Source organism: Nuphar pumila, chromosome 4 (assembly GCF_984573655.1).
Source record: "Nuphar pumila chromosome 4, dmNupPumi1.hap1.1, whole genome shotgun sequence".
NCBI lineage: Eukaryota > Viridiplantae > Streptophyta > Magnoliopsida > Nymphaeales > Nymphaeaceae > Nuphar > Nuphar pumila.
The window spans coordinates 17,008,956-17,073,137 of record NC_143252.1 but is presented as its reverse complement, the minus strand read 5'-3'; the positions used below and the strand labels follow the sequence as shown (position 1 = coordinate 17,073,137).

At 34.7% G+C, this 64,182-nt stretch overlaps 1 protein-coding gene across 1 annotated transcript; it reads left to right on the top strand.

The window, feature by feature from the left end:
• Positions 1-24,095: 24,095 nt before the first annotated feature.
• LOC149839523 (cell division cycle protein 48 homolog) lies at positions 24,096-49,513 on the top strand. Its single transcript, XM_090002593.1, has 9 exons — positions 24,096-24,254; positions 34,742-34,907; positions 34,978-35,206; positions 35,295-36,061; positions 36,157-36,378; positions 36,495-36,566; positions 47,297-47,578; positions 47,969-48,328; positions 49,040-49,513. The coding sequence occupies exons 1-9, from the start codon at positions 24,211-24,213 to the stop codon at positions 49,334-49,336; spliced, it is 2,439 nt and encodes an 812-aa protein (XP_089858719.1). The 5' UTR covers positions 24,096-24,210; the 3' UTR covers positions 49,337-49,513.
• Positions 49,514-64,182: the final 14,669 nt, after the last annotated feature.

Here is a 64,182-nt window from a genome sequence, read left to right as displayed (position 1 = left end):
AAAGAAAAAGTATGCTCCTTATTTGACTCTTAGAAAATCAAAATTAGGCCTCCACATCCTCTAGTCCTTTTACTGTTTAACTCTTAAAAAGTAAGTAAGTAGGGATATCAACGGGTAGGATGTAGCCCTATATATATCTGACATCCAACCCGAATCTGAATCGGATTAGTTGGATTCGGTAGTCAAATTTGGATCTGATTAATAATTGGATTTAAGTTTGGTATTGAGTTTTGCATTAAAACTCGACCCTAAATCTGACTAAAATCCCAACACGATTAAGTGTGAATATCGGGTTTTAAGCTAGGTAGATCTGGATTTAGGTTTTATCTGATTACATTTGACTCTGAATCGGAATACTAATCTCATTGTCAAACCCGACCATATATAGTTCACATTCAGGTTTTACTTCAAGGATCCAAATCCAGAAATACCGTCAAACTCTAACCAAACATCCGACCGTATCTGATCCGTTTGCACCCCTGTTTACAAAGATTGCCTTTGAGTTCTGGCAACAAAAAAAGGTACATTTATCTGTGAAATAAATGCATTAATTGTCCACAAGATGCTGATCTGTAATCAGTTAAAAGTGAAGGTTTCACTTTCTTGGAAAGATCAAAGTCATGAAGCCATTAGGAGTACACTACTTTTTTCAATTTAAGATGTGAACTTGATAACAAATTAGAGAATTCACCTTCACACCTTTTGGTACAAGATTTTTTTCTTTATGCCTTTTTCATTTATTTTTTTTATTGAAATTGCAGGATTTGTTAAGACCAAGAAATACAGGATAAGCTGCCATCATAGTGGCAAACGTTTTTATAGGCAAATTCTCAATTTTCAAAAACTTGAAAGAAATTGAAAAAATTCCATAAAAAATCTCTGCCATAAAAAAATAATTAAAAATATAAAAAATATTTTTCATAAGAAAATATTAATAAAAAAATTTTAAAAATAAAAATACATGATTTTTTGGGATAAATAGTCGTTTAAAACAGAAATATTGCGTTTAAATCACGGTATTTATGTTTTTTTCATAAATCTCGTGAGAAATTGCAGTTTTAAACTTTCAGGCAATTTCTCACGATATTATCGCCAGATTTTCATAAATCTTGTCACTATGCCTGCCATGCCCACCAAAACAAATAAAGTTTTCCATAAAAATGTGCCAATAAAGGAGTACCCTAGAGCTAAAAGACAGGATTGAAAAAGGAAGTGAAATTTAAGTGAATAAAGATGCATAGGATTAGGATTCGGGTCGGATGAAGCTAATACCAAATCCAACTAATTGGATGTTGTCTAATCAGACTGGGATAGAAAAGCCTAATACCAAATTTGAAAAAATACATGTTATCAGATTTAGATATATATCAAAATCAGATATCCATTGGCTTCGGTCAAGAAATTTTAAACCCAATCCGAATCTGATTGCTAATCAGATTCAGTTTTCTTAACCAAGCCCGACTAATCATATTTAGAATCAGGTTAGATATCAGTTTTGTCGGATCGGTTGTCATCCCTATTCATGGATCTACACTGGTGATGCTCAAAACTCAAAAGGACTCTTTTTTTTTAAAGAGAAAGCTGGGGTTAGGCAGACCCCTACCAGTTATATATACAACTATACCACTTGGGATTCGAACTTGCAACGTCCCAACACAAGGTAAAGAGCACTAACTACTACTGCCCGACAAAGGAGTCCCTGTTGGTTCAAAAGGACTTTTTATTCAAGGAGGAAGCAACCATTATCAAGCTATTGATATCAGAGGGTAGGATCATCATGCTGCACCACAGATCTATAACCATACAAGCCTCTACAGCAAAACGTTTGCTGTCCATAGGCGTATGATCCTGGACCTCTGTACTGCTCGTGGAAATCTGGTAGCATACTGAACGGAGCAACCTTCTGGTGCACAGTAGACTTTTTCACCACTTCAGTCATAGTGCAATGTATAACAAGCTGAGTTTGTTTTTTGTTGCTCAATCAAGTTCTGTTTGGTTTGAGAAATTCATCAAAGTTTGTTTGCAATATTGCGATCACATTCAGACCAAAATCTTGATTAGATACCCACATTGTTATCCGGTCAGATTTTATTGCTCGTTCTCTCTATTTGTGTGTTCCCCAAATCTGTATTTTCTAGCCTTTCTGGGCCTTTAGATTTTACATCATTTTTTTTCTCATTTCTCAAGTTCCTTCCCTGAGTATTTCATCACCTTGATATCCACCCATTTCATCACCACAAGCTGGGCGGCTTGAGACGCCTCAATTGTTCTGCACCACCACCACAATCCAGTGTATTTATGTTATCTGTGAGAAGATAACTCACCATTTTTCCATTCGTGTCGTAGCTTGTTTTGTTGGTAATGCTCAAGGTCGTGGGCAAGAGGATCCAAAGCCCAAGTCCGTTTTTTGTGCTCAAGGAAGAAGAAGTGGGTAGGGCATCCAATGCCCACGATTTTCTTGAAGGGCACTCAAAGCCCACGATATGTTAGTTTTCCTAGTTAATAGGAATTGCTTTTTGTTAGTAGGGAGAAGTGGCTGTGTAAGTGTGTTAGCTTTCCTACTTTTTAGCCTAGGCTTCTATTTTCGTGTAAAGGGCTTTTGCCCTCTATAAACGTGGTACCTCTTCATGTTAAAAATGTAGAGAAGTGTAGAGAGATGTAGAGAGAGTGTGTTAGAGAGAAAAGGGAGTTCGTGACTTAATATATTGTTAAAGTTTTTGTTTTTCAGCTGCTGTACTTTGTAATATTTCAAGTTTTGCACTTTTGTTTTTTACCCTACGTTTCTCTCAATTCTTGGTATCAGAGCACAGGTTCGAATCAGAGCTGGGCGTTCGAGAAAAACACAATAGGAGCATTGCCGAAGCAAGGAGTTCCTATAGATTCAAATTTTTTTTGAAGGATAATTATTGAGTAAGTTTGGTATGACAAATAATTCTAACTCTTTCAATTTGTCACAATCGTTAGTGCCAATTTTTAATGGTGAAAATTATGAATTCTGGAATATTAAGATGAAGACTTTCTTTATCTGACAAGACCTCTAGGAGTTGGTTGAAAATGGCTATGCAGATGTTGAAGGATCAAAGGCAGCAGAAAAAATTGATGTCAAAGAAGCTCGAAAGAGAGATGCAAAGGCATTGTTAGTACTACAACAGGCTATGTCTGAAACCATTTTTTCAACTATTGCTGGTGCTACCAAGTCAAAAGAAGCCTGGCAACTTCTGAAGCAAAAATTTCATGGTGATAAGAAGATCACAACGGTTAAACTTCAAACCTTAAGAAGAGAGTTTGAAACATTTTCTATGAAAACCAGTGAGTCAATTCAAACTTTCTTTTCTAGACTCTCTACTATTGTAAATCAAATGAAGACCTTTGGTGAAATTTTAGATGATCAAAAAATAGTAGAAAAAGTTTTAAGGTGTTTACCTTCTAAATTTGATCATGTTGTTATTGCAATTGAAGAGTCCAAGGATTTATCTGTGTATTCTATTGATGAATTAATGGGGTCTCTTTTATCCCATAAGCATCGCATAAACAGGTCCTCAGAAAAGATATTGGAACAGGCCTTTCAATCGAAAGTTGAAATTCCAAAAGAAAAGAATACTCAGTTTGATCAAAAGGGTGAAGGTAGAGGTCGAGGACGAGGACGAGGAGGTTTTAGAGGATCCTTTCGTGGACGTGGAAGAGGCCGAGGAAGGTTTTATGATACTCCTCAAAGGAATGATGGAACAGAAAAAGGTAATCAAAATCTATTCTTTAGAGAGAAACAATGTCATTTTTGTAAGAAATTTGATCATATTGAAGCCCGATGTTTTGAAAAGGCAAAGCAACAAGCAAATTTTGCAGATGAAAATGAAAATTTGTTTCTTGCAAGCATGAATACTAACAATTGCAAAAGTGAAATGTGGTTTGTAGACAGTGGTTGCAGTAATCATATGACCGGTGATAGAAGTCTTTTTAAGAATATTGATGAGACTGTGAAGTTGAATGTGTGGCTTGGGGACAACAATAAAGTAGACGTCAATGGCAAAGGAACAGTTGCAATCAAGACAAAATCAGGTAATGAACGATACATTCAAGATATGTATTATGTTCCTGGTTTGGCTCAGAACTTATTGAGTGTAGGGCAATTGGTTAAAAAGGGTTACACTCTTTTATTTGAAAATGACGTCTGTGAGATTAAAAACAAGAATGGTACAGTTCTTGTAAAAATAGATATAGTTCAAAATAAAATGTTTCCACTTGAAATGATCAAGATAGATGATTGTGCCTTTATGGCAAATGGTGTTGATCAATATAAACTGTGGCATTTGAGGTGTGAGCATCTTTATTTTAATGGTTTGAAACTCTTGCATCAAAAAAATATGGTGGTTGGTTTGCCAGCTATTAATTGTACAAATGAGATATGTGAAGGGTGTGTTTTTGGTAAACAACACCAATTATCATTCCCAGTTGGAAAAGCATGGAGAGCTAAGGAACCTCTTGAATTAGTTCATGCTGATATATGTGGGCCCATGAGAACTCCTTCATTAAACAATAGCAAATATTTTTTGCTTTTAACTGACAATTTTACTAGAATGAGTTGGGTGTACTTTCTTACTCATAAATCTCATGCATTTGATAGATTTAAGGAATTTAAGTTCCTTGTTGAAAATGAGAGGAGAAAAACTATAAAAATATTACGCACAGATAGAGGAGGAGAATTTTTATCTGATGAGTTTGGTTTGTTTTGCAAAGATCATGGTATTCGTAGGCAACTGACAGTAAGAAAGACACCACAACAGAACAGAGTGGCAGAAAGAAAAAATCGTACAGTGGTAGAAATGGCACGCAGCATGCTAAGTGAAAAGAAGGTGCCAAATGAGTTTTGGGCAGAAGCCATTAACACTGCAGTTCATATCTTGAATATTTCTCCAACAAAGGCAGTTCGAAACAAAACACCTTATGAGGCCTGGTGGAATCGAAAGCCAAATGTAAGTATGTTGAAGGTATTTGGCAGTATAGCATATGCTTTGATTGACTCTTCTGAAAGAACCAAGTTAGATAAGAAGAGTGAAAAGTGCATCTTTGTTGGTTATAGTAATGAAACTAAGGGATATCGTCTCTATAATCCTTCTTCTAAAAAATTGATTATAAGAAGGGATGCTATTTTTGATGAAAAAGCATGTTGGGAATGGACCAACAATGAAAGCGTGAAGTTGCAAATTGATGAAGTGGTATCGCAATCAAATCATACTACTGAAGCATTATCTCCAGAAACGTCAAGTATGGGAGATGAATTCACAGAAAATATTGAGTCTACACTTGATGTGGACACTCCTTCGAAAAAGGTACAGTCTCTAGAGGATATTTATAAATGTGATTTTGTTTTTATTGTTCTAGAACCATCATCATATGATGAAGCATGCGCAGATAAAAAATGGTTAGATGCAATGAAAGAAGAAATGGAGGTCATTAAGAAGAATGACACATGGGAGCTTTCCAACTTGCCACCTGGAAAGGAATCAATTGGAGTAAAGTGGGTTTATAAAGTCAAGTATAATGCTGGTGGAAATGTTAAAAAATATAAGGCAAGGTTAGTTGCTAAAGGGTTCGTGCAAAAATATGGAATTGATTTTACTGAAATGTTTTCACCTGTTGCAAGATTTGAAACTGTGAGAATGATTCTTGTGATTGTAGCTCAATTCAAATAGAAAGTTTATCAATTTGACGTTAAGGCTGCATTTTTAAATGGTTTTCTAAATGAAGTCGTGTATGTTGATCAACCACCTGGATTTGTTGTTAAAGGAAAGGAAGAAAAACTTTATAAGTTAAAAAAGGCATTATACGGGTAAAAACAAGCCCCGCGTGCATGGTATAGTTGCCTTGATAAATTCTTCCACCAAAATGGTTTTCAAAGAAGTGATAGTGAACCTACACTCTATGTCAAAGTAAATGGGAAGGAATTGATCATTGTTAGTGTCTATGTAGATGATATTATCTACACTGGTTCTTCATTTAAGCTTATTGCAGAATTTAAACATAGTATGATGAAGGAATTTGAAATGTCAGATTTGGGGATGCTATTTTTTTTCTTGGTCTTCATGTTGTGCAATCTGAAGAAGGGATTTTCGTGTCTCAAGAAAAGTATGCTTTGGAACTGCTCAAAAAATCAAAGATGTTGAATTGCAAAGTTTGTGAAACTTCGATGAATGCGAATGAAAAATTGAGTTTGGAAGATGGAATGGCAAGAGCAAATGAAAGATGTTTTAAAAGCTTGGTCGGTGGATTAATGTATTTAACTCACACTCGGCCAGACATTGTATTCTCAGTCAGTATGATCTCAAGGTTTATGCACAATCCATCTGTGCAACATCTAGACGCAGCAAAAAGAATTCTCCGCTATATACGGGCAACAATCAATTATGGAATTTTTTATAATCATGTTACTGACTTTAATTTGATTGGATTTACTGACAGTGATTGGGCAGGTTCAATGGATGATCGAAAAAGCACAAGCGGGTTTGCTTTCAGTTTTGGTTCAGGCATTGTGTCGTGGTGTTCAAAGAAACAAAATTCAATAGCGCTATCATCTTCAGAAGCGGAATATATTGTGGCTACATCTGCTACCTGTCAAGCAATCTGGATGAGGCGTGTTATGAAGGATCTTCATGTAGAGCAAAATCTCCCAACTAAGCTCTATTGTGATAATCAGTCTATAATTTCTATTGCTAAAAATCCTACTTTTCATGGTAGGACAAAGCACATTGAGCTTAGATATCATTTTATAAGGGATGCAGTGGAAAAAGGTGAAGTGCTGAAGCATTGCTCTACAAATGATCAAGTTGCTGATGGCTTCACAAAAGCCTTGTCATCTAAAAAAATTTTGATGTTCAGATAATCCATAGGCGTGCAAGGCCTTTCACATTAAGGGGGGAAATGCTGGTAATGCTCAAGGTCGTGGGCAAGAGGATCCAAAGCCCACGTCCGTTTTTTGTGCTCAAGGAAGAAGAAGTGGGTAGGGCATCCAATGCCCACGATTTTCTTGAAGGGCACTCAAAGCCCACGATATGTTAGTTTTCCTAGTTAATAGGAATTGCTTTTTGTTAGTAGGGAGAAGTGGTTGTGTACGTGTGTTAGCTTTCCTATACTTTTTAGCCTAGGTTTCTATTTTCGTGTAAAGGGCTTTTGCCCTCTATAAATGTGGTACCTCTTCATGTTAAAAATATAGAGAAGTGTAGAGAGATGTAGAGAGAGTGTGTTAGAGAGAAAAGGGAGTTCGTGACTTAATATATTGTTGAAGTTTTTGTTTTTCAGCTGCTGTACTTTGTGATATTTCAAGTTTTGCACTTTTATTTTTTACCCTACGTTTCTCTCATGTTTACCACCCTTTGTTCATGGTCTGAATGCATATACATTTTTTGACAATCCCTCTACAACACCTCAGATTATCTCCATTTACATTGTAGTAGTTTGATTATTTTGCTTTTACGTATCATTAGCTTGAATCTTTTGTCATTTCATATTAATGACAAAAGCTTCCTAAAAAAAGGTGGTATTTAGTTTCCTTTTTGGCATTCTATGTTGTGTTTTATTTTTTAGATATCAGTGCTTTGCTGGTTTGAATTCACATAGTAGTTCAAACATTCTGATATTACAGACAATGATTCTAAATTTCTGCAACTGAATATAACCTACCATAATTTCTGGATTTGTAGAAATGCTGTTAAAATTTATATATTTGCATGAAAAGAATTTAGAACCATTTGAAATTGTTTGAAAGTGGTTAGAATCTTTGAAACTTTCATTATTATACTTGAACGTGATGTTATTTCCTTGATTTATGTAGTCGACTATCACTTTTAGATAACAACACTAATTATAAATCTTATATCACACAGTGATTTAATTTCAATATGGTGGGAGCTAAGGCTATGGCAACTGAACTAGCCAAAGCCACAGAACTCGATGGGACAAATTTTTACATGTGGAGGCATGGAATTGGTTACATTTTAATAGATGAAAATATACCATATGTTCTTGGAAACAATCCTTTATCCACAAATGATAAGGTGCCTGAAGAAGATAAAAAGACATACAAGAAGTTTCTTAAAGATGACTTATCAGCAAGAAACATAATGTTAAGGCTTTATGTTTATGCAAGATGACTTGATTAGGGTCTTTTAAGACTATAAGAACTGCAAAAGAAATAATGAATGCTATAAAAGGGAAATATGATACTACATCAGAAACCCAAAAGAGATAATTAACATGGTTCAACATGTTAACAAGATGTTTGTATGTTTCCACTGTATTGAATAGTCTTTTATCCTCTTGGAAAATAGTGTGAACTAACTTAGGTTGAGCCCAGTCCCAATTAGCTTGTTGGACCTACCCTTGAAGTTAGCATTGGAATAAGAACACATCTCCAAATCCAAGGATGGAAAAGTTGATATGAAAGACTTTAACCCTAGGGACTACAAAATTTATGTGGGTAATAATACCTATTGCGATGTATTAGCTCTTGGAACTTACAAACTCCCACTGATGATGCCAATGCGTTCTTTGTGCCCTCTATGAGGTGCGATGTTTTTGTTTGTGCTTGTTTTGGTAAAAAAGGGTTATGATATGTGTTTACTGGTACTTTTGTACATGAGCATGAACTCTTTATGGTTGATCTCATTAATAATAAGATGCATGTATCTTCCTCTTATGATGAGTGTGCATTAAGAGTTGATTCATATAGAGATGCCTGTAGTTAATAGCACTGAATGTCATATTTGGATTAGCCTTTTCATAAATGACTTGAAGTTGGAAGTCACGTTTATTGTGACAATATATAAGACTGGAGTTGCTTTAATTAATTAACAGTGGAGCAAGTAGTTTCAAGAGTAAATACACAAAAATAAAATATCATTATATCCAAGATATGGTACAGAATTGTGAGTTGACTTGACAAAGACACATTTACCAAACATATTAGACTAATGGGACTTAGGAGACATATCATGATTCATGAATGTGTAGATAACCTCATGACATAGATGTTGGAAACGTATATGCAGTTATGATTAAGAGCCACTAAAGTGGGTGTGCATTGTCATGACAATTTGGTAAAATTGCAAATAGTGGGATCTCCATAAATAATCATGGTGCATGCATTCGACCTTGACGGCCGAGGCCAAGTGGGAGCCTGCATGTGAACCATGGCACACATAGGCCAAGTGGGAGGATCGCCTCACACATACATCTCATTCAATGCATAACTCCAAATATCCATTGCGTGCAACCGTTTTGATCTTACCATTTTATTGAAATTACTAATACCCGTTTCAAAAAGTTGCATGTTAATTCCAATATTTTTGTTTTTCTTATTTAATAAGGGGGACCCATTGAGACTCCATCGACTGCCAAACAATATTTCACAATATTTTTTTATCACCACATGAACCAGATTTGGGCCATACTCGTAAAATAATATTTTTTTTTATCATTTTTACATTGAAAATTTGCGGGTCTTAATGGGAACTCGGGTCAGGCTCGGATATGGTATAAAATTTCACAAACCATATCCGGATCCATGTATTAATTGGACCTTCAGGGCTGGACCCCGGTATTAATCGGGTCTTCTTATTTATCACCATACCTGGATGCTATAAGGTTTGGTATGGGTTAAGTCCAGGTAAACCTGGCCCGTTGACACCCCTAGTTGAGATGCCACCAAAGATGTTTCTTTTTTTTTATTGTGACGTTGGTGGTGTTGAACTTTAGGTTCTTCACCATGAGTCCCAAAGGGGTTTGGCGTAGTGGGATGAGACCTAGGTTGCTAGTCAAGCGGTAGGTTCGAATTCCATGGGTGTCATTGCACAAGCTGAAGCATGGCGATTCTTTGGGGGAAAGGGGTAAGCCAACCGAGTTTTTATGCTGTCAGGACGGCGTCTATAAGTACGACAGGCAAAGCCAGCGCGGTTAGGTCTATGATCTTGGGGGTGGTTTGTCCAAGTAAATATAAAGAAAAAAAAGTTCTTCGCCATGTACGTGTGATATTTTTATTGGTTGAAGCTTAGATGTTGCTGACCTTTTACGTTCTTTACCATGTAGCTCCTGCTCAGCCAAAAAGACGTCTGGCACTTTCTCAAGGCGTTAGATCCACTTGGTTGATCATAGCCAGATCCAGTTGATTGGGTCTGGATTAGACCTCCGGGTATTGGTACTGGGTCCATGTTGGGACCTGAATACTGAACCTGACTTAAGCTGAAAGTGTCATATCCACTTGGTTGATCATAGCCAGATCCAGTTAATTGGATCTGGATCAGATCGCAAGCTATTGGTACGGGGTCTAAGTTCATACCTGACTGATCAGCTTCACTTATGCTGAAAGCACCACACCCACTTTATGCTACATCAGATATTTTCCAGATCCAATTGATCAGAACTCCAAGTATTGGCACTGGGTCTAATTCAGACTAATTGAACTTGACTAAAATTGAAAGTGCCATATCCACCTCTCTAAAGCTACAACAGATCTTAGCTGGATACATCTGGAAGGGATCTGGATCAGAGCTCAAGGTATTAACAATGGGTTTGAGTCTAAATTTGACTGCACTTGTTCAATGCCACACTTGGTTTGGATTTGGATACAAAGAATCAGATCCAGTAAATTATATATTTTTTTGATATTTTTCATTATAATACTCCAGATTTAATTTTAATTGAATTTTGGTGTCAAACTACAATGGATAATTGTGTCTTTTGCGTAAATTGCCTGAACGATTAATATGTCCCTTGTGACAAATGCCACAAATCCAAAATAGTCATAACACTACAAGTGAAAAATGTCCCCAATCAGCTCATTTTTTCTGCGCATTAGCATACATCAAGTGGCATACCATGACATTCATGTGTCTTATTATGCAAAAACTGGCAAACACCAGTTGATAATTCTATTTATGTAAATTACTTAATGTAATAATTAAATTAGAGAAAAAACATATTATATCATATACATTCATTTTCATCACTTTTACTTGTATCTTATTTAAGATTAAATACTATTAATATGAGTTAACAAAATGAGCCGATCTTTCTCTGATTTAATACCCCAAAATTTTATCAAGAATTTTGAAGATTTTTTTTTAAACACAGTCAAACAATATAATTGAAAACCGATGCAACTTTAGGTGGGTTAAAATAACATAACTATACACACCATTGGGTTTAGAGAACTTAATAAAGAAGTTAATGCAAATCAATACTCAATTAAATTTAGAGTTTATATGTTTTAACAAAATCTAACTTAATTAAAAATATCCTAAAAAAGTTAGATACTTCGAGAAAGTAGAACGATGATGATCTGTCTGACGCCGCCCAGCAACTCGCCATCACACCAACTCATGCATTATCTAAAAAATGTTAAAGTAGGGAGCATTAATCTACAACCCCACTATGATACACCAAAATACATAAACATGAATATAATTCAAATAGAAGAGATACACATTGGTACATTTTCAGATAAACAATTAAATCATGCAACACAGTATATCAGGATAAGCACAATTTATACTTTCACAAATCAATTATGTTTGCAGTTAAATTTCAGGACAATTATTCCACAATGCATAAATTCAAAGCAAACAAAACAATTCATCTTAAACCTTTCAATCATGCACAAACTGCAGTAATGCTAGTGATTCAATACTTAATATTTTGTTTCTCTTTTCTAGTCTTGAAGGGTACACACTCAGGGTTCCTAACTCCGATTCATCCAATCCAATAAGGTGTATGTTATGCTATATAATTTATTAGTCTAATTGATTAGAAGAATTTGCCTTCCTTCAAAGTTTTTCACTGGAGTGGTTTGTGACTGGAAAAACTTTTAGTGGTTCATATAGAATCGATTTCTACTCTTTAGAGATTCAGGACATACCACCTAAGCCACACGATAGTCTGGCCCCCTACGACGGATGACTGTGGACCAACAAACACCTAACTCTCAAAAGCAACAACAGTCGACAGATCGAGTGTACCACCACCCTCTCCAAGGTGATCTTGGGTTTGAATGGGTCATTAGGTGTTATTTATCATTAGGCTCATTAATTTCAAGTGTTCTCGGCACACGAACTCACTAACCCAATCTTCACTTGGGGAGACTTCATAAGACAAGGTTGTCTTTAACCCATTCAAATTACTCACAGTTTAAACCCCATCTATGGGTGACCTTAAGGTCGATCTCTTTGAGGCAATTATGTTATTATATGCATGCATGTCTAATCTTTTTATTTTTTTGTGCTCCACGAGTATCCGTGGGTCACACCGAACTCAGGCTCACTCATGAGTCATGTTCATACTCATACCACATATTCATTATCATTATACCTACAACATACTACATGCACACATGTTTATATAAATGCTACATGCATAATTTATTCATGACTATGCTCATTCAACAAAGTTACATATGCATTCATTTTTTTCTATGATTATGCCTCATGATGCATAATACACATTATCATATATGATATATGAATTCTTAACATTCATGATTCAGCATGAAGAACATTCAGTTAACATGCATATTACCTCACAAATCAGGTTTTAAGCATCACTCATCATGTTTAGTAATATAGAAAACAACTAGGCATCAACATATGTTAATTATGTAATTCGGATCCCTATTTACCTAATGTTAGAAAAATCACATAAAATCATAGATACCAATTTTTAGCCCTCAAAATTTAAATGGAGTTGCAAAACAGTTCTTTAAAATCACGTATAGCAAAATTATGAAAATTCTGTAACTAAACCATATTATGGAAAACTATAGGATAATTTTTGTAAACTCCATAAATTTGTCTTAACTTGGAGAATTTTTTAGAATTGTTTGTGAAATCTTTTGAGAAAATTCTTTTTACAGACTCTTCTTATGTGTATTTACTTTCACTGAGATTTTTCATAATTTGTTTTGAGTTGTTTTGATTAGGTTTCTAAACTTTTCAAAACAACTAGTCAAAACAGTCCTAACAGGGCAAAAAACATGTTCTCCGTTGTAATGGACGATTTGCCCTCAAAATTGACTCAAACGGGACAAAACAAGATTCTAAAATCAAACTCCAAATATGTAAAATACCTTAATATTTATATATTTATTTATTGACTTCATATTTTCAAAGATGTAAATTTTTTTCTGAAACTGGTCAGGTAAAAAATGGGAACAACATAACAGTGATTTCAAAAACTTACAATACCTTACATAATCAAAATCAATGATGATATCAAAACATGATCAACTATAATTGCAGGTAATCTAACCCTATCTATAGTACTTTTTAATAATTATTTAAGTCTTTTCATGCTAGAAACAATCATAACACATTATCATGTATCATCCCTAAATCACATTTCATTCATGGAGTTATTCAAATAAACTTGTATCTTTTCATTAATCACATGAAACCTAATCAATACCTCAAATCATAGTTTACATATGTACTAACATGATGTTTAACCATACTAACACGAATTAAACTAACTAATCATACTTATATTAATTTATCTTAATCTTAAAACATAAAACTCCTATATCGATTTTGCCAAATCCTTTCTTTAAAATGGTTTTACATAATTGAGCATAGATCTAGGCACATATAAAATTTTCAGAATTTTTAGATCTCATATTGCATCATTTTAATCTAATAATCAACATTAAACATGTTGGAATCAAACAAGTTTTAATAAATAATTAAAATATAAGCCTCCCCTAACTGATTTTCATTTTAGAAACCAAAAAGAGTTTAGTTTTATAAATTATTTTTTCCATTCATCTTGTGGTGACATGAATTCACCAAAACCGGGTTTTTTAGAGGGAAATCAATTTTAAAAAGGTGTTTTCAGGTCTGATCCCTATTGATTCATATTTGAAAATTGATTCTATGCATAACTCATGTGTTTGGATCAATCTATGTCTATGCGATTGATGTACCTACTTCATTCGGGTTTCTGAATTGGCGAAATCTTTTGTCTCTCATCTTAGATTCTCTTGAACACCTCTAAGTTTCAAGGTGCAACTCTGATAGCTGTTGGACCAGCCTCTACCAAGAGGGAGAAGAAGAAGAAGAAGGAAATAAATGACTAAAATTTGAGAAGAGAGAGGTGGAGAAAGTATTAAGAGAGAGAGAGAGAGATGAAATTGGAAACAAGAAAGAGAGAGAGGGCAATAGGGCTCCACATCCCCTCTTGTTCCTGCTTTCTTGTGTTTTCAAATCTTTTTTCCAATCTTTCCTATTTCTCAAAATTCAAGTCATAATTTTCCTTCTTTTTTTCTTTGATTTTTTTTCTTATTTTCCTTCTTTCTATTTTTTTCTTCTTATAAGATTTCAAAGAGTTTTAAAGTTTTAGAAAGATCTAGCCAAGGGGGTGTGGACCTACCTAGGAGCATCCCAACCTCTTGATTTGATCTACTTAATTAAATATTTAATTAAGCTTTATCTATTTAGCAAAAATTTAAATTCTTAATCTAATTTTTTGAACCATTTTTAAACCTTGGATTTCATACTAAATCCAAATCCAAATGGTTTTCAACCCTAATTTGGATCCAACTCTACATACCATATTTGAATCCACTTGTAATTAATTCCAAATCTAAATTCAAATTTCATTTAAAATCTAATTTATATGAAATTAACCCTGAATTAAATTTGAATTTTATTTTAACTTTTACTTAAAATTCAAATTACTTGAGATTAATCTATGAGTTAATAAACATAATTAATTTTAATCTCAATGCACTTTTGAATACATAGGAATCCATAATGACATAGAAAAATTATCTTTATTTATTAGAATAATTATTGAAAATTTATGGGTATTACATATTTATGCACTGCCTTTTCAACTTTTTTTTTGTACTCAGAGAAACATAGACCTAATCGCATTGGCTTAGTTGGTCGTACTACTGTCTATATCAGCGTAAAACTCTAAGGGCTTACCCCTCGACCCCAAGGAGTTGCCAAGTTTTAGCTTACGTAGGGGGTAACACGTCCATGGGATTTGAACCTAGATTGACCGTCAAATGGTCTAGGCCCCATTTTACTATGCCAAACCCCTTGGGTCTACCACCTTTTCAACTTAGATGTATAATTTGTTGGATTTATGTCTCAAACTTATGCATTCACCTAGCTGAAACTATTGACTTGACTTTAATCAAGCCACCTAACTAGGCTAAGCTCATCATGATGCTTGGCTTGACTTGACATTCTATAGTTTCCAATTGATTGTTAGAGGAATTGATTATTGACCCTTAGACACTTAAATGAGCTAGCCATTATATGGTCGTTAGATACTTAATTGAGTTAGTTGTTTTGGGACCATTAGTCTCTAGCCATTAGCATATGACCATTATACATTTATTTGTGATAGTTGAACATTTATTTGTAATCGTTAAACATTTATTCATGACCATTAAACATTTACTCACATAAGTCTATATATAAAAGGAAATATCCTTTGTGGTTTTTATCCCTTTCATTTTCTCTCATCCCTCTTATTTCCTATTTAAAGCTACTCAAAGGTAACTGTGTTGTGGTAGGCGACCTCCATAGTGCAAGTTTAGGTCATGTTTAACGCAAAAATGCATAGTTTTGTTGTATCTTGAAAGTAAAATTGTAGTCAACCTTATTGCACTAATAAATCGATCCTAAAGAGACAATTGTTGCTTTAAAGAGAGCAATCATATTTGTGCCTCCAAGCTATTTCTTGTTTGATTATGTTTCAACTAATTTTACAACATATTTAAAAGTAAATATAATTAACATAACTACAAAAATTAATCAATATATAAATAAATAAGTGATATCTAAGTTAATTTTTTTCTCAAAAAATGGGACATGAGGATACAAAAAATTTAATTTTTAATCAATAAAAAACTATTTTATTTTAATAATTAACTTTTCCATTGAAATACATTAACTTACATATATTTAAAGATGGAAAGAATTGTTACAAGGCTGAATTGAGCAAGTGGATGAGAAATCGCGTTACTCAACAGGAATAAAAAATAAAGAGAAAACAAGGACAATTCCCTGAGGAAGAGAAAATCACTAACCATTCTTGAAAAATTCCTTGTTTCCATGTTTGATCATCTTCTTCATTTGATCCTTTCAATAATATATATATATATATATATAGAGAGAGAGAGAGAGAGGAGTAGCTGCCAACGTTGTTGGCAGCCAACCCTTGCCAACCACACAACACCGTCCATTTGTGAAGATGGATAGCATAAGTGAACCCTGCACACACGGCATGCTCGCAAAATTAGTCTTTATTGGCGGGTGCTATCTGCTACTAAAGACAGCGAAAAAAAACATATTTTGATATATATATATATATATATATATATATATATTCCTTTAAACAACTTGAAGGGGACTCCTTAAAATCTGATATCTTTATTATTTTGATAAAATCTTGGAATTGCCAACCAAGCACCTGGGAAATCTGTGGGAGACAAAACTGCTAAATGTTGAGAGGAAGTTGATTCTCTACATGCTTGCAAAAAAGCAGCACATCATCCACGAAAAAAAGGTGAGAAATATGGTGCTCATAATAAGGGAAAGAAATCAGTTGCAATTGGTTCTGAGAAATACCACTAGCAATACGCCTTGACAAACGTTCCATCACCACTAAAAATAGATAGGGGAAAGAGGATCCCTTGTCTAATGCTCCAAGAGCTAGAAAAAAAAATCTCTTGCACTCCATTAACTACAGCTTGGAAAGAGATAGTGAGAACACATAACATAATGCATTGCACCCAAGTTGCATGAAAGCCCAACAGAGGCAAAGAATTCTCCAATAACTTCCAATATACTCTATCGGAAGCTTTGAATAAATCTGACTTCAAATAAAAGTAGGAATTTTCAATCTAGAAATAGAATCTACAACCTCATGAGAAAGGAGAATATTTTCTCGAATATCGTTTTGAGTAAAGCACCTTGATTTTTGGAAATAACTCTAGTAAGGATGCCCCATATATGATTCACCATAACCTTCGAGATGATTTTATAGCATAAAGTTATTGGGTGAAAATCTCTAAGTTGATATGCACCATTAACTTTAGGGATGATCCCTTTAAGGATAAAAATCTTAACAACATCTCTGGTAAAAGAAACCCGAAAAACCATCTGGGCCAGGGGACTTTACACCATTAGAATGAAAAACTGCAGCTTTATTTTCTTTATCCATAACAGGTTTAAGTAAAGAATCATTTTCTTCACGAGAAACACACAATTCTTCTTGAAACAACATAGAATCAATCCTGACTGCCCCTTCCTTAAGAAGATCTTGAAAGTAATTTAAGCATTCATCTTCAATATGTTGCTCATTAGTAATGAAAGATCCATCAACTATCAATTTGTTGATATTATTAATTTCTCTCCTCCCTTTGACAGATGCCATAAAGAACCTTGTATTCTTGTATCCCTCTTTTAGCCATTGTATGCGATATTTTTGTCTTCAATACATCTCCTTCTGATTTAAAACCTTCTCCAACTCTTGTTTGAGAATGATCTCACCTCAATGCCAACAAAATCAGGATTCAAACAGTCAATTTTTTGCTATAAATTATGAAGTTCCTCTCGAATAGGGGAAATTCTAACATCAAAATTCCCAAATTGAGCACTCTTCTATTGTAGCAACTTCATTCTAACATAATCTAATTTATTAAGTGCACGAATCACAGAGCAGACAGATTGAGTAGAATTCCAATGCTCTAAAATAATACGCAAGCATTCAGGTTTTGTAAGTCATAAAGAATAGAATTTGAAGGGGTACCACTTCTTATGTTGAACCATACATTCTGAATGGAAAATAAGCAAGCTATGGTCTGGCTATAGTTTTATGAAGAATTTTAAGAGTGCTACCCTTGTCCAATTTACACTGAACATTATATTTATCTTTCTGATTATTCATCCACATAAATTTTTAGTGTGGGGTCATCGATCTCAAAAACACCATTAGATGATAAAAAATCCTCGGAGTGAGAGCTAAACTAAACAATGGGAGAGACCAGTTTTCTCCAAAGTATTCAAATTGCAATTGAGGTCTCCAATGATCATCCACAGATTTTTATGGTTCTGAATGGAAGAGTTGAGTGTCTGAAATTGTTGAAGCCAGTGACCATAATGATTACTGAGATATATCCATGCTGCCATAAATCTCTTATTATTAAGGATGTCAAACACAGAGCACCAAACATACCCATCATTTACGTGGATGTTTAAACAACCCATTTGCCTCGAGTCCCAAAAACACATAATTGTCATCTTCATTTAAAGTGTCATGCACCAAATTAAAATCTGAACTTTAAAGACTTGAATCTCTTAAACAAAATCATCAACTCAATGATGAACGTCAGATCAGGTCTGTAATTTCACACATGGATCTTCATTGATGATTTCTCGATTTAGGTTTCCCACATCCACCAGTACATGGATGCAAACTAGCAACTCCAATAATGTGAACAAGCTTGACGATAATTGATTTCTTAAGTCTTATTGGCTTTTTCTTCACATATGCTACAAAGGCAGCAACTACATTTTTATCAGAGCTCTACAAGGTTGTTTTGGGCATCCTTCTCTCCTATAGAAGATTTAGGTACAACACCACCACCAATAGGAATAACCACATGTTCAATCTGCTTACCAACATGATGTTAGATTGCGAAAGGAGGGTGAACCTGAATCGTACACAATAAATCACCAAGAGCATTGACTTTGAATTACATTTTCTTTTGATTGTATGATTTCTATTGTTTCTCTCACATTTTTTTATTTATCTATATATAGAAACTGGCCTCTGGGGCCATATCTATATCCAGGGTGCTCAAAGGAGAAATATCCCTTCAAATCAATGGTTGCATCCCTTGACATAAAATTGTAATTGTTTGGAATGGTGCAACCGTTAGAGTGGCCTCCAAACGGTTGTTTATGGCCACATCCTTACATCTTTCACTTAGCTATAAGGGATAATTGTACCATCAAGCTTACTTTCACTTTTAAGTTTTACTTTGGTACACTTTGTATTCTAATCACTCATTCTCTAGATTTTTATACATACCTCATACGACTTTTATTACATGTATGTTGGTCACCCGTTCTACGAATTTTTCATATGTTCCTTGTAAGACTTGTATTCATAGATAATTGAGTATTCTCTGTCTCACATGCTTTAAAGGTCATTTGCTTTCGATCTTACTTAATCACCTTCTATATCACATGGAGATAAACAATTCACTTGCTATATGTTTTTCATTTTCATATCATGCACCAAACAAAAGATTTAATTTTCGAATTATGGGACATAACTCACATGTCATAAAATTTTGATATTAGGTGTTGCACTAATCATCAATGTACTTCTCATGGATATGTATAATTTTATATTTATCCTAAACTTGTCATACTATGCATAAATTTTTTATAATATCTTAAGAATAACTATCTTCAAGATATATGAGTTTTCATGTTAACATGCATATTAAGGATTGAGACTTACTCACATATACCATGAATTTCTTTTATGACATCATGAAGTCTTTTTGCCAGCATTTTATCATCATGATCTAAGTCATACCTATCTCAAATAGATATATGAAACTTTTCAATCATCATTTTATCACAAACCTTAGTGCAAATAATACATTAAACTTATGCATTTTTAATAGAGAAAACAAACATATACTCTTATCTAAAGTACCACAATAGTAAAGTTTCATCATGCTTTTGCTCATACATCATAAATCAATAACATTATTTTATCTCATATAATGAATTTTTCATGAGCTCATATGTATAAATTGGTCAATTATGGTCTCCTATGACTCTTCCACGACCTTTAGACATCCTGTGCCAATATTGCACATAGTATATACTAAGTCAGTGTAATATACTCCGACTTACAGATATCAATTATATGCATATTAGTTGAAAACAATCATCACTTGTATAGATTCATGACAAATACACATCATTTTTACTGGTAAACCAAACTCCCATTGTTCATTTGCATCAACAAAAAATTAGCATTGTGTGCATTTTCAAACATCTCTAGGTACTTAAAATCAATCATCAAGTTAATATGCATATATATACAAAATACATAAACTAATCAGGCCATTCACTTCTTAATTATTTTGGATAAATGTATATCTAGATTTAAATAATCATGAATTGAACTATTCAATCTATCTTGCACAATATTCATTAGCCTTATGATATTCAATTAGCTTTTCATACAACAAACCATTTAAGGAGCTTTAGTTTATGATGATTCACATGAAAATCAAAACTTAATTGTGCTCTCACTTTTTTCATATATAGCACTTTATCAATGCAAAGCATAACATGTCAAACACATGTATTATTTCTTAGGATAAAATACAAGTCCTCTAAACAAAATCAATTTGATATGAATTAGATTCAAACCTAATGTGAGATTCTTTTTCTATCCCATCATATTGATTATGTCAAAGGCTGTAAACTCATTTTAAGATTTTTGACATATTAAATGAACACATGAATATTTAGATCCATATATAGATCTAAGAACAAGTTCATTGGATTCAATTCATATCCAAATCAGACTTGAGATATTCTCATCAAGCCAAATAAAATAGGCATCAAATTTATTTAAAAAATAACCATATATCATACAAAATTTGACTATAATATAAATTCACATGATTACCATCTAGGTTGAATGAATATATTATCATATCTAAACATAAAACATATCAACTTGGTTATACATTTGATTATGGGTCATGTAGGATTTGATTATAACTCAAATCCATATAATTGGCATACTTATTTCAATGGATTCATATAGGTCATAAAATTCACTTGAGATGTCATCAAGTTAAAATTGAACTTTATGCAAGGCTAGATAGCATAAGCAAAACCATGGGTTATATAAAATTTTACTATAGTTTAAATCTATTATATACATGAATAAAAAATATTCAACACCCAACTTATTAGACCCATTACATAATTATGTAACAAATCATAGATCATCCACAAAGCATAACCCTCAAGATATTTTGCAATCTTATTATGTTATTATGTATTTTACATATTCACATCAACTTGAGATATTATCATTAAGACATTCAAAATAGGCTTGATACAAATACAAAGTTAACTAATTCTATAGATCATAACTGATTATATATCAAGTTCATTCATATGCTTAATTATGAGTCACTATGATTCGACTTTAATCCAAATCATAATTTATAGATGCCAATAAAGCATATCCAACAAATAGATTCACCACAAAAATCTGGACTAAACTAAATTCATGTATCAATGAGATCTAAGCATGAAATATCAAACATATCCAACAAAATATGCAGTGTCAAAAAAATATAAAGCAACCCAAGATCTCATACTGTCAATATGGATTCATACCCAACATAATACTCTTTTGATCCAATATAAAACTTATATCAAAGGTTATTCAAAGCATATAGGAAAGTAAAAGATTCTATAAATTCATTATGCTTATCTAGATCCATCTTTAACTTGGATCATCAAATGTATTGCATGAGTTTAAGCCAAATAGATTTAATCTTTAAATATTAGATTATATTTGGTCCACTTGACCAAACAGGTTTAACTGGATCAAAATGCCTCAACTAGGTCTATTTAAATTCAATTCAATTTGATTGTATCTGACCCAGTTCATACAATCTCGAGCAATTCATTAAGGCTCATCCAAATTGAATCATCAGAGCAGGTTTAAGTAAACTTGCCTTGATTTTGATCCAATCACAATAATCATGACTGCGCCTCTTTCAAACCGATTTTACATACGATTTGTAAGGTTTGAACCAAAATATTAAATCTAAATCGATTCAGTATAGATTACACGACTCATATAAATTCAATCAGATTTTCTAAGTCTAAAATACATCTCATAGATCCAACTTGGTGTAAATAGATCCAAACATGGTTCATAATATTTGTTATGATCTAACCTTGTACTAAAAAAAAAAGAATTTGTCATGTTAAAAAATAAGTCATCATGATTTAAATTGATCTAATACAATTCACCATGATTAGTGCAATTCAGTTACTAATACAATCCAATAGATCTAATTATATCTAATTTTGGATCAATATATGTAATCCAATCCAAAATGCATGATATGATTCAAAATGACTCAATCAATCCAATCCTAGTATGGTGATATAATTTTAATGGATGATTACCCAAGTTGTTCGTTATGACCAACTCAATTACACATATGTTATATCAAGAGTACATCTCATCAATCCATCCATCTCGTTTTGAGTTAGGATACTTAAGCACATGAAAGTTTTCTTTTTAATGCCATTGCAAATCTTGTATCATATGACTTATTCTTACCCTAATGTTTCCAAAATAACATTATAAGAATCAAGTCAAGATCAATCTCATCTTCATAACTTGATATAAAGGAAAACTTTCAACACATCATTAATTAAACTTGTCAAAATGCCAAACTGACACATGTTGCATTATAAACAACATAATATGGATTTGATTATAATAGATCTCACTAACTATTTCAAGTGTGATTAATCATATATATGAACCAAAATCTGACCAAATCTGTATCTACAATCAATAATTCCAGTTAAATATAATGGCTTTACTTAAACCAAGATTATTTTATTTGTCATTTGCCTAAACATAGCGAAATACTAGGATTAAATATTTATCGACTAGTAATTTTTAGAAATTTATTTATTAAATAAATAAACTAAAACTTTTGAGCCACTATCCTAGTTTAGGCATGCATCAAGAATCTATGTGCATATGCACATAAAATACATAATTTCATGCAATTTTGGCATAGTAAAGCACTTAAGTGATTCTATGTAAAATAGAATCACTTTTCTGTAAAAACAAAAAAGTTAAAAGACAATTATGAACAAAACAAAAATTATAATAACTAATCTTTAACTTTTGAGTTAATAAAAAAATATTATACATTTCTATAATATCAGAAAGATCAGAAGCTCTTTGCGCAAATAATATAGACAAAAACCTCAAACTATAAATACAAAGATATTTCGAATTAATAAAAAAAGTATAACCACATTTTTGCAATATCAGAAAAGTGAAAGAATGGTTTATGTGATAAATAATAATCAAAAGCCTGTACCAAAATATTTTGAACCCTTTTGAGGTTATCAGAAAAGTTCAGCCAATTTTTTGTAATTTAAAAAAAACAGAATTCTTGTTCCTGAAAATCTGTTAAAAGGAGACCCTATTACAGAATTTCTAGCAGGTATGTTTATTTCTGAAAAATTCTAGAAATAGAACTACTGAACATTAATTTACAGAGGGTCTTACATAGAATGTTTATTAATAATATGGACTAGAATAAAATGTAACAACTTTTACCATTAAAATAAAAAACAATCTTTTTTTTAAAGAAAAACTCTTCTTCCTCTTACCGAAACCCTAAATCACCAGGGTTCCCAACGGCGATCCACACCGGCACCACCACTGGGCTCCAACCAAGTTCAGGTCCGATTCAAACCCTATTCACGCCGATACTAGCAAAACCACCCCCACCCCCACACTTTTTTTTTTCAATTTACGAAAATATACCTATCTTTTGTCCTATTTATAAACACAACAAACTTTTGAAGATCTTGTATAGGGATGGCAGTGGACAGGGGGACAACAGGGCTCCGCCCCGCCTTGTCCCGTTTGGATCGGGGATGAAGGGCATGAAAGAGGGATGGAGTCTAGGATGAAGGTTAAAATCTATCCCCGTGAGAGGATGGAGGCGGGATGCTTTCCCCCGCCCCATCCCATCCCCCGTCCTTTAAGGGATGACTATAAGCTAAGAGAAAATGGGCCCCACCTCGCCCCCATTTAGACCTGGGATGGAGGTCATGAAACGGGGGTGGAGGTTAAAATCCATCCCCGTGCGGAGATGAAGGTTAGGATTTTGAAACGAGGCGGGGGTGGCAACCTTGTCCCCCGGCCCCGCCCCGCCCCGGTCCACTACCATCCCTAATCTTGTGCCATGGCGGGATCGAAAGTTAGACTGCTTTTGTAAATTTTTCTTTTTTCTTTTTAATATATTCCTTTTTCCACGTGCAAGTACAAATGGCCGTCCGAGTCCCTCGCGGATCCTCTTCTTCTTCTCTGAGAAGCCTCTGAAGATCTTGTGCCATGGCGGGATCGAGTTCCGACGCAGCGGGCCCTTCATCTGAGCCGTGAGTTGATCTCGACCCTTCTTCTTCCTGTTCTCCGTTACCCTTGATTTCCGGAGCGGTGCTTATTCGATTCTTTGCGAGTCGTTCGTTGCAGGAATGGCTCGCGGACGGTAGAACTAGGGTTTTCGATCTCTATGATAACGTGTTATTGATGGGAATCTGGGACGCTTTTTGTTTGAATTTTTGTAGTGTATCCTAATGCGTATCTGTAGAATTCTATTTTCCCTAATTTACTGGTCCTTTCTCTTTTCCTGATGATTCTTGGTGTTTATTCTGTTTCTTTTCGTCGTATTTATCAATTGGGTTGGGCAGTGGTGGCAATTGAAGAACAAGTGGGGAAATTGCTATTGTTGGGACCAGGAATTCTGCGTTCAATTTAGAGAATCGTATGGTCTCTAGAAAGAAAACAAGATAAAAAAGGAGGGGGGGGGGGGCATGAGCGTGGAAGCTGCCCTCGTAGCTACATCAATGCAGTTAAATAATTCACACTAGATGCTTGAGAAATCGCTTGACGTTCGTTATCAAGAAATCTTTGGTATTGGAGAACATTCTGTTGGTTGCCCTCCCTAATCGAATTTTGAATTTTGGTCTTAAGGCGTCTAAATTAACCAGGGAGATTTTCTTGGTTTACCAATGTTTTTCCTGGGCCTTGGTCTAGTTCTTTTTAGAGATTAATGGGGCAACTCATATGTAGTTTAAGTAGTTTGGGGCGCATGAGAGACTATACTTAGGGAACCTTTTATGTTAAAAAGGGAGAAATTTTACTATATTCGAGATAATTAACCTAACTTTCATACTTGTATATGTGATTTGCCTCATGTATTCGAGATAATTAACTTGATTTTCATAATCTAGTTTGCATTACTTTGTTGTGGTTGATGGTATGCGCATGTCCCTCTCAGCAAGTGAGCCTTTGAGACTTTCCCGATTCATTTTCCAGTTTGTCTGCCAGTCACGTTTTCTCAAGTTAAGAGAACTGTTCAGCTATAAAATTCAGACTGGTATTGTTTTCACTTTACGTGCATTGCTTTGGATCATCATGTAGCAAGTCAAGGGGGTTGTGAGGTATGGTAAATCGGTAACCTACCTCATGGACATTTCACTGAGAGTGCATGTGCTGTGTTGACACGACACAACATTGACATGCACACAAAGGACACTGTGGGATGTGTCTTGGACTTGGTCGACATGGTGTTCTCAAGTCTCAACTTTATGCATCTCTTGTATGAACTTGATCCTTTATTTTGTACTTTTTTTCTTTTCAAAATTTTTCATTGACATGAGTTCTTTTGTATTTTTTAATGATCTTGGGATTTGACTTATATATATATATATATATATATATATATATATATATATATATATATAGAGAGAGAGAGAGAGAGAGAGAGAGAGAGAGAGAGAGAGAGAGAGAGAGAGAGAGAGAGAGAGAGAGAGAGAGAGAGAGAGAGAGTAATGAAAACCTACAAAATGAAATATGCTAAATGGGTTTTCCAGTGCCCTTTTTGCAATTCTGACCTGGTAGATGTATTCAACGTGGTTGATTTGCTAGGAATCAGAACCTAGATCATATTTTTTCAATGAAAAGCGATATTTCAAGCCTCAAAATTTTACGAAGATTTTGGGCCATTGATTTTTCAAATCCTATAGAAACCTATCCGCCTGTTAGACTGAAATCAAGCATGTAGATCACATTTGTATGCTCGAAATTTGATAAAAAAATAAAATAAAAACCCAAAAAAGGCCATTTAGCATGTTTCATTTTGTAGGTTTTCATCTCTCTCTCTCTCTCTCTCTCTCTCTATATATATATATATATATATATACACACACACACACACACACACTTACACTGTAAAAAGGAGCACAATCACAAGGCCGCTAATGGGCAAACTACAAGAGCCATTAAGGGCAAGCACAAGAACACAATATAGCTCACAACACAAGCCACTAACGACGAAGCAAGAAATAAGAAAATATAGTTTTATTAATTCTCAAATTTTTTAATAGAAGCATTATTAGAATGGGGAGTAATCCCCACATATATACACAAAGGAAGGGAAGGGAGGAGCTCAACTAGCCATTGGGCTATTTCGAAGGCTAGCTGAGCTAGTCGTTGGACTAGCCCAACGACTACTCAAATTGGACAAAAATGCCCTTGAAGACATTTTTGTCCTAAAGAACAAAAAATAATAAAAAACAAGAAATAAAAAATTACACTTTTACCCCTAGAATACATTCTAAAAAATGAAAAAATACATATATATACATGTGAATGTATATATTCTTAATACAATATATATATATATATATATATATATATATATATATATATATATATATATATATATATATATATATATATATATATATATATAACACCTCCCGGCACACTAACGGAGAAATACAAATAATTTGCTGAGAAGAAACAAGAAATGAGGCAGTGGCAATGCTTTGGTGAAGAAGTCGGCCAATTGATATTCCGATGTTACATAAGGTAGCTCGATGGTTCCTTTGAGATATTCTTCTCTAACATAGTGGCAATCCATCTCTATGTGCTTGGTTCATTCATGGAAAGTGTGATTGCTTGCAATGTATATGGCGTTTTTGTTGTCGCAACGCATCTTCGTAGGAGTAGATATGTAAACGTCCATGTCCTTCAATAGACTTCTTAGCTAAACAATTTCGGTGGTGGTAGTTGTCATTGCTTGATACTCAACTTTATTGGAAGAAAATGACACCTTTTGTTGCTTCTTACACCTCCAGAATACAAAGGAATCTCCCCAAAATACACAGTAACCTGTACTAGAAATCCGATAATTAAGATTGCCTCCTCAATTAGAATTGGTATAAGCAATTAAATTTAAACAAGAAGAAGATGAGAGGAATAATCCTTTAGTTAAGGTGTCCTTAACATATTGAATGATTTGCATGACTGCACCCATGTGAACTAAAGTAGGTGCATGTTGAAACCGGTTGGCACTGTGTACAACATGGGCGATGTCAGGTCAAGCGATAGACATGTAAGAGACCCAATCAACTGTTTATAAGGCATAGGATCCTCTAAAGGAGTTACATTGTTGGACCTCATTTTAGCGTTGATAACTTCAAAAGTATTCACAACCTTTTCATCTATCAACCCGGATCTAGCAATAATCTCATATGTCAGTTTCATTTTCGACAAAACATACCCTCGAAGAGAGTAAACAATCTCAATACCTAAAAAATACCTTAGAAAACCAAGGTCAACCATATTAAAATTTTCTTTAAGAGTATTTTTAATAACTTCAATTCTTTAAGAGTATTTAAGACTATGTAGTCTTTTTAAGTCTAAGAACTTTACCTTGTTCAACCTCAAGCCCGAACAGAGGGTCCATTTACACTTCTTCATTAAGATCCCCATTTAGGAAGTTATTCTTGACATCTAGCTGGTAAACCGTCCACTTAATAGAGGTTATGACTATGAGAGTTCTAACACTTGTCATTTTAGCTATGGGTCCAAGGGTTTCTTCGTAATCAATTTTGTATTCCTGAGCATATCCTTTGGCTACTAACCTAGCCTTATGTATTTCTAAATTTCTATCACTCTTAGTTTTAACTTTGAATACCCACCTGCATCCTATAGTTTTTTTACCTAAAAGAAGATTCATATGTTCCCAAGTTTTGGCTCTATGGAGGGCATCCAACTCAATTTTCATAGCTTTTACCCAGTGAGGATGGTCGACTTCTTTATACGAGAAAGGTTAATGAAAACAATGTTTTAAAACTCGCTGAGTCAACTCGGTGACTCGGCTCGGCCCTCCAGCGAGTCAACCCGGTAAGCTTAACTCTGGCTGTGAAGACTCGGTTGCTGACTCAGTCTGACTCGGGCGAGTTCTGGGATGTTTGAAATTTGATTTTTCGGGTATTTCAGAATAAAAAAATTTGTAATATTATTGAGAGAATTACTGGCTTTCTAATACTCGGGCAAGAAAAAGGAAAATTAAGGCGACATATTGTAAAACCAGATTAGTGCTCTTTTTAGATTAAATTTAAAGTTAAAACCAGATGTTAAAGATGAAATGAAGAGAGGAAGAATGCTGCTAAATGATGCCTGAGAAGATCTGATGATTCAACAACTGAATCAACTCGGTGACTCGACTGATTCAAATCATATAAAGAACTGACCCTCATTAGTATATGCATTAAGAATAAGATAAGATGACTAGTCTGAAAAGATAACTTAGAAATGCAAACTTGAGAATTAAATGCATGCTGACAATAGATATTATGCATAGAGTAACACTGTAAGATTGGCTTCAGGAGGTTTGTTTCTCCATTTCTTCCAATAACGAGCTACAACATCTATCATAATGCAACCTTTGATGTATCGTTTCACAACCTCCCTCCAAATCTTTAATGGTCTTCCTCTTTTCTTAGCTTTTCCACTAACATGGTATCATTAATGTTGTGACAAGTCTCTGTGGAACATGTCCCAACCATCCTAAGCAACAACCTTCTTTTTCTGTTATTGGCAGTACTCTTAAGTGTCTTCTAATGCATTCATTTTTGTCCTTTGTTATTTTATACATTCATCCTACTATACACATCTCTATAACAAGAATTCTCTCAACACTGGGCACCATGTAAGAATGTTGGTATTACAACAATCTTGGAAACATTCTTGCAATCATAAAAGTGCTCGTCCATCACATAACACTCCACTAGCTTGTCAATATTTAATCCATCGAACTCATCTTACTAGTAATATCTTCATCAAGCCCACCGTACTATTGCATCATAGAGTCTGTATATGAGTTTATCATCTCTTGTTTACTGAAAAACATGGTTTGAGACAAATTATATATTGTTTTTCTTTTAAAATCAAAAGTTAACAAAACCCGGTCCGAGTCACCGAGTTGACCCGCCGAGTCACGAGTCAATAAAGAACGAGTCGAGTCCCGAGTCACTAGGTTTTAAAACCTTGAATGAAAGGCATGCATAACTAAAAGACATGCTCAATATTCAAGGGAAAAAGATTCATAGGACACAAATCTACTAGGAGACCTAGATATTTGATATGATATCCTAACATTGGTCTCACCTATAAGTTGGTTTTGTAAGAACTTATCAAGTGCACATGGATGTTCCCCATAGTTACGTCGAGATTTGACATTAAATTCTTGAACATTATTATTTTCATTTCTAAGGAGGTTGTGAGCATCAACATTCACATCATTATGAGCATCAACATTCACATTATCATCAATAGAGTCACCAATAATACAATCATTCTCATCATCAACACAAACATCATTAGAGTTAGATGATTCATTCTTTTCCTTAGATAACAAATCAAACAAAAAAAAGAATACTCAATATCTTTCTTAGTCACGTTTTTCTCAAATCCATTTTCATCTTCTAGAAAGGTAACATTTCTAAATATATAAGGTTTCTCATTTTTTTGATTCATAACACCTATAACCCTTTTGGTTTTCCTCGTAACCAAGAAAAACACATTCAATGGCTTTTGGTGAAAACTTGTCATTCTTTTAACAAAGGACAAAACATTTACAACAAAGAATTCTTAATCTTTTAAAATTTAGTTTAATGTTAAAGAGCTTTTCCAAGGGAGAGATATTTTTCAAAGCGGAAGATGACATTCTATTTGTTAAATAAACGGCTTTAAGAGCGGCTTTGGCCCAAAAATTTTGAAGAACATTTTTTGAAATAAGCAATATTCTAGTAGTCTATATATGCCTATGTTTTTTTTCTACAAGACCATTTTGTTGAGAATTTTTGGGCAAGACTTTTTGTGTAAAATCTTTGAAATCAATTTTGAATTCATTTGACAAAAATTCACCTCCTGAATGTGAACAAAAGATATGAATGTTGGTTTGAAATTGATTTTTAATCATATTATGAAAATCTTTAAAACAATATATAGTATAATCATCAATAAATGTAACATAGTAGAAGAATCCTCCTTTTGACATGACCGGGTCCCCACAAATCCAAGTGGACCAATTCAAAAGGTTTCTTGGTCTCATAAGTTTTAGAAGGAAAATGAATGGTTCATCTTTCCAAGTATACAATCTTTACAAGCAAATTTTTTCTCGTTACATTTTTTTTTCAAAAAAGGAAAATGAGATACAGAGTTTACCAGAAGCTTCTTAGATAGATGGGAAACTCGCTTCCCGAAAACTTGCTTCGGAAGCACGATACTCCACGCTTCCGAAACTTGATGAAAACCTCAATTTTCCCACGCTTCTCCTATGCTTTCCACATGCTTCATCTATTTTTCTTATATGTTCTCCTACTCAACTTTGTTAAAATATGTTATACGTATATATATCTATATATATAGATTATGACACATACACATATATATTCTACATATATATGTCTATGTGTCTATCTACATATATAAATATATATATTTCTTTTGTAATACTTAATAGGGGCAAATTAGTCTTTTCACATTGTACACACATATCCTAAAAGATATGATCCTTTTTCTCTTTTCTTTTTTTCTTTTATTTTTACCTTTTTTCTTATCTTTCTTTATTGGTTGAGAGGGGTCCACAAAGAGTCGTTGGACCCCTCCAACGGTCATAAATATGACCATTGGAGGGGCTCCAACGACTCTATGGGAGCCCCTCCTTGGGTCCCTTAGTGTGTATAAATAAGGGGCTTGACCCCATGTATTCTTCAAGCTTCTTGTGAAGCCTCATGTGAGTGGAATATATTTTTTCACCTTATTTTATGTGTTTTACCACTTTTGTGGTCTATTGCAATCTTGCCCATTAGTGGCTTCTTGTGTATGTGTGTGCACTCGTGCTTGCTCTTGGAGATATCGCCTCACTTATTTGGCACTTCATTACAAACTTTTCATGTTTTTTATGTGTTTTCTCTCACTCTTCTCACTCACTTTCATGTGTTTTCTCTAAATTGGTAGTCATCATTTTTAGATTTTGTTAAAATTTTAATTTTTACACTAAAAAAATCATGAAAATTTAATATTAGTCACTTTATTTTAGTTTTTATTTGTGTTTCATTTTGATTCTCATTCAATTCTTATATTTCTTTTTTAATATTCCTCGCTTCCCGCTTCCTATACATTTTAAGATACATCGTTTCTCGCTTGCGCTTCCCATTTCGTTTCCCGCTTTCACTTCCTAGTTTGGCAACCTTGGTCTTATATGCCAAATTTCAATATTTTCCTCTTAGGCATAGTTACAAAAAGAGTTTCTTGGAATACACAAAAAGTCCATGTATAATAAATTTCTTTTTCTATGACCTTTCCCAATCAACTCACCTGATTGGGGATCCTGCACCAAGCAAGCCTTAGATGAGAAGGAGATTTCATACCCATTATCGAAAATTTAAGAAACTGAATGTAAATTCAAATTTAATTTTGGAATTGGAATATTTTTTTTAGGATTATTTGCTAAATCCCTAATGCTAGTGATTTCTAGAAAAGCTTTTATTAGGCGAAAACTGGATAATAGGGATCCATTATGTGAAAAAAAGCCCCCAAATAAACTCCCGAAGTAGATGTAGACATCTTCAAGAATTGTTGAAGAGCCTCCACCAGTTGTGTAATAGATAGATCCTTAAGTCCACCAACACTTTTGTTATCACTTCTAGTTTTGGATGAAGTGTTTCCAATTGAAGCCACCTTAGTCTTCAATTTTGGGCAAGCCAGCTTGATATTCCCCTGCTCATTGCAAAAGTGATATATAATTTTTCTTTGACTTTCATTTTTCTTTTCAAAGTGTGGTGGTCTATAAAACTTGGTGGTGGCACCGGATTTAGAGGCGGCAAGAATTGCATCATTGGTCTTTTATTCCTTGTCCTCCTTCAATCTTCCTTCCTCCATGCTCAACTCGTTAAGAGTCTCATGGAGAGAAGGAACTTTGGATTTGTGGAGTAACATCATTCTTACTCCCTCAAACTCAGGTCTTAAACCATTAAGGAACATGAAAAATGGTTCTCTCTTGAGTTGTTATTGCCTTAGGCAATGATCTCCGGTAGTTTCCCACTTAGGTTCCAAGACGACAAACTCTCTCCAAAAGAGGGCCATCTCGTTGTAGTAACCCCGGATTGATTTATCGCCTTGTCTCAAGGACATCATTCTTTTGTGGAGATTCCACCAATGAGCCATGTCATTCATGGTGTACATGTCTCTTAAGAACTCCCATGCTTCCTTGGCAACTTTGAATTGTGCCAAACACACTACTCACGATCCATGCCAATCTTGGCATTGTCCATCCGCCACTCCATGTGATTTTTCTCGAACTTAAGGGTGGCTGCCTCCTTCTCATCTTCATCGAGAAATTTAATGTTCTCATTCTCAAATTTTGCGAAAGACTGTTGGGGCTCCGGACAATCTCCCTCAATGTACTTGATGAATCCTTTGGATAAGATTTGGTTCTCCATGGTAGAGGCCCAAGTGCGGTAGTTGGAGTCATTCAACTTGATGGACATGACGAACACAGACTCCTTCTCCATAATGCACGAGCAATGAAGAGATAAGATCATTTGAGGCTTTGGCACGTCTTTCAAGAATAGGTGCAATCTTATGAAGGTCACTAAAATATTGGCTCTAATACCATGTAATGAGAGCACAAGAGAAGGAGCACAATCACAAGGCCATTAATGGGCAAAGTACAAGAGCCACTAAGGGTAAGCACAAGAACACAAAGAAATGGGAAGAGAGGAGCTCAACTAGCCGTTGGACTAGCCCAACGACTAATCAAAATGGACAAAAGTGCCCTTGAAGACATTTTTGTCCTAAAACAAAAAATAATAAAATGTAAAAATGAAAAATAAAAAAGACACTTTTACCCCTAGAATACACTCTAAAAAAGTGAAAAAATACATATATACATGTGAATGTATATATTCTTGATACAATATATATATATATATATAGATAGATAGATAGATAGATAGATAGATAGAGAGAGAGAGAGAGAGAGAGAGAGAGAGAGAGAGGTGCAAAGGCTAGCTCTGCATAGGCTGCACTCATGGTGGAGCAAGGGCTACACTGGCTGTAAATGGTTGTTCATCAGGATAGGCAATATGGATCTTCCTTGTGGAAAACCAATGTGTGTATCGTTCCACCTTTTTTTCAAGAAATACTGACTTGTAACGTGGGAAAAAGTCCTCATAGGAGATTCTGTAAAAGCAACTGATGCGCCGGGATTCCCTCATCAACCTTCCCCCTATTACTGGCGATCCTGATTGCTTAATCGATTGCAATAGTAATTTATGCTTAATAGTATCACAGGCTTAACAACTGTGCTCTGTTATAATTTTCATGATTGCTGATCTTTGATTTGGATATTTGTTTATATTATACAGTAGTTTAGTTGCCCAATTCTCAGTCATGAATAGTTTGATACATGTCAAAGCAGTAAATAGTTGTTTGACTGTTAGTTTAATGTTATTTCTTGATGCTATAAACATTTTTGCCTCTATACAATTCCTTTTTCCATTAATATGGTCATATTTTATTACATTTTTTATGTTACTGAAATGTGGTGAAGGCGTGAAGCCACTGGATCGACCTGCTCATGTCCTGAGTCAAGCCTAGATGAGTTGAGCCCCTGGACGCTGGTTGGAACCCCTTTTCACAAATTTGTCTAGTGTCACATATCTTTCTTGTGTGCTATTTGTGTCCATGTGACATCCAGTAACCAATGATTTTTTTCTTCCTGTGAAGTGTCAAGTGTAAACATCATTACATTTCCTGGTCTCAATCTGCTTTGACTCATTTTTTTTAGTACTGTTACAAGTTTCCTTTATTTTTTGGTGTGTGTTGGGGCGGAGTGATGGCCTTGTTTTTTTCATTATGAAGGCTCAAGTACAAAAATGCAGTAGCAGATGACCTCTATGTGGGGGTGACTCAAGACCCAAATTCATTTTTTTCGAGGTGAACTTTCGCTCCGTATCTGCTTGTGCTTGCATGCCCGGAGGATCTTAACAGGAGCATTAAGGATAGAGCATAGAGACATTACTTGTTGTCGGGCCGACCCCTTAACTGCAGTAAATGGTTAAATGTGTCATGCTAGTGCTTCACAGCTTGATGGCACGCATGGTTTGAGAGGTTGCGGAATCCCATGGTCTCCATATCACAACTGAAAGTTATACATGGCTTCTTCAGAATATGTCACACCTAACTTGCCTTGGATGTGTGGTCTAATATGGATATGTCACAGATCAGGTGTACTGGATCCACAAGAGGGTGCATCCTTCCATTTTGGGGCTATTGTCTTTGTTTTCTCTGGTGATCTCTTTTTTGTTTGGTTGGTAAACGATCATTACTTCATTTTTTTCAAAATCAAATGTTTATTCTTCTCATTAATAATACTTTGGGTTCCCACTGTCATTGTGATCTCTTCCAGAAGTGTCATACCTGTTTGGTTAATGCCACATATTTGTATGACATGCCTATCATTTTACTTCAAGTTCGTTACAAAGATCTTACATGCTTGTAACAGAAAAGAGGCAAAGAAGGATTTCAGCACTGCAATTCTAGAGCGTAAAAAGGCTCCCAATCGACTTATTGTTGATGAAGCTACCAATGATGACAATTCTGTTGTTGCCATGAACTCTGTGACAATGGATAAGCTTCAGTTTTTCCGGGGAGACACCATTTTGATCAAGGTATTCGCTTGAAGTTTTGTAATGCTGGATATTTGGTTAGATCGCTCTTTACATGCATTTGTCTTCACAGGGTAAAAAGAGGAGGGACACTGTGTGCATTGTTCTGGTTGATGACACATGTGAGGAACCTAAGATTAGAATGAACAAAGTTGTTCGTGCCAATCTGAGAGTACGCCTTGGTGATGTTGTTTCTGTGCATCAATGTCCTGATGTGAAATATGGAAAGCGTGTTCACATACTTCCAATAGATGACACAATTGAGGGTGTCACAGGAAATCTGTTCGATGCTTATCTTAAACGTGAGCATTACTGCTGACTGGCTTTTTCGGTATTAGTTTTCTAGTGTGAACAAGTTCTTTTCCTAAGTTTTTTTTTCTTTAATTTCAGCATACTTCCTAGAGTCCTATCGGCCAGCGAGAAAGGGTGACCTTTTCCTTGTAAGAGGAGGGATGCGGAGTGTTGAATTTAAAGTCATTGAAGCAGATCCAGGTGAATATTGTATTGTTGCTCCGGATACGGAGATCTTTTGTGAGGGGGATCCTGTTAAACGCGAGGATGAAGAGAGATTGAATGAAGTTGGTTATGATGATGTGGGTGGTGTTAGGAAGCAGATGGCTCAGATTCGGGAGCTGGTTGAACTTCCACTGAGGCACCCACAACTATTTAAATCCATAGGGGTGAAGCCTCCAAAAGGTATCTTGCTCTATGGGCCACCTGGTTCAGGGAAAACTTTAATTGCCAGGGCAGTTGCGAATGAAACTGGTGCATTTTTTTTCTTAATCAATGGGCCTGAAATTATGTCCAAATTAGCTGGAGAAAGTGAAAGCAACTTGAGAAAAGCATTTGAGGAGGCTGAAAAGAATTCTCCTTCCATCATCTTTATTGATGAGCTAGACTCAATAGCCCCTAAAAGAGAGAAAACACATGGCGAAGTGGAGAGGCGTATCGTTTCCCAGCTTTTGACTCTAATGGATGGCCTTAAGACTCGATCCCATGTTATTGTTATTGGAGCCACTAATAGACCAAACAGCATTGATCCAGCTCTCAGAAGATTTGGAAGATTTGATAGGGAGATTGACATTGGAGTTCCTGATGAGGTTGGACGGTTGGAAGTTCTTCGGATACATACGAAGAACATGAAGCTTGCTGATGATGTAAGGGCTTCCTTTTTTGCTTTTTCTCTTATGCTTTATTGTTCACCACTTAGCTCTGAAGCGGAATCTATTTTCCTTATTGGAATTCACATTAGGTTGACCTGGAAAGAGTTGCAAAAGACACGCATGGTTATGTTGGAGCAGACCTTGCCGCTCTTTGCACAGAGGCTGCCCTTCAGTGTATTCGGGAGAAAATGGATGTCATTGACTTAGAGGATGAGACAATTGATGCTGAGGTGCTCAATTCGATGTTTGTGACAAATGAGCATTTCCAAACAGCTTTGAGCTCTTCCAATCCATCTGCTTTACGTGAAACTGTGGGTATCCTCTTTGCATTGCTTCTCTCTTCTTTATGTTCTGCCACAATTTTTGTTTTTTTGTGGTGATATTGCTGAATGGTCATGGGTCATCACGGTTGCATTGTGATTGGTAGGTTGTGGAGGTTCCAAATGTCTCGTGGGAGGATATTGGTGGGTTGGACAATGTCAAAAGAGAACTTCAGGAGGTAAGTATTTTTTTTTTCTTTTTACCTCTCTGGAATTTTTTTTGTTTAAACTATATATAGAGTGCCAGATGAGTGCATTGATGCCCAAAAAAATAAATGTTAAAACTATCCCTCCAAATACTTTGATTTTTTAATATGTGGATGTGTCTTGGTTCAGAAATCGCTGTTGCAATTGGCATATCTGGTAAGGTGAGAGAGTGATGGGTAGTTCTAGGTATTTTTTTAGTGTATATTGTAGTGAGGTCTTAATGTATTTTTCTTTTTTGTATTTTAATGTTCATTATTACTGAAATTATTCATTCACAATAGTTGTATTGTTTTTGTTTTAATGTGTATTGTTTGTATCCAAATGCTTGTTGGTTTGGCATTTGGATCTCGGTTTGGATTATCTTGGTTTTCGTGCCGTTTCGTGACATGGTATCAGAGCAAGGTATCTTGGTCTTGGTAACTTGTTCGTGTTTGTGCTTTGAAAGAAGGATTTGAATAAATGAACAACTTGGACTCGAGATCCTTGTATTCCAGTATGCATTTTCTTTGGATTCTTTACTTTAAATATTTATGATATAAATTTGAAAATGTATTTGAAATATAGTAGCTTCTTGCTAAATATGTTAAATTTCATAGCTTTTATATACCCTATATGGTTATAAGTTACTATATTATCTTATTGCTTTAAGTATTCATGATTGGTGTTAATTATGTTTACTTTTGGGATTATAAATGTTTCCTCTAAAATCTCTATATGTATTATTTCCTTAATGTTACATGTCTTTGTTGTCTCATAGTAGAGTTATGATTTAAATCTAAAAGGCTTCCTTTTAAGATAATATGTTGTTCTTGTAATGAGATATTGCGGAAATATAAAGAGTGCATACAAGCACATACAACAATGAATAAAAGAGAAAATATCACAAGTCCACGAAGGGACAATACAAGCACAAGCCTTTAAGAAGGCAACAATATACAAAGCCTCTTATTGAAAAGAGAGAGAAGCTCTCCAAGATAAGAATACACAAGGGGATCACCCCTATTTATACAAGAGGAAGAGGAGAAAAAAGGAGGGCCAAAGGGTCTCAAAAGGAGAGCCAAAAGGGGGCTCCCATAGAGTCATTGGGAGCCTCCAACGGTCACATTTGTGACCGTTGGGGGCTCCAACGACTTCTATGTTGGAGCCCCTTTAGGTCCTCAAAAAGAATAAAAAAGAAATAAAAAGTAAAAATTACATTTATTCAAAAAACAAAAAAATAATTGTTTTCTAAAACAACTGTGAAATTACAAAAATACCCCTATCGGGTATTGATGTAATATACAGAATTTCTCTCTCTCTCTATATATATATATATATATATATATATAATAGTTACATTTTAACACCCCCCCTCAAACTTTACGGGGGAATGACGGAAAGTTTGCCGAGAAGAAGCATGAAGCGAGGAGCCGGAAGAGCTTTAGTGAAGAAGTCTGCCAACTGATATTCTGAAGTGACATATGGCAGAGCAATAGTTCCTCGTAAAAATTCGTCACGAACATAGTGGCAATCCATTTCGATATGTTTCGTACGTTCATGAAAAGTATGATTGCTCGCAATATAGATGGCACTCTTATTGTCGCAACACAGCTTTGAGGCTTCAGTAATATCAACTCCCATATCTTTAAGCAAACTGCGAAGCCATACAAGTTCCATTGTTGTGGTTGCCATTGCCCGGTACTCAGCTTCAGTGGATGATAGTGAAACTTTCTGCTGCTTCTTGCATCGCCAGGCAATCAATGAGTCCCCTAAAAAGACACAAAAACCAGTAGTTGAGACTCGATCATTGGGATTACCTCCCCAATCTGCATCAGTATAAGCAAGAAGATTCAAAGGGGAAGAGGAGGATAGAAATAGCCCTTTATTGATGGTATTCCGAATGTAGCGGATGATTCGGAGAACCGCACTCATATGCACGGTTGTAGGAGCATGCTGAAATTGACTGACTGAGTGAACCGCATGAGTGATATCTGGTCTGGTGATGGTTAAATATGTAAGAGACCCAATGAGTTGTCTATACGGTGTAGGATCTTCCAGAAGAACCCCATCCTCTAACCGCAATTTGGCATTAATAACCTCGGGAGTCTCTACCTTCTTATCATCAGAAATCCCAGACTTAGAACATATATCTGCAACAAGCTTCATCTGTGACAAAATATATCCTCTAGGAGAATATGCAACCTCAATTCCAAGAAAATATCTGAGAAAACCTAAATCAGACATATCAAAATTATCTTTTAACATATTTTTAACATTAATAATACTACTTTGATCATTTCCAGTGATAATCATATCATCAACATAAAGCAACAAAATTACGATACTAGAACCTGCATTTTTAACAAAAAGAGCAGTGTCAGTATAACAAGAATGAAATCCTAATTTTATCATGATATCACTAAAACGATCATACCAAGCCTTAGGGGCTTGTTTAAGACCATATAATGCCTTTAAAAGCCGAAGTGTTTGACCTTGCTTAATATTTATTCCGGGTGGTGGATCCATATAAACTTCTTCACTTAAACTTTTATTTAAAAAAGCATTTTTTACGTCAAGTTGATAAATAGGCCATTTTTTGGTTGATGCGACAGCTATTAAGGTTCTGACACTTGTCATACGAGCTACGGGGGCGAATGTTTCTTCGTAATCAATACCATATTCTTGGGAGTATCCCTTAGCAACCAATCTGACTTTATATCGTTCTAAAGAGCCATCGCTTTTAGTTTTAACTTTGAAGACCCAACGACAACCAATAGGTTTTTTGTGTGAGGGTAGATCAACTACTTCCCAGGTATTGGCCTTTTTTAAAGCATTTAGTTCAACTTGCATTGCTTCCACCCAATGAGGTATAAATTTAGCTTGATTATAGTGAGCTGGTTCAAAATAAGAGTGTAGAGTTATCAAACATGCCCGATAGTTGGGAGTTAAAGAGTCATAGGAGACAAACCTATTTGGGGGTATTGATATTCTAGAAGAATGCCTAACTTGTGGTTCCTCAATGGATTCAGAAATTTGAGAGTATTTTTCGAGGGCACTAATAGGTTTTTCTTGATTTCTTCTTGAGTAAACATTTATATTGGCATCGCTATCATGAACATTGGCATTTGAATTACTATCATTTGAGAGTGTTATGTCAAGAGGGGATACCTCGTGAGTGTCATCTATGTTTTCAAGAGGATCTTCTTGTATGTCATCAATAAGATCATATAAGAATATATAATCGATTTCATTTGTCTCTTCTATTTTATCAAAACTATTTTCTTCTTCGAGAAATGTTACATCTTTTGAAACATATAGTTTATCATTCTTAAAATCATAACATCTATATCCTTTTTTATTTTCACCATATCCAAAAAATACACATTCAATGGATTTTGGAGATAACTTATCCCTTTTATGTAGTAGGACAAAACATTTGCAACCAAAAATACGAAGTCGATTAAAATCGGGTGAAAACTTAAAGAGTTTCTCATAGGGAGAAGCATTTTTTAACTTAGAAGAGGGCATTCTATTGATTAGATAAGTTGAGGTAAGAACGGCTTCCGCCCAAAATTTTTTTGGAATATTTCTAGACACAAGTAATGTTCTAGCGGTTTCTATAATGTGCCTATGTTTCCTTTCCGCTAGGCCATTTTGTTGTGGAGTCCTAGGACATGACTTTTGATGACAAATGCCGTTTTGGTTTAAATAGTTTTGGAATTCGTGAGATAAGTATTCACCACCGGAATCGGATCTTAAAATAGATATGTTACCTTGAAATTGATTTTGAACCTTTTTATGAAAATCTTTAAAGAAAGTAAATACTTCCGACTTATGACTAAGGAAATAAATCCAAACATACCGAGTAAAGTCATCAATAAACGTAACATAATATGAATAGCCCCCTTTAGACATAACCGGAGAGGGACCCCAAACATCCGAATGCACCAATTCAAAAGGCCTTGATGAGAAAAAAGATCTAGTTGGAAAAGGAATAGACTTCATTTTTCCAAAAATGCAATCTTTGCAATTAATTTCTTTTTCCTTACAAAATTTGTTTCCAAAAGGAAAGAGATACATTTTGGAATAACTTGGATGACCAAGTCTTTTATGCCAAGTTTCCATATTTTTTTCTTGGACATAAGAACAAAAAAAATTTGTAGGGAGATCAAGATGGTCCATATAATAGAGGTCTCTCTTTCTATGGCCTTGCCCAATCCGCTTCCCGGACCGGAGATCCTGCACAAAGCAACCATTAGATGAGAAAGATATTTCACATCCATGGTCGACAATTTGAGAAACCGAAAAAAGGTTTAAATTTAATTTGGGAACAACTCTTACTTTTGGAACACAAAAATTTTGAGAATCTTTAAAAGAGCCAATACTTGAAATTTTCAAAAAGGTTCCATCGGCCGTTGAGACACAAGAGTCCTTTGAATTGATGCAAACATCACTAAGTGCATTCTCATGAGGGGTCATATGAAAAGAAGCTCCGGAATCAAGGATCCAAGAATACGTACCGGGTGATGATGTTGAAGCAATGGCCGCACCCGATGTGGAGGAAGAAACTTTTAGCATTTGTTGGAGAGCCATAGATATTTGTCCAAGAGTTTCTTTAATGTCATTGTTTTTGCCTTCATCTTCTTTGGTGGTGGTTTCTTCAAGAGAGGCTACTTTAGGCTTGAAGGCTCCCATAAGCTTTGGACAAGCGGGTCTAATGTGACCCGGCTCATTGCAATAATGACAAACAATCATTTTTCTTCCTCCATTGTAGTTCCCTTGTTTCCCAAAATGAGAAGGCTTATAGGTTCTAACATTGTTACCCGGTTTGGATACGGCAAGGACTTCATCAACATGCTTACTCATGCCAAGCCTTGTCTCCTCTTGAGTGATTTCGGCAATAGCATCCTCAATAGGAGGAAAAATAGATCTATGGAGAAGTGAGGATCTCACTTGCTCAAATTCGGGACGTAGCCCAAAAAGAAATTGAAACAATCGCTCTTGTTTCATTTGTTTTTGTCTTAAATCAACATCTTCCATAGAAACCCACTTTGGCTCTAAAAGAGCCAATTCATCCCATAGTGGGTTAAGGACACTATAGTAGTCTTGAATGCTAGAATCACCTTGCTTGGTGGTTCTAACCTTTTCTTGCAAGAAGTAAGCTCTTGCAAGATCCTTTTGGGTATACATACCCCTCATAAAGGACCAAGCCTCATTGGCTCTATGTAATTTAGCTATATTAGCACATACCTTAAGCTCCACATTGTTCATAAACCACGCAAGGATTTTTGCGTGATTGCTTTCCCAATCTTTCACTTTCTTTTGATGATTTTCAATGGCCTTGAGACGAGCATCTCCCTCAAGAGCTTTTTCTTGATCTTCTTCCATCTTCGTGAGCATAAGCTTAGGTTCCGGAACGGTCCCCATGACATAACCCCAAAGCTTCTTTCCTTTGAGATTATTCTCCATTGCCGATGCCCACATCATATAGTTCTTTCCATTGAGCTTGAAAGAAAGATCAATCTTTGTCTCCATGATGTTGCCAAGAAGTGAGAAGATGTTCACTAAAATAAGAGATACACGAACCAAACCTTTTCTTCAAGAATCGAGTGGCTCTGATACCATGTAATGAGATATTGCGGAAATATAAAGAGTGCATACAAGCACATACAACAATGAATAAAAGAGAAAATATCATAAGTCCACGAGGGGACAATACAAGCACAAGCCTTTAAGAAGGCAACAATATACAAAGCCTCTTATTGAAAAGAGAGAGAAGCTCTCCAAGATAAGAATACACAAGGGGATCACCCCTATTTATACAAGAGGAAGAGGAGGAAAAAGGAGGGCCAAAGGGCCTCAAAAGGAGAGCCAAAAGGGGGCTCCCATAGAGTCGTTGGGAGCCCCCAACAGTCACATTTGTGACCGTTGGGGGCTCCAACGACTTCTATGTTGGAGCCCCTTTAGGTCCTCAAAAAGAATAAAAAAGAAATAAAAAGTAAAAATTACATTTATTCAAAAAACAAAAAAATAGTTGTTTTCTAAAACAACTGTGAAATTACAAAAATACCCCTATCAGGTATTGATGTAATATACAGAATTTTATATATATATATATATATATATATATATATATATAATAGGTACATTTTAACAGTTCTTGTCTTCTATTTAAGAGTTATTAGATCCTTTGTATGTGATCTGCCTTTGTGCATTTATTCCTTGATTGGTGGATTTATGACTTCACTTTGAAGAATTGATTGTATTAAGCATGATTCTTGTTTATTCAAAATTGTAAAAGTTGTCATGTGACATATTGTTGTGCACATGATTGTCCTACATTCTTTCTAGGATTTTATCTTCTTTATTGGATTGTTGATTTAAAACCTTGTTTTTTCAAATCGGTTCCTTTTATAAACTCACCTATTTGGAAATTGATTTTTGTATGTATTGCCTTTTTATGGCATTTGGATTGTCCATCACAGAATTTTATATGATGCATTTTTTTCTCTTGGCCTTGTTGATGGATTAGGGTTAGCTGTTGAGGTGAGTTATGTGTGCACCTCATGTCATCTTATTAATCTAGATTCCCAAGGGTTATGACTGACGCGTTGTCACTTGCCTTGGGTTTGATTGATGGTTGATTGACCTTTGAACTCATTATTATTGGTATTTTGAGTTAATCGTTGAGGTGAGTTATGTGTGCACCTCAAGTTATTTTATCAATATGCAATTATCAAAGTTTATGAGTGTCGTGTTGACACTTGTCTTGGATCTGATTGATAGTTGATTGGCCTCAGGATCCACATTTTTTTTATTTAGAGATGTTTGTTGGGGGTAAGTTGAGTGCACCTCATTTTATGTCAGTCTAGATTGTCAACTTATGGGTTGACTCTAACTGACAGTTGTTTGATCTCTGGATTTGAATGTGTTGTATCACTCATTTGTTGTTTTGGTCATTGTTATTGCTATGGATGCTTATAAGTTTGTGATGACTATATATTTTTTAAACCATGGTGTTTCGAAAGATTGTTAAAATTGATTCTTATTGGTAAACACTAATGTGTTTTTCATTACAAGCTCTCTTACCTCTTGTGTTTTCTCTTATTATGTCTCGTATTTAAGTGTCATTGTATATAAACAAGAGATGTTGTTTAGCCCATAAGTGGCATTGTGATTATACTCTTGTTCTAATAGCTGATACACTCATGTTGAGTGTCATTATATGTAGACAAGATATGTTTATTCACACTTTTGTGTGTTTGTTTAGCCCATAAGTGGCATTGAGATAATACTCTTGTTCTAGTAGCTTATACACTCATTTTGAGTGTCATTATACGTGGACAAGAGATATTTATACACACCTTCATATGTGTCTTAGCCCATTGTTGGCATTATGTTTATGTACTTGTTCTAGTTGTTGATACACTTGATTTTTAAGATTGTAGGTCTAGTGAGGAGATTGCTTGTGATGGTCAAACTAGTGTTTTTGATTTGCAAAATGCATTCATTATGATGTATGAGATTTTTTGAATCTCTTCGTAATTTTTTTAAACTCATTTGCTCTTTTATGAGAAATGGTTATTTTCATGCATTTTTGCATTGTATATGCTTTAGTTTCATGAGTTATTCCATGATTGATTATCTTGCATAGTTTGCATAAGTTTAATTAATGCCTTACTAAGCATTTCATTAGTAAAATCTCTTGTGTATTGTATTGTGTACGCCCATAGTGGCTATTTACTTTTGACAAACTAGTGCTTCTACACTCCTATTGTACTTGTGTGGATCCTCATTGGGATCCCTTTTTATATTTTCACTTGTTTCTAAGCATGGGCTCTTGAATGTTTGTTTATTGTTATTTTTTAAAATTGGTCCATAAGTAACCTTTTTAGTTGTACGATTGATATTACTTTCAAAATGTAATTGATCTTTGTGTATTTGACTTCGCTTAATTAAATGATGAAAATCACTTCTTGTATCTTCCGTTGTGTGAAAATCATTTGTAATCCTTTGTGATGATATTGATAATATCGATATGCATTAATGTGACCTTTTGCATGTTTTTCATAGAATGACTTTATCTTGTTTGCATCTCTTGATAGTATTCTATTATGTTCTCTTGTGAACTAAGAACCTTTTAACTCGAAGTCTTTTAATGACTATCATATTTTACTTTCAATGATTTTTTAAAATGCTAAATTAACTTGTTTTCTACCTATTGTATGTTTGTGTGCTTGGCCATCCTCTCTCCATAAGTTATATAAGTATAGTTATTTCTTGTTAGATTTCTCTTGTTAAATCTTCTCGTCGGTATTTTAAGCATTGATGCTATTAAAGATCCTTTGTGATTACAAAGCGTATGATTAAGCACCTTTTAAAAAAGCACCAAATGGAAGAACCTGAAGAAGTCCATGGAAGACATTTTGTAAGTTTGAGGGGATGTTAAGATAAATGTATCCTTGGTGTGTATATGTATATGTATACATATACATATACATATATTTATATAATATATATTTAGCTTAGTCAACCTAGGTTGACTTTGTTCTAGCCGTTGGACTAGCTCCAACAGCTAGAAGGGCTCCTCCTCTCTTTTAATCTCTCTTCTTCCTTATTTTCTCTATAAATATGAGTGGGTGTGTGCCTTTGTAAGGTGAGAGAGTGATGGGTTGTTCTAGGTATTTTTTTAGTGTATATTGTAGTGAGGTCTTAATGTATTTTTCTTTTTTGTATTTTAATGTTCACTATTAATGAAATCATTCATTCACAATAGTTGTATTGTTTTTGTTTTAATGTGTATTGCTTGTATCCAAATGCTTGTTGGTTTGGCATTTGGATCTCAGTTTGGAGTGTCTTGGTTTCCGTGTCATTTCGTGACAATATCGGCTATGTCACAAAGATACAGGCAGGCTCAATCTTGAAGTGTTTTTTGGAAAAACAGGACACGAGAACATAGATTTTTTATTTTAATTAATAAAAAACTATTTTTTGATATTTTAATGTTTAAAGATACATTTTTTGCCAAAATATTAATAAAAATGTAATAGAAAGTATTATAAATATCAAAATAATATTTATACATCAGCGTGTCATAGCTTCTCCAGCTATGTCACATGAATACAGATGCAGAAACAGGACACGGTGCGGATACATTTGGTATGACACAGAAGTTTCCAAAAATTAGGACATAGCGACATGTCTATACACACACAAGTGTGTGTGTGTGTGTGTGTCTCATCTCACTCAGAAACTCTTTTCCACCACAGTTTCAATATTCCCCATGATTTGGAACAGCTTTTATATAGGATAAGTATTGACTACACTCTAGAGTACCACATCCTCTAACTAAAACTCACAGTTGACTCATAGTTGTGAGTATATGTGTGTGTGTAATTTTTCTTTTTGAGTCAGGGGTATTTTGGTCTTTTCTCTTTGTAATAAACTCTGTCCACTAGGGACAGTCTTTTTTATTTTTTTACTTTTTATTTTTGTCTTTTAACCAAAGACTAGGGGCTCTTTGGTCATTGGACCAAAGAGTCGTTGGAGCTGCCCCACCGTCATATTTATGATCATTGGGAGCTCCAACGACTCTTTGGAGCTCCCAATGGCCTCCCCTTTATGTGTGGTATTGTGTATAAATAGGGGTAAAACCCCACTTGTTCTTTCAATGCTTGTGTTAAGCATTTGATCAATAAAAGTTGATATTTTTACATTTTTGTATATTTCTTTTTTTGCCTTATTGACTTTTGTATTGTCCAATAGTGGACTTGTGCATGTTCACTTGTATGATTGTGATCTTGTAAGCCCTTAGTGGCTAGTGTTTCGTGCTTCTGCATATTTCATTACACCATTTCCTAGGGAATGCACTTTTGGTTGAGTAGTTTTGATGTAAAATCTTGATGTTCTCAATTCTGTTTTTTTTACACATTGTGAACTGTTGAATTTTGAAGCCATTAAAAAATCTACTTATACAATGCGACCTGGCAATCTAAAACATGTGTTTGATCAAACAAACAATATAGATCATATCCGTAGGGCTTGATCCACAAAAAAAATCAAGAAAATGTGATGGAATGGCCTGTTTCTAATAGAGGCTATGTACATTCGAGGATAGCCAATATCTTTTCATACATATATATATAAATATAAAACATTCTTATCCTAAAGCAGTGAAACATGAATATCATCTTGTGTAAACTCTTGAACAATAATCCTAAATCACTGTAATTAAAACCATCAAACAATAAAACTAAGTTGAAAAATGAAATGTAATGTACTTAATAACAAATTTTAAAAGGAAAAGAAAAGAACTAATCAAGATCATAAAAGGAAATAGCTAAAGTTAATAACACAATGTTGACTGTGTCTCACATTGGTTTAATTGTCTATGAAGTGTTTGGGTGTGTCCTAATGTCATGTCGTGTTGACACTGGATATGCATTCTAAGTGAAGTGTCCGTGTGACATGGGTGTCCGGTCGGCGGTCGTGTCACTAGGAACATGCAGCCAAACTGATGTGTCCTTATGGCGTAGCATATTGGTTGTTGAATATCCAACAAGTACTTAAATTCTCATTGGTTGGCAAAGTCTTGTTTGTTTCTCATACATCAGCATCCATTGCAAGGCAGCCTGGCAGAACATCCTGTGGAGGCTTTTTTGTTCTATTAGTTGACAGCCATTCTGCTGAGTGATAATTTACATTATGAATGTTTTGTTTGCAGACAGTACAGTATCCCGTTGAGCATCCTGAGAAATTTGAGAAATTTGGCATGTCTCCATCAAAAGGAGTTCTGTTTTATGGGCCTCCTGGCTGTGGTAAAACTCTTCTTGCGAAGGCCATTGCAAATGAGTGCCAGGCCAATTTTATTAGTGTGAAGGGGCCAGAATTGCTGACAATGTGGTTTGGTGAGAGCGAAGCTAATGTTCGAGAAATATTTGATAAAGCGAGGCAGTCAGCTCCATGTGTCCTTTTCTTTGATGAACTTGATTCCATTGCAACTCAGGCAAGAATTCTAAATTTATTTTTCTACATTCTATGTTTTTTTCTGTTTGGTATTTGAGAATGGAAAACATGAATGTTGAAATGTTGAACATTCTTTTTTGGGAAATGAACCAGTACAAGCATAATTACATCCTTTATTGAAGTGTTCAAGTTGATAGCACTACTGTCACATTCTTTTTGCAGCTTGCCAATAAGATTGTTATTTGTTTTAGTATTTGGACCGACAGTCGTTTTTCACTGGACTTGGACTAACCAAATTGCTTTCACCAGTCTCGTCATCTTTAATGTGGAAGTTCTGTATAAGATTCACTTGATTTAGTATATGGATGTATAGGTCTTATTCCAGCCTTCTTGGCTAACCAGTTTTAGTTTGACCATTCATTTTGTGTAGCGTGGAAGTTCTGTTGGAGATGCTGGTGGTGCTGCAGACCGTGTTTTGAATCAGTTGTTGACTGAAATGGACGGCATGACAGCAAAGAAAACTGTATTCATAATTGGTGCCACAAATAGGCCAGATATTATTGACCCTGCGTTGCTCAGACCAGGGCGTCTGGATCAGCTGATTTACATTCCCTTGCCGGATGAAGCTTCTCGCTTGCAGATCTTCAAAGCTTGCTTACGCAAATCACCTGTCTCAAAGGATGTTGACTTGTCTACTTTGGCACGCTATACTCATGGTTTTAGCGGTGCTGATATTACTGAAATCTGCCAGAGAGCTTGCAAGTATGCCATTAGAGAGAGCATTGAGAAGGTAAAAGCTCCTCTTATCCTTAATTATTTGGTATCATTGAAAATTCTAATTAAATGTGTATGAGAAGAACCATTATGTGTTCTCGCAAGTTATAAAAGGATAAAGAACCTTAAGTTCGTACAAGCAGTTGGAGGTTATTCTGTGCGTGTCTGTGTATACTTGTATATGTTTAACATGTTGATCATGTGGTGTGGGTGTGGTTTTGGTGGTTTAATTGCCTCTTTGTTAATCTCTGCCAATCTTCGAGATATTTGCCATTCATAGCATCCTGTTTATTCTTAAAACTGATCAGTCGTTGAAAATGAAGCACCCAGCTAATGATAGCATCCAATAAACAATCTTTGTCTGCAATAATATATGTGGTAGATATCATCATTCGATTGTTTTCCTAGGAAGCTTTTGCAACGTTTGCCTCATCCTTTCTTGAAAATCATCTTCTTAGAGAATAAAGGTCTCTTAGTAAAACTCGGGAAAACATGAGATTTCCGATGAATGCATAAAAGATTGACTGTTTCCCATGTTTTTCTGATAATGCGGTTTCCAAACTATTTCTTTGTGGAAAAGACAAGTTATTGTTATTTCTTGTCAGTTCCATTGTTTACATCGACAGAAAAAAACTGTTAACTTTCTAAAAATGAATCACCATTTTGGCACTTCTTTTCAAACTCTACTGCATTATTTTGCCCATGTGAACATCATTTTCTGGAACAGGACATTGAGCGGCAGCGCAAGAAGAGTGAGAACCTTGAAGCCGTGGAGGAGGATGACACGGATGAAGTTCCTGAAATAAAGGCAGCACATTTTGAAGAATCCATGAAGTATGCTAGGAGGAGCGTGAGCGATGCAGACATTAGGAAGTACCAACTCTTCGCTCAAACGTTGCAGCAGTCTCGAGGGTTTGGATCAGAGTTCCGTTTCCCAGATAAACCCGAGTCTGCTTCTGCAACGACAGCTTCTGATCCATTTACCACCACTGGTGGTGGAGATGAAGATGATCTGTATAACTAAAGCTGTAAGAGCTTGCTTTTGGGAAAATTAGGTGTCCTCCTAAAGGGATCCTATGACCAAGAAGGTAGAGAATTTTATTATCCCGGAATTTTTATTTATGCTTGGGGTATATGAGTATACGTCATTTTCTATGTAAAACTGCCATTGTAATGTTCAAGTTTCTGCTGTTTATGCGCATGTTTTGCTCTCTGTGTGTGTGAACCCCACAGGAAAATGATGAGATTTGTTTCCCATGTGAATTTAGAACCCTTTCCAGCGACAATAGGGCACCACAGCTTGATAAAATTTGGCAAGGGTTACATGGTGGTTGATGGTATTATGAATGGTATCCTCCATCGTGTCAACTTATTTGCACTTTTTTTTAAGGGCAATCTGGGGTTAGGCGGACCCTTACCACCAGCTGCCCCATGTGGCAGAGGGATTCGATCCTGGGCCTTCAGCTTGACACAGGACCCCGCTTACCACATGGGATACCACCTCGGTGGTGGCACTTGATAGAGTTAGCAAGACCATAATGGAACACAAGAAATGTCTTCTTTTCAGAATGATGTCTAAAAACTTGGATGTGTTTGGATGCTAAGAGGGCGAGAGTTGGGTTTTTAGAAATCCAGTTTGTTTGAAAACAATTTTTTGGCAGACTTGGTTCGTGAAAACTTCATTTTCCTTGTTTGGATGACAACCCATTTTTGGGAGGCCTTTATGGGTAACTTTATGGCCAATCTATCCATCGGAAAATGGTTGGGTTGGTACTATCTGTATCAGGTATATTTTTTAGCTATTTTGTAGTCGCTCTTAACTGGTGGCGGTTGTTTCTTGTCCACCCACTGGCTGGAAAACAGTCAGGATGGTATCGTCCTTGTAAGGTGACATTATATCAGTTGTTTTTTGGCAAAATACAACAACAAACAACAAAATGATGGCTGAAAAAGGGCCAGAAAAAAATGCTAGCTTTTTTGTCCATTTTTCTATCATCTACCAATCGGAAAATGGTTGTGTTGCAGCCGCTGATGGGGTGGTTAGAAATTGGTTGAGCAAAGTTAAAAAAAAAAGATTTTGTAATTTTTTTCAAAAGCAGCATGAGTTTTAAATCTCACAATATTAACAGGAATGTTGCGGTTTTGAATTTTATCGCCAGATTTTGAAAATCTCGGCAATATTTGCAACTATGAGAGAGAGAGAGAGAGAGAGAGAGAGAGAGAGAGAGAGAGAGAGAGAGAGAGAGAGAGAGAGAATTGTCCAATTGGTAACTGCTATGATAATGGACAATATGATTTCAGGCAAGCATTCACACCGGATTCTGGCTTCTCAAGGGTATTCCGGTGGGATGCTGGTAGAATAGGACAATGGGTGAAAAAGGACGTGAAAGGTTTCATTCACTATATTGAATTTAGCTCTATCATTTCTTGTATGAGAGCACAAATCCTTCTTCATTAGCTTCAAAAATAGGTAAAAAAAATATAACAAAGTTAAGCATAAAAATGAAGATCAAGACTGCATAGAGCAAATCATGCTAGCCGAATGAAGAATTGAGCATCTACACATGAAATTTGAGCGAATTAAAGTGTTGCACGTGAAGTAGATCAACATCAAATTCGTGGAGATCAGCATGGAGGATGATCATATATGAGGGGATTGATCGAAATCAAGTTAAAGATTAATCGATCCATAAAAAATTGACAATCTACCATAAAATTTGAGAAAACAAGTGAGATCTCTTCAACCTTACGTGAATTTTGGGTGAATTCATTTGAATCTATATAGACTGGGTGTTGGAGTGTTGACTTAGTGAGTTTATATCAGAAAAATTTCTCACATTGGTGCTTGATCAGAATGAATTAGATGAGATCTACCTTGATTGATGTGAATTCCACCTCTAGCATAAAATTTGATGGTGGATTCATTGTTTGTTTAGAGATTTCAGTAGATGGATGATTAGATCTAACATTTTCATGCTTAGATCGGTGATTTATGAGAAGTAAATTTGAGAATTATAGTAGATCTGAAGATTCATAGTTAATTTTACAAGAATTAAAGTGTTAAATCAAATTGCAACCATTCTTCTCATTTTTTCGACGAGTTCTTGTGCTCTACACTAGATCTGCATAAATTGGAGTGCTCTATTTCCTTTCTGAAGGTCGGATCAACCTATGTAAGATGAATATATTCTTTGCAGTCATGAGGTGTTGCACAGAAATTTCTGGCCAAGCCAGAGGACTCCAACAATAATCCTACCAAAAAATTCATTTATGCATTCTGTCCAGCAAAAAATCTTGCAAAATACTTCAGAAAGAATTTACTTTTAATAATTCATATGATATCATCCGGAGTTGCAAATTTGGGTATAGATTCTACTCATCTCAATTTCCATTTTAGAACTTTGTTTTGTGAGAATTGAATTCTTGAGTAGCTCTAAAAGTACTTCTAAAGTCAGTGAAAATTCAAATTCTATTTCTAATATAGTTTTGTACTACGGAATTGGTACAATTTTTGTTTTCGAATTGATACAAAATTCATTTTAAAAAGGATTCACTCGTGATAAAATCCTGCAAATTTGTATGGAGATTCAAAATTGTATACTTGCTGCTAGAATTTTGTAATCTCTGAATCGCTACTGTATTTCTCCTGTTGTTTTTATCGATCTCTATACATCACCTTGCCTTGTTCAAGAATGTCTTAAAATAAAAAATTGTCTAACGTTGACAATTGTGAAAAATCAAACTGTACTTTAAACAAATCTAAATTTTTACACTACCTTTCTATCAATCCAACTTAAATTACTCCAAAATTCATTCTAAATCGTGAGATATAGCCAATTTACCAAACCCTGTCTTTTGTTACTATAGGTTACTGCATTCTGCCACAAAACAAACCCTTTTAATATACATATTTTCACCCACTTACTGGCCTCAATAAATTATAAAAAATTATCAGAACCTAGCATACGCATACATAACCCTAACCGATACTGATCACCAAATTGAGAACCCTAAAAAACTACCACTAATACCTCTTGTACCAAGCTACTCAAATAAGCAGTAGAGTAGTAGTTCATAGCAAAAGGAAACTTAGAATTGACTATTGTCAAGCAAGATAGCCACAAGAGCACACAATTTAGTTGAGGGCTTGTGTGCTGAGACTCAGCACCAGATAAATACCATGAACCAAGATATTCAAGGAACAAAAGAAAAAATGAAAAGTATGACTCAGATGATGAAATGATTGATGACACGGTTGGATATGAGAATTGCGAGAGCAAACATGGCTATACGAGGATGACATAACCTTCAAGATGGACTCCTTGGATTAGAAAAAGGCCAACTTCTATGACTTGGATGAGGCATTGATAGAGCTCAAGCAGTGCCTAGCAACAACTCGTCTTCCTAAACTCAAAGAGAAATTAGTTAATTTTGTATGTGTATTAAAAAAGGTCCAATTAGGAAGCACTCATGTAGATACAATGTATAGAGCATGCATCCAAGAGTGCACAAAGGATCATTTTGTAATGAAATATAATCAATAAAAACAAGTGCCTCTTATGGGCAAGAACAACATACACAAATGTGACCACTTATGAGTTAATATACAATCATAAACACAATGCCACTTATGGGCAAGTGAGACAACATAAAAAATATAGAAATTTTATTAAGACAATGCTTGAGAACAAACTTAAAATACATGAGGACGTTCACCCCTATTTATACCCAAAAGGAGGCATCTATAGTCATTGGGAGTGCTCCCAACGGCTAGCTCTCCCAACAACGCTATTTTAAGAGCATTATAAGGACTATAATGCCTTTAATAAAAATAGTAAAATATAGAAAGAATAAAAACCCTAAAGTGCCGATATGAACACTACTAATTATATAATATGTAATAACCAAAATACCCCTAATAGGTTTTATTTATTACATCAAAATATATATATATATATATACACACACACACTTTCCCTCAATTTGGTGTAATCACCAAAAGTTTGTCAAGCAAAAAATGAAACTGGAAAGAAGGAAAAGCTTTTGTAAAAAAGTCGGTCAATTGAAATTTCGATGCTACATAAGGTAGGATGATGGTGTTCTTCAGGTACTCTTCACAAACATTGTGGCAATCCATTTCAATATGTTTGCTACGCTCATGAAATGTGTGAATTACTGCTATGCAGATGACACTTTTATTGTCACGGCATAACCTTGAGGGTGATTGCATATGCACCCCCATGTTTTCTAATAATCTTCTCAACTACATAATTTCAGATATTTTGGTGGTCATAGCACGATACTCAGCTTTGATTGACGACAACGATGCTTTCTGTTGCTTCTTTCATTTCTAAGATACCAATGAGTCACCTAAAAACACACAAAAACCTGTAGTTGAACGTCTATCATTAGGATCTCCTCAATCGGAGTTAGTATAAGCAATTAATTTGAGTGGGGAGGAGAAAAACAAAACAATTTTCTTAGAAACAAAATTTTATAAATATTTAATGATACACATAACGACACTCATGTGCACAGTGGTAGGAAAATGTTGGAATTGACTAGCATGATGAACTGCATATGAGATATCAGGTCTGGTAATTGTCAAGTATGTGAGATCCTCAATCATTTGAAGGTAAGGAGTAGGATCATCAAGAGGTGTTCCATCATCTATCTTCATTTTTGTATTTATCACTTCAAGAGTGTCCATCAATTTCTCATCTTTAATTTCAAACATGTCTATGATGTCAGAAGCAAACTTAGATTAAGTTAGAAAATAGCCACAAGTGGAATGTGCAACCTCAATCCCTAAAAAATATCTAAAAAAGCCTAAATCAGTCATTTTAAAACTTTGTTTTAAAACATTCTTAATAAAACTAACTCTCTATTTATCTCCTCCAGTGATGATTATGTCATCAACATAGAGAAAAGATAATAATACATGCATCAGATTTCTTGATAATCATAGTAGTGTCAGTATAGCAGGAGGTAAAGCTTAATTTCATCATAACAGAACTAAAACAATCATACTAGGTTTTAGGTGCTTATTGGGTTTTCTTTAAGTGAAGCACATTTTCAACAAGAACCTCATATTTAGGTGGTGGGTTCATATAAAATTATTTTTTTAATTCACCATTGAGGAAGGCATTCTTGACATCCATTTAATATATAGGCTAACATCTAATGATAGTCACTGTTATAAGAGTTCTAACGAAAGTCATCCTAACTACTGGGGCAAAGGTTTCATCATAATCTATATCATATTCCTGAAAGTAACCCTTAGCCACCAATCTAGCCTTATGTCTTTCTAAAGTTTCATCACTCTTGATTTTAATTTTAAACACTTATCTACATCTTAGTCTTTTTTCCATGAGGAAGACTTCTTATATCCCAGGTTTTTATTTTTCTAAGGCTTGTTTTTCATCATTCATAGCACTTATCCATTCAGGATAATTTTTTGCCTCATTGTATAATGAGGGTTCAAAGTAAGAAAATATGTTGGCTAGACATCTATCTGAAGGCCTATATATTCTAGTGAATTTCCTAAGAGTGTTTGGTTCTATGCTAAAATATTATTGTAATAAATTTAGATGTCTATTACCAGTTCTTCTTTCATATTGATAATTGTTGGTTCACCATTAATGTCATTAGTTGGATCGAGGTTCATCATCAACATGATTATTGTTTAATATATCATCATTACATTTAGGAAGTAATTCAAAAAAGGAGTAATCATTATTTTTTTAATAGGCACATTTAAATAAAAAAAAAAATATCGAGTCCAACTGAGAGAGTGGTCATTGACTAATTCTTTCAAAAATTGGCAAACAATTTTACAAAAAAATACAAAAATTAGGGCGGGATGGAGGTATACATAGTACATCTTTTTGAATTGGAACCACTTTTAAAATAAGGATACCCTAAGATTATCCATGTTATTGTGAGCAAATGCTTTCATGCATGGAATATTAAAAGATACCCTAAGATTAGGTTATTCAAGTAAGAAAGCCTTCTATCATTCTCAAGAAAGGGAAAGTGACATCACACTTTTTTGCTTTAGTTTCTCTTCTTTAAAAATTTCTTATTGATCCTTCATAGACAATCAATGTATATATCGAACGGTTCAGATCTCCCAATTACCAACACTAAAGCAAAATCCAGCCTACTGATGTTGAGCCTTTTCAATCATAAGGTCTCTTGATGTGGAAGAGTAGTGCTAACTTCATGAACAATGCATCTTCATGATCAGTTTTTAGTGCTATAGCAACACGAGCGCACACACTCACACTCACGATTTCTCATGGTAAGTTTCTTTTATTTTTTTTATTTGTTAAAATATTGTTTCTTTACATCAATTCCTTGTGCATTCCTGCAGTTGACTGTGTGATTAGTTTGTTTTTGTTCAAAATTCTTCTGAAGATATAAAGTTCAGTCAATGCTTTGTTTTTCAATTCCCTATGTTGGGCAGTACACTTTCAAATTTACTGGATTGAGCTGTTTTAATTGTCTTTATGATTATTCCTGTGTCACCAAACAGGTCACATTGTCAAATGGTGCTCTGTCGGAGCCAACGCTGATATAAATGTATCACGCCATCGAATATCTGCATTCTTATCTGCTCATACTGCATATGTGGTCATAACACTTTTAGCTATGTGAGGTAATACATATAAAAAGATAGTTAAGTAAACATATAAAAAGAAAGAGGGAAAACTACATTGTTCTTCTGATTAATGTATTATGATTGCAGATTGAATGAAGGAATGAGTAAATTGTTGTTGTACTCTTCTATGATGTCTCCATGAGACACACACATCAAAGATATTCAAACCTGTCATATTCTTGTTGGCCTCTTATCAATTTTTGCAAAATTCTGATCACGACCAATTTTGCTTGCCTCCAAACAATTTTCAAGGGTTTGGTTAATGTGTCCTATTTGTTCAGTTTTAGAGATTGTTGATCTACCACCAGGCTGACCTCACCAAGAGTGTTGGCTTTTAGAAGTTGAAAGGGATTTACTACTAGGCACTTGAGTGTCCTTTTCTTCACCTTTTGATGCTTTGCATTCATTGGTATCTCACTGCAAAAACATTGATGGCTTTTTCATTCAGAAAGGCAAGCTTCTGTAATTGAGAAGTATGGAACATTCTTCATGTATTATTCCTTGAAATGGACAAAACCAAACAAACCCCAACTTGCTAATTGGAAAAAAGAAAACTGCACATAGTTCTACACACTTGAACATACATTTGAAAAAATCATTTTTGTTCTCAAATGAATGTAGCATCATGATGTTTTATGAATGTTAGAAAACAAAAGCATAGAAGCATTGTTCAACATCTTTTCACATATAAAAGATGGGCAGTTGAGGTTGCATATGGTGTTTCATCCTCTGGCTATTTGGCATCTCTGTCCATAGCTTTCCACAAGTATCTAGACATAGATCAATCACTATTTGTTATTTTTGAAACATTAGTGAGTGTGAGAATTGTCATCTATATATGTGACTAACTACAATGATGCCATTTTAATTTTCCTTTACTATTAATTGTAATTAAATGGATTGAGAAGTCATACTATGTTAGCTGATGTGTCAGATTTTAAAATCACCAATGGCTACATAACTACCTCTTTTGGTCCACTCTGCAAGTTTTGTGCTTACATATTTATATATTATAATATATCTTGTCTGTCAATTTAAACACACCTATATGTTTTGGCAACTTTTTTATTCTTCCTCCTCTTCTACTAGCAGTTGTAATTCATCTCTTGAAATCATATACCTATAAGACAATCATATAAATCCTTGTTAATATATTACATATTCGCAATTAGTTGAAGTTAGATTAGATTTACTTTTAACTAGCATTGAAATGGTTTTTTTTATGACAGCAATACTAGATGTACTTGGTCTCTCGGAACCTAGCATTACACGATTTGATCATCACACATGGAGATTGATCGCTAATGTCTTCATATATTCATAAATGTTGTCTAGCATTTTCACGATTTGATCATCACTACGTACTTTGCGCTTTCCTTTAGTTGAAAGTCAGTTTGTGGCATATTGGAAATTTCTAGCATGTGGGCTATTCATGGGTGTCTCATCACCTAAAACTTTTGTTGATGAGTTCAATTCCTCCAGATCGAGATCGATGGGAGATGGTGGTTGTACTTTTGATTGAATAGACCTATAACTGCCTATAGCAGTTGATTCACCATAAATTTCTACTGCATGTTCAAAATATCGCCATTTTTTGGGTTTTTGATAATTCTTTTATGTTTGGTTTTTCCTAACACACTCGATCCGTATTTCTGTATTTGCCAAAGGCATCCTTAGTTCAGCATCCCATCCAAAGCCTGATATGTTTAAGATTTTGTTCATTATTGTCAAGTTGGGTCTAGCACGCTTCAACTTGTTTTTTATTTTTTCTAAGGTAAATTTGACCCCAAACTTCTCCTTCATATGACTTTCCACTAGCCCCTTCATGGCCTTTTCTTTCAATCCCCAAGAGCATTTCATTGCAGGTATTCTAGAATGCTCTATTATGCAGTCAAATTAGATGTCCACCTGGGTTGTACTCTATTGTATTTTCTCGGTCGGACTTGGTTGCAATTTTTGTACTTCACCCATTACCTCTGCCATTCTGGATTCTAATAAACATGCAAAAAAAGGATATATTACATGATAAGAAAAAATATTCCTACTTAGATAAAATCAGTAAAGGATATATATATATATATATATATATAATTTAGAAAAAACATAGTATGCATTATGAAAATGATATATATATTCTTCTAGTTTGTCCAGCCAAGTTGCTGAAGCCTACGATCTCTGCACCTAACACTCTTCAATACCCGCAATTTTCCTAACTTGAACATTCTAAGAGCTAATAGATTGCTAATACTTGAAAACTAATGTGTCTACCGGTTGAATTATTTTCACACACAAATTGGAGTAATCAATGTGGGTGATTTTTCCAATTATGGCATCGATGAAAAGTAGTGAAAGATAAAATCCTTGTGGCAAAAGAAATCAAGGCTATGTATGGTTACCTTGAATCAAAGATGCATTGTAGTTTTCCCAACACCTAGAGATAGTATACTGCAGTTTTCTTAGCACCCTATGCTGTTTGGGAGCAATGATCCTGAAAAAACATATTTTTTATTTGTTAATTTTTGACATCTCTAAATGGAAAACTTAATAACCAAAGCAATTGTATACTCACCAAGTAATCTTAACAAGGTGAAGAAATGCTGTAATTTCATGAGATATCATGTTAATATTTTACAATTTGGAACTCAGCTATCCAGAGGCATATATCCAAAACGCGTGAAAATGCATAAAAATCTTGTTTGCTAGATTGTGCAAGTGTATTATACTAAAACCAGTATACGTATTTTGCCACTAATACTCATTGTCATTCATTACAGACATCTCATTGAAATCTTGCACTTGAGAAGAAAGCACATTTACCATGCAAAACAACCGCAAGCATAGCATAGTTGCAAGCAAAACAACTTAGCATGTTCCATAAAGAAGTAGATGAAACTAAATGAAAAATAGAGAACAAAATAAAAAATTAAGAGACTAAAACATAGAAGAAGAAAAAATCAATAGAACAGAACAATAGTACATTAGCATAGGTTGGACCATACCTAAAAATGCTTGTAATAAGCATCCCAACAAATGTAACATTCACAGGTAGCCACACCTTAATCAATCTCCAAGGGTTATGGTATAGTGCCGTTAGAGTTAGATCCAAACAGAACTCCGGAATCTAGTGCTCATCTAAACTCAAAATGGGGCACTCCCATTTGTCATTATGATTAACGACACATCAAGTCGAGAAAGAAGCAAGAAAAAAACAAAAATGAAACAACAGAAAAAAAAAACCAAATGAGAAAAAGAAAGCATTTCTCCTTGAATCCAAGGGACAGGTCAAGGGTGAGAAAGATTTTCAGAAAAAAGGAAAGAAAAAAGGAAAACTACATTATATATACAAGAACTGCACACATTGACACAAGATGCAACGATTTTTTATGATGTTGATGGGAGAGAGAGAGAGAACTTGCCCTTCGGACTTCGAAGGTGGTCGACTTGGTGGCGCACTGCAGCACTGACACTTTAACCTCTTGAAGGCCAAAGAGAGGGAAAAGTGTGGGGTTGGGGTTTGGGGGAGCGCAGAGAGTCGAGAGAGGGAAAAGTGTGGGGTTAAACGCCGAAGCGAAAGCCAATCTGAGACCTCCTGCAAGACTCTGGAGGAGAAGAATGGGGCTCACAAAGGGTCAATAGGGCGTCAGTCGATTACCAGCCTTTTCGAGTTTCAGCGCTCCAGAGGAGAGAGAATACTGTTCCTGGTGCACCTGTCGATGCATAAATTTTTTTTGTCCCCTCCGTTCCTGTTCATTTTGTAACAGAGGGAGGTGCATCGACAATTACAATGTATATTGAACGCGGTAGACACACGAAACGTCGTCCGTTGCATCCAATGTTTGTTAAAAAAGATGTTCTAAATGTCTTTTTCTTCCCATGAGATGCACGGGACAAGCCATCAAACATTCACTTAGGATCATGATCTAGATTTGGAGTTATCTGTTAATATTAGGATTCAAATCGAGGTATGCCACAATAAAGTTTGCAACCAGGGAAGGACCCAGAAACTTTTATTGGGGAGGGGAAACATATAGAAGATATTGCATATTTTTGGGGAGGGCAGAAAGTTTTCTTTTATGTTGGGAACAACCAGGTAAGGGCTTCAATGAAAGTTTTAAATTCTTAGGATTCTTAGGGGGGGGGAGGGGGGTCCTCGAAAATGTAAAACACTAAATTTTTTTTGACAATTAAAATGAATAAATGATGATCTTTATCTTCATCTATGACATGAGTGTAATTTCTTAGTTTTCTTGAATTTCTTAATTTTCTTGATTTTGAATTATTATAAAATTAAGTCTCAAGTTATGAAGAACATTGCAAGAATAATTGTAAAATTTAAAATACATGGACTAAAAAAGAAAGTAAATGATTTGTATATGTTTAGATTAGGGATCTTGGGTAGATCATATTTAAATCCAAATTTTAGTATTTAGATCCAATTCAAATTTGGATTAAATATGGATTTGAACCTTAAATTAGGTAGTGGACTTAACTAATGGTATTTGGATCTAACCCAATTAGGTCGGATATAATCCATGACATTATGATCTAATTAGGGATGTATTGGATTTGATATAACTCAGGATATTTGGATTCAATTTCATTGGATTGGACCCATAGGTTCAAACGTTCTAAACAACATTATTATTGTTTTGACAAAAAAAATGGCAGATCGATGACTCACCTATTAGATCGGAGTCAACTTTGATGTTTCTCATTTTGAGGGCATCAAAATTGACTATCTACACGCCCAGTTGGTGTTGAATTGAGCATTTTATCATTGATCGAAGTCCAAGCCTAACTGTAGGTCAAAAATTAACATTTTTGACATCGACTAGATTTTCTTGCCGATCCGTGTGTGTATGATTAAATCTAAGATTACCATAATGATTTACGTTTTGAGGGCTATCGAATCGACTACTTAAACGTCAAATTATGTTAAGTCTTTGGGTTTGTAGGCCTCCTGAAAGGTTACCATGTGACTGAAACCCAAGATAGGGTAAAAAGTTTTCACCTATCTACTCTAGCTTAATTAATTTCAAAATTTAATGAATTAGGATCCATAATTTATTTTCTTATTTGATTAATAAAAAAATTTAATGAATTAGGATCCATAATTTATTTTCTTATTTGATTAATAAAAAAATTTAATAGATATTAACATCTTATATTAGAGATGAGATTCTTGCCTAAGCACATCTATAAATAGAGACATTTATGAGGAAGATTAATAAGGTTGATTCTCTCTCCCTCTCCCATTGTCATTATAATTCTTCTTCTTGTTCTTCCTTAGAACTTTTTCAGTAGCCATTAAAGCTGCTTCAAGGTATTATGATGGGAGACGAAGGTGTTGGTGGTTCCGAAAACACGTTTCAGGTAAGAATCAACATACGCGTAGCATAAATCAAATGCAAATGCATAAATTATATATCTTGCCGATTCTACAGGTTAATCCATGGTGGATCAGATCTGGAATAAGTTTTAAAAGTGTTTTTAATTCATTATCATCCTTTAAAACAGATCTACAAAATTATTTTTGGTAAATCTATGCCCGAATGATTAAACTGAGAAATCGGGTAACCCAAAATGCATAGTTTCGTGTTCTTAGGTAATTTTATATGATTAAATCTTTGTTTTCAGCATGAATGGATGTATATTGCTTTCTTTCATGTGTTTACAACATGAATCATGTCTCTGCAAATTTATTTTATGCTTTTTATGGTGTTTTCACATGCTAGCATTTTAAACTAGTTATTTTGTGCAAAATTCATGATTTATTTTAATAGTTTAAATTTCAAAGCATGTATTACGATCATATGATGTCTCTTTATGATTGTAGATGATGTTTAGATACTTTCAATGGGTTGATGCATGATTAAAAATAAATATTTCATGTTTATGCTTGAGTTTTCTTATTTTTCTCATGATTTATATTATATTTCTCATGTTGTCTTGATTTTCTTGACCAATTTATCGTGGTAAAATAAATCTACCTTTCAAATTGGATCACCAATGGCCAAACCCTTTTATGGAGACCTTCCAAACATCTATAAGGTATCTCAAAAAAATATTGGGCCTTATTGGTGGCACGAAAGTGAGGGTTATAGCTGCTGCAACCCAAGAGAGAAACTCTGTTTTGCGCATAGAGCGATTCTTGATAGTCAATTTTGCAAAAAATCTAATAAATCCAAGATTTTGAGTTAGTGGCTGATTTTTTGATACGTAATTCCCATCATATGAATAGATCTAAAAAAAATAAAAGAAAAATATGTTTCATTTTCTATAAATCTTGAAGTCTCACACAAATCATGAAAAATTCAAGATTTTGGAGAAAACCTGGATCTGGAACTGTCTCAGGCAGGATCCGGTCCAAAAAATCTAGAAAATTTATATGATGATTTTTTTGACAAAATAATATGATTCTAAAAGCTAACAAGCATACCTTTCACCAGAAAATTGGGAAGGACAAAATTTCTCTTGGATTGGGTCTGGTGACTGCTTCGTTGGGAAGCAAGATTCTGGAGGTTTTGTTAAGAATAGAAAAACAGTCGCGAGTCTATGAATTTTCATAGGCAAACAAAATCGTTTTTATGAGATCTACTACTTGAAATTGGAAGTTAATGTCCTCTGTTATTACTGTGAATTTTGATATAAATATATCGATTCGTTTTGATAGTATGTCAGACTCGTGAACAACATGCAAATTCTGATATTATACAGATCTTGATTTTAGATAATATCTTGAGTTGTGAAATTATTTTTCTAAAGTCATGTATTTGATTATGATATAAGATGTTAATCATGTATATGTTAATATAAAATTTGCCATGAATATGTTGTATGTATGCATGTGGATTATTTGGGCGTGATGGCATATGAGATTGCATATTAAACATGAGAATTGAGCATGATAATTACACCAAATGGTATGCATGATCATGCATGTGTTATTCTATGAAATTTGTGGTTCATACTAAATTGAAATGAGTCTCATGCATCATGGAGTGTGGTATGTTGCATATGATATGTTGTAAGTCATGTAAGACATGCATATATGGGGCTCAAATGCGAGTCCGGTTCGGTGAAACCAATGGGGTGCTTGTGAGTTCTTGGTTTGGTTATGTTAAACATGCTCATATACACACATACACTTTAATTGGACTCTTGGTTGCTCCTTATTAGAGAGCACGTACCTTGAGTTGTGTTCAAATGAGTTGTGTTAGGACACCTCAGTAACTGTAGGGGGTGTTGGCTCTTGCCTTGTGAGGCTGTGATTTGAGCTACCCATAGTTGAGCTTGGGGCTATTAAGCTTGGTGCATAGTGCACCTAATGTATAGTTGAACTTATTGTAAATAACACCTAATAGCGCATTTGTTCCAGTGGTCTGTCTTAGAGAGGGTAGGAGGTACACGCGTCGACTGACACGTTTTGAGAGTATTGACACCTCTTTGGCCCTCAGTCGTCGATGTAGGGGGTTGGGGCTGTCAATTTATCCTAAGTAGACTGACAGGCTCTGTATAGTAATAATTGATTCTCTGAACCACTGTAAGTTTTTCTCTCGGTTAAAGATCGCTTTAGTGGATGTTTAGCTGACTCTTCGAATCGATGAGTTAATTAAAATATATAGTATAATAAACTCTCATCTAATTGCTGAGTCAGGATTAGGTCCCGAGTGTGTATCCTTTAATAAGAAAAGAAAAATAATGCATTAGATTAAGTTTACCAGTAGTTAAATGATTCATTGAATATCGATATAAATTTTTATGCATGTCATGTATAATTTGTAGTTCGTGCATATATTGGCATACATGAATTCTTTTAATTATCGTTTTAATTGTTAATGATATGATGCAGCTACATTACTTGATGGTAAGATTGAATTATAGTGAAATCTTGCATGATTAAATTATTACTGTTGTGATCTTTAACTGTATTGAGTTTATATGCTTTGACTTGCTATGATCTAATTGCATTGAAAAATATGTATATTTTTATGAATTTGTGTTTTTTTCGTACCTGTGTGTAAGATGTTTTTCTACTGGGGTTGTGGCTAATGCCCTTATATTTTAATATTTTAAGTAACGAATAAGCTAAAAGGTGATAACAGGAGGCTCGAGGTAGCGTCAAGAGGGTGTCATTTTTTTAGACTTGTTGAATGGACTGAATGATTTTAATGATTTTATTTATTTTATTATTATTTTTTAGTCCT

Excerpts from the sequence above, each read along its gene's own strand:
- LOC149839523 (XM_090002593.1), top strand. The coding sequence starts at position 24,211 with ATGGCGGGATCGAGTTCCGACGCAGCGGGCCCTTCATCTGAGCC. Across the intron at positions 24,255-34,741 it reads GCGGGCCCTTCATCTGAGCC|AAAAGAGGCAAAGAAGGATT; the intron begins GTGAGTTGATCT and ends TGCTTGTAACAG. Across the intron at positions 36,062-36,156 it reads ACATGAAGCTTGCTGATGAT|GTTGACCTGGAAAGAGTTGC; the intron begins GTAAGGGCTTCC and ends AATTCACATTAG.